General features: G+C 48.5%; 1 protein-coding gene and 1 long non-coding RNA gene across 2 annotated transcripts in view; one reads left to right on the top strand and one right to left on the bottom strand.

Annotated features, from left to right (window-relative positions):
• The window catches only part of LRRC38 (leucine rich repeat containing 38), a 20,852-nt gene extending 2,996 nt beyond the window's left edge, over nucleotides 1–17,856 (bottom strand). The window contains exon 1 of the mRNA XM_084784925.1: nucleotides 16,954–17,856. Coding sequence (XP_084641051.1) covers nucleotides 16,954–17,596 — 643 coding nt within the window. The 5' untranslated portion in view covers nucleotides 17,597–17,856. The remainder of the gene's footprint in view (nucleotides 1–16,953) is intronic.
• A 13,365-nt stretch (nucleotides 17,857–31,221) lies between these two features.
• On the top strand, nucleotides 31,222–53,076 carry LOC311599481. Its single transcript, XR_014779911.1, has 3 exons — nucleotides 31,222–31,393; nucleotides 33,918–34,003; nucleotides 52,903–53,076. It is a non-coding gene; the product is annotated as an uncharacterized lncRNA (long non-coding RNA).
• The last annotated feature ends 18,712 nt before the right edge of the window (nucleotides 53,077–71,788 follow it).

Below are 71,788 nucleotides of genomic sequence, written 5' to 3'. Positions count from 1 at the left end.
CTATCCCAGTGTGGCATGGTGCATGCCATATAATATCAAAACTTGCAAGCAGGGAGATTTGGCCAAGCTGCATGAGATCTTGTCTGAAAACAGAACCAAAATAAAACGTGGGACTTAAGAGAAAGCACAGTGATTGAGAGTACTTTCTGCTCTTCCAGAGGACCCACTTGGGTTTCTAGCACCCATGTCAAATAGGCATACTTTTTTAAAAAAAAAATCAAAATTCTACCTACTTATTTTGAGCATTTGAAGAGTATCTGGGCCAAACAGAAAAGCTTTAAGATTTCCATAGTGAGGCTCCCTTTCAGACATCTTGTCCTTCAGTGTTAAAATCAGTCAGCCTGCCTCATCATGATTGCTATGCTAGCCTCTAGCCAAAGATGCCCTAAAACAAGAAAGAAAAGTAGTAGTCCCCCGGGCCATGAGCACAGGCTCTAACAGCCACAGGCGGTGTGCAGCCCTCAAACTCGTAGTAGCAGACCATAATCCAGCTAGAGCCAGTAGCCACGCCCACCGCCCCCTCCACCTGCCCCCATGAGCCCTCTCTTCTTCCCAGGCTGCAGCTCCCGAGTCAATTCTGATTTCCACAATGTTCCTTGGGCCTGGAGATTAGCCTTGGCATTTTTACAAAGCGACGTTTTTAGAAAATGTCATTTCACATTTCTTTGTGGCTGGAAGAAAAGGGCGTATTTGGGAAAACGCCACTTGACCCACCAGGAGTGGGGGCGGGGCCTGAGCACTCAGTTGTGGTAAGACACCCTGACTTAATGCCTCTCCCGAGCCATGAAGAGGAGCTGGACAAAGACAGTCAGCCGGACAGACAGCGCCAGGCAGCAGAGGGTGGAGGTCTGTCCGTGGCGCCATCTGCAACAGCACCTGTGACTGGTGTAGGGCTCTGATGTTGCTGTGTGACTTTGGGGTTCCCTTCTCTCTTTAACAGTATCTGACCATAGACTGGGTTTCTCAGTCTGGCACTGTTGTGCTTTGGGCTCTATTGCTGCTGTTTGCTTGATACTTTTACATATGTATATAATTCATTTAGTCATTTACACACACACACACACACACACACACACACACACACACACACACACACTTTCCCATTCTCATCTCCTCTGCCCAAATCCCTATAAAACCTTTCTTCTTGGCAGGTGCCCCCCCTATTTCCTTGTCTTGTTAGTTTGTTTTGTTTTTTAGAATTTGAAATTATTTATGTATATGAGTGCTCTATCTGCAGGTACACCTGCAGGCCAGAAGAGGGCATCAGATAATATTATAGATGGTTGTGAACCAGCCTGTCGTTGCTGGTAGTTGAACTGAGGACCTCTATAAGAGCAGACAGAGCTCTTAACAACTGAGCCATCTTTCCAGCCCCTTGCTTGTTTGTTTGTTTGTTTGTTTGTTTGTTTGTTTTTTCTAAGACAGGTTATATAACAGCTCTGGCTGTCCTGGAACTCGTTTTGTAGACCAGGCTGGCCTCGAACTCATGGAGATCCACCTGCCTCTGCCTCCAAGTGATGGGTACCACTATGCCTGGCAACCTTGAACTTTTAATTTATCTGCTTCCACCCCGGAAGTGCTGGGATTACAGGCATGCTCGGCCCTGCCTGTTTTATATGATGCTGGGGACTGAACCCAGAGCTTCCTGCATGCTGGACAAGCACTGTACCAACAGCACTGCATCCCAAACTCACACCCCCAGGACTGCTGGCACGTGGGACAGGACTCGCCTCCTTGGCTTGTGCCACCTGCTTTAGGATGTTTAACATTCCATCATCTTTACAGGAAATGCCAGCAGTACCCCAGCCAGTGGGATAATTCAAAGTGTCATCAGGAGCCAGGTGTGTTTGTATTCTCAGCACTTGGGAGGTGGAGTCATGAGAATCAGATGTTCAAGGCCAGTCTCAGCTGTATACTGAAGGCTATATGAAATCCTGTCTCAAACAAACAAACTTTAAAAAGTATCTCATTTAAGTGTCTTAGCAACCATTTGAATAGAGTAAGTGTACATTAGGTCTTAGTTACACTTTTATTTAGATTTATTTTATTTTATCTGTTCTGCCTGCAAGTATTCCACGTACCATGTACATGGGGTTGCCCATGAGGTCATAAGAGGGCATCAAATCTCTTGGGACTGCAAATATGAGTGGTTGTGAGCTAATATGTGGGTGCTGGGAACTACACCCAAGTCTCTTAGCCACTATCTCATCTCTCCAGCCCCACATAAATGGTGTCTATTGCTGTAATGAAACACTAACCAAAACCAGCTTGTTGAGGAAAGGGTTTATTTGGCTTTCAGGTTACTGTCCATCATCAGAGAAGATGGGATGGGTGAGTCAGGAACTCAAGACAGGAGCATAAAGGCAGGAACTGAAGCAGAGACCATTGGGGTGTTCTACATACTGGCTTGCTCCCCATGGCTTCCTCAGCCTGCCTTCTCATACAGCCTAGGACATCAGCCCAAGGGTGACACTGCCCACAGTAGGCTGGACCCTCCCACACTAAATCATCAAGAAAATGCCCTGAAGACTTTGCCCACGGGCCAATCTGATAAAGGCTTTTTTGGGGGGAGGGGTTGAGACAGGGTTTCCCTTTTAGCCCTGGCTGTCCTGGACTCTAGCTTGTGTCAAGTTAACAGACACCTGATCAGGACATATAAATATTAGAGGTGTCACTCTTCCTTGAGGAACCCACACCTCTTGGGTATATCTTACTTTCAGCAACTGTTTGAGCACATGTGCTCCCAGGTGTGTCTGTCTGTCCTTCTGAGCCCCTACCCTCTTCTAACTCTCACACTTAAGTCTGTATTAAAATATCTTTAAGAAAATCAGCTTCATAAATTGGCCAGTCCTGAAGTTCTTTTCTGTGTTGAATCAAAAATCCTGGTTTTACCTGACTGGGAATCCATAAAAGCCGGGGAAGACTTCTGCAGGTAGCTAGAGTGACAATGGGGGTGGGGAAACTGTGTCTCCTGTACCCCAGAATCCTGACAGTTCCACAGGGCATGGGCCTTCATTGTTTCATTAAAGCCACCTTAGCAGCTATCCACAAACTGGGCTACCCAAACTAATTACAGTTGGCTGTGGTGGAGCAAGCCTGTAATCATCACAGGTCCCTCAGGAAGATGAGGCAAGAGAATCGAAAATTAGAGGCTAGCCTGAGCTACATAGAGAGATCATGTCTCAAAAAATAATTAAAAACAAAAAACAAAAACAAAGCTGAGGGTATAGGGCAGAAGCAGAACTCTCCCTGCCTGGCATGCACAAGGCCTTCTGTTCAAAGCCCGAGACCATACACATAACAAACAAACAAAACAAAACAAAATGCTCCAGCTAGAGCAGGCCAGAGCATGGAGCATGGAGCATCATGGTATATGCCTGGAATCCCAGCACTGTGGAGACTGAGGTGAGGAAGAAGATTTCAAGATTGAGACCAGCCTGGGCTACAAAATATAAGACCTTGTCTCTCACACACACACACACACACACACACACACACACACACACACACACACACACACACACGAGAGAGAGAGAAAGAGAGAGAGACAGACAGACAGACAGACAGACAGACAGACAGATACACAGACAGACAGACAGACAGACACACAGACAGACAGACACACAGACACACAGAGAGGCACATAGAGAGACAGAGACAGAGAGAGACACAGACAGAGAGAGAGAGAGAGACAGAGAGAGAGAGATGCTTTCACTGCTGGGGAGGTCAGAACCAGGGCTGCCTCTGAAGACACTGGGGGAGAGGCTGCCTGTCTCTTCCAGGTTTAATATTCCTTGGCTCGTGATGGCCTCACCTTGTCCTCTAGCCTGTCTTCCCAGGATCTTCTGATCTATGTCCCTGTCATTCAGATGTCTCTCAGCCTCTCTTCTACAGGGACAATTGTCATTAGAGTGAGGCAGTGTTGCATGCCCCACCACCACATTCTTAAAGCTAATTACAGCTGCAAAGACTGTAAGTGAGGTCAGGAGAGTCTGGCTCCAACCTGGCCGTAACACTACTCAGTAACCTTACCAGTAGCACATACCTAAGAGTCCCCACTTTCCACGGTCTCCACCCACAGTTTCTCCCAGGTTTCTTTGCTGGTAATCACCTCTGACTACTGAGCATGCTTTAGCGCAATTCCTTAAAACTGCTGGTGGCTGAGGAGACAGTAAGCATGTGGCCCTGAATTCAACACCCAGAGTCTGTTTTTCTTTCTTTCTTTCTTTCTTTCTTTCTTTCTTTCTTTCTTTCTTTCTTTTTTTGTTTGTTTTGTTCTGTTTTTTCAAGACAGGGTTTCTCTGTGTAACCTTGGCTGTCCTGGACTCGCTTAGTAGACCAGGCTGGCCTCGAACTCACAGAGCTCTTCCTGCCTCTGCCTCCCAAGTGCTGGGATTAAAGGCGTGCACCACCACCACTACCACCACCTGGCCCAGAGTCTACTTTTTAAAAGCCAGAGGCCGTGTGCTCATAACCCCAGCCCTACTTGGTAAGTGCTGGACTGGGAAGAGACTGTCCCAGGAGACAAGATGGATGCCCTGATGGTCACTTTCTGTCGACTTGACACAGATTGGAGTCACCTGGAAGAGGAGAACCTCAGCTGAGGACGTGCTTCCGTCAGATCGGCCTGGGGCATATCTGTGGACCGTTTCTTGTTGATTGGTGACTGACGGGGGAAGGCCCAGCCGACTCTGGGTGATGCTTTCTCTGGGCAGGTGGTCCTGCAGTGTATAAGAAAGCAGGCCAAGCAAGGCAGCATGCAGTGCCCTCTGAAATCTCTGCTTCAGTTCCTGCCTTGACTATCCCTGATGAGGAACCATAGCCTGTAAGCCAAATAAATCTTTTCTTTGCAAATTGGTTTTAGTCAGTGTCTTATCACAGCAATAGAAACCAAAGTAGTACAGATGCTGTCTGCAAAATGATAGCCAAGGTCATTCTTTGGTCTACACACACACACACACACACACACACACACACACACACACACACACACACACAAGTACACAGCCTCTCCCAGCCAGCAGCCAGCAAATGATTGCAATGGGTTAGTGTCTATGCTGGAACAAACAACCCCTAAGTCCAATAGCTCAAAGGAAGGTTGAACCTATTTATTCCCGTAGCCCTCCCTGCTGCCCCTCCCAGTGGGGTTCTGCTCTTGAAACCCCCAGATCTGTCTCCCCATCTCCATTACTGTTTGTTTGGAGTTTTCATTATTTTGAGAGAGCCTCACTATGTAGCCAAAGTTGGCCTCCAACAGGCAATCCTGCCTCAACCTCCATGGCAAGGGTCAGCCACACCCAGTTTATGGTGCCAGAGTGGAACCTGGGCCTTCCTGCATGCCACTTGGGCACTCTCCCAGTTGAGCTGCAGCCCTGTCCTTTTCTGAGCCTGCTTCTTCAGCTCTGAGGATCAGCTGCCATCCTTCCACGAATAACCTTCCCTGGTTACTCAGCCAAGGTTGGTCCCTCAGTGGGCCCTGGGATGCATCTGGAAAAGTGCAATTCAAGGTGAGTAGCCACCACACATTAGCTACAGCTGCCCAGATGTCCAGGAGGCGTATGCATCCTAGAGGGCCATAGATAGGTGCCTATGTAGATCAGCTCCCCGATAGGGTGACTTCTCAGTGGGCAGCCTCAGTGGCCTCCTGATTTCTGCCTTGCAGTGGCCCTGCCTTCAACTCGTTCATCACACACTGGCCAATTCAATGTTGTTCTGCCTAGCTTCTCTCTTGGGATGGGTGTGTCTCACTCCTGTGAGTGGCGGGGGGGGGGGGTCCTCCTCCCACCCACACCCCCAGAGTTCATCCCTTTGAGTGATGGCTTCTCCCCCACAGCTGACACCTGAGTGGCGAGGGTGACAAACTGCCATCCTAGAAATAGACAGTGACACAGCAGATGGTGGATTGAGATTAATCTCTCGAGCCTGGTCCGGCCCCTTGCCAAGGAACAGGCTGGGCCCAGATCTCTCAGGGAGCCTTTCTCCAGCTTTGGCCTCCAGGGAGCTTCTCAGTGTGATTGGCCACCGGGCTCTCCTAAGCCTTTTGCTGTAGAGATCGGGTTCTGCTTTCCTAATTCTGCTTACTAGGCAAAGCCTGCGTGTACACACACACTGAGACACTGTCAACAAATGCACAGAAGGCAGATGGACGAACTTATAAATACAGCTCGCACAATGGTTTAGACCTCTCCAGGTCCTCTCCTAGGCGTAAACATTCATAAACCTGTCTGGTAGAAAGAAGCCCTCCAAGCACCATGTTCGACAACCCTCCCGGGGAAATGTCTTCCCGTTTGCAAAATATAACACGCCACGTTTACGTATTTGCCTCACTGTGTCTCTCAGGCTGGTATCAAGCTCCTGGCATCAAGACAGCCTCCCTGCTTCACCCTCCGGAGCCTTGGTGTTATAGAATAGAGAGACGTGGTTGGGTGATTAAATGAGCTTGCTGTGCCAGTATGATAACCCAAGTTGGAATTTCCAGAATCTCTCTATATTTTTAAAAGGCAGATGAGGCTGCTAATATACCTGTAATCCCAGCACCATTTTTTTTTTAAGGCAGGCATGGCCATGTGCACACCTGTAAACCCAGTCCCGTGGGAGAAAAAGACAGATGAATGGCTACCTGCCAGCCTAGCCCTAGGTTCTGTGAGAGAGCCTAGCTAAAGAAAGCAGAACATGACGTCAGAGGTGCTCTGGCCTCCAAATGTACCTTTTAGCAATGGCTCATGCACTGTGATTATATAGCGCACACACATATATGTATGCATGTACACACACATACCACATGAAGACACACACACACACACACACACACACACACACACACACACACGAATACATATTTAATGGCTGCAGGGTATTTTATGGTAGATGAGTCATGATCTTCTTACTCACTTCCCAGATGCTTCCAGAATTGTCTTTCTCTCCTATTAACATCTTTTTTCCCCCCTATTAACATCTTTACTGCTTTTTATTTTTGTGTTTTGGGTCAAGGGTGGGTGTGTGCCACCACAGGCACTTGTGGAGGTTAGAGGGCAACATGCAGGAGTCACCTCTCTCCTTCCACCGGGAAGGTTCCAGGGATCCATCTGGGGTCATCAGGATTGGCAGCCATTGTCCTTACCAGCTGAGCCATCTCGCCAGCTCTGGCTAGTCGCCACCTCACCATCATCAACCTGACACCCTCTTTAGTGTCTTTCCAGGTACCTGTTCTTCATCACTCCCGACATCTGGAGAAGCTGCATGCGCCGTGGCCTCAGCTGGAACTATTTTGTGCCACAATAGAACACGGCATACGGAGGCATGCGAGGAGCCCTGTGAGGCTTGCTCCTGCTCTGGGGTGCCAAGGAGCGTGAGCTCCAATTTCTTATAGTGCTAACTTTTGTTTTCTGCTGCCACTTTCATTAAATATCCACCATCACACAGGGGAAAATTCCCAATTATCCTCCCTGTCTCGCCCGGCAGACACTCCGTCTGATTAAATAATAAGCTGATTTCATGGCAAGAAGGATGTAGGCGCAGCATCGAGTCAAGGGGTCATCCTGGAGCATCCTGGCACCACGCAGCCGGAGCTCCTAACCCTCTTACTCAGGCTTACTCACAGCCTGCTCAGATTGCTTTCTTATAGAACCCAGGACCACCAGCCCAGAGGTGGTACCACCCACAATCGGTCAGCCCATCGTGGGGGCTTTTTCTCAATTGAAGTTCCCTTCTTTCAGATGACTCTAGCTTGTGTCAAGTTGAAATAAAACTAGCCAGTATAGGACTTACCATTTTGTGTCTAATTCATCTCTTGTTTGTTTGTTTTCATGTTTTGAGACAGGGTCTCATGTATATGGGTCGTGTGTGTGTGTGTGTGTGTGTGTGTGTGTGTGTGTGTGTGTGTGTGTTTGAGATAGGGTTTCTCTGTGTATCTCTGGCTGTCTTAGAACTCACTTTGTAAACCAGGCTGGCCTCTACCTCAAAGATTCGCCTCTGCCTCCCTAGTGTAGGGATTAAAGGTGTGCATGACCACACCTAGGTAATTATTTTGTTTGTTTGGTTTGGTTTTGGTTTTGGCTTTTTTTTTTTTTTTTTTTTTTTTTTTAAAGACAGAATTTCTCTGTGTAGCCTTGGCTGTCCTAGACTCGCTTTGTAGACCAGGCTGGTCTCGAACTCATGTCAATCGCTTGTCTTTGCCTCCTAAGTGCTGGGATTAAAGGCATGCGCCACCATGCCTAGCCCCAGCTAATTTTTTTTTAATCATAGAAATTTGATAGTAAAATGATTCTAGTTGTTTATTTTTTATTTTATAGCTATGAGCTTCTGCTAACATGTATGCAAGGTCATGGTGTGTGTGCAATGCACTTGAGGGCCAGAAAAAGGCATCAGATCCCTGGAACTGGGATTACATATACTTGTGAGCCACCATGTTGGTATTGGGAATTGAATCCAGGTCTTCTGCAAGAGCAGCCAGTGCTCTTAGCTGCTGAACCATCTCTCCATCCTCTGGGATTTTTTGTCTGTCTGTCTGTTTTGTGGTTGTTGCTTGCTTTTAGTCTGTTTGTCTTTAATTTTAGTTATTAGCATCAAGTAATATGTAACTCCTTTCCCACAGTATAATATCTGAAGCTTGTTACTTTTATAACCCGGAAAACAAAACTGCTTTTATTTTATTTTTAGGGGGGAAAAAAAAAAGAGTCACCTTGGAGAGAGAAAATACCCATGTGACTTCAGGCAAGCTATCAGGGTTTTTTTTTTTTTTCCCCAGCTGGATGACAGTAATGCCTGTTCATTTGCCCGAGGCAAGCCCATTGATGTCAGAAAAACCTAAAGTGGTTTCTGGGGCTCAAGGTGGGCTCCCCAGCTGGCCCTGAGTTGAGCCTGGTAGCAAATAGGGGTAAGTACCATATGTAACGTAGGTCCTGGATAAGCACACTGTCTGCCCTGGCACCTGTCATGGAGGGACTCTGCCCACAGAGGTGCCCACTGGGACTCCCAGCCCCTGAGTGCAGGGACATTCCAGACAGTTCTGTTGTGTCTTCTCTAGGAGACTTTCCTGTGGAGATCAGGGCTAGGCAGAGCCAAGGCACTTCTGCTTCGTTCTGCCATATCCACTCACCTCCCGGCCCCAAAGCCTATGTCTCCAAGTGTCAAGGTCATAGGACTATAGGCGCTTTGAGCCTCCTCTCTGGTACTGAGGGCTGTGTCTGTGGAGGACACAAAACCAAGACCGTGAGGTGTGGCCACATCAGCATCCCATCAGCACCTTTCCTAACTTATCTGCTTTCTCTCAAGGCTGGTGTAGCCTGCGTCCCCTGCTCCACACACCTCCAAAAGCCAGGCATACAGTGCTGCTGCTGCCAGCTGTCCCAATGTCCCTCTTCCATCATGAGGGCCAAGGCTAGGGACGGCATATGAACAGGCCTCCTGTGATGAAGTCTCAGGCTGCTGAGCCCATGTCCACCAGTGTGTGTACACCCTTATGGAAATATTTGCACAGCCAAGCACAGTAGTATACAAAGAAGCAAAGACAAATGGATCTCTGGGAGTTCAAGGCCAGCCTGGTTCACAACCTGGTTCTACCCTAGCCATGGTTACATGGTGGACCTTGTCTCAAAAATAAATAAATAAAAAGAAAAGGATGAAAGGAAAAGAAAATAGATGAATACACACTTTTATATTTTTATTTTTATTTTTTTTCTTTCTTTTTTTATTTTTTTTTGTTTTTTTGTTTTGGTTTTTCGAGACAGGGTTTCTCTGTGTAGCCTTGGCTGTCGGGGATGCCTTTTGTAGACCAGGCTGGCCTCAAACTCACCTGCCTCTGCTTTACACACTTTTTTTTTTTAATCCACAGAATTTTACTTAAAAATGGCTTTCCAGGTCTCACACTTATACTCTCTTGATTGCAGAAGTCTTAGGCTTAGAGACAGTAGGTAATTTAGGTAATATCACTGGGCTGGTTAGTTTTATGTCAACTTGACACAAACTAAAATCATCTGAGAGGAGGGAACTTCAATTAAAAGAAAAAATGCCTTCGTAAAATCAGGCTGTAGGCAAACCTGTGGGGCGTTTTCTTAGTGATCAATGTAAGAGGGCCCAACCCATTGTGAGTGGTGCCATCTCTGGATTGGTGGTCCTGGGTTCTATAAGAAAGCAGGCTGAAGCTGGGCAGCGGTGGCTCATGCCTTTAATCCCAGCACTCAGGAGGCAGAGGCAGGTGGATCTCTGTGAGTTCAGGGACAGCCTGGTCTATAAAGTGAGTCCGGGACAGTCAAGGCTACACAGAGAAACCCTGTCTCAGAAAGAAAAAAAAAGAAAGAAAGAAAGAAAAGAAAAGAAAGCAGGCTGAGCAAGCCATAAGGAGCAATCCAGTAGGCAGGACCCCTCACGGCCTCTGTGTCAGCTCCTGCCTCCAGGTTCCTGCCCTGACTTCCTTTGATGATGAACAGCGATGTGGAAGTTGAAACAGTATAAACCCTTGCCTCCCCAACTTGCTTTTGGTCATGGTGTTCCATCACAGCAATAGAAACCCTAACTAAGACAAGGCCTCAGCTGCAAAGACCAGACCCAGGGAGCCAAGGCTTTCCCTCGAGGCACTTCTCAGCCTTCTTCTGTGCACAAGAAAACCCCAGGAGGAGCTCACGCGACGCAGCTCTTAGGACCTAGAGATCCACAGGAGGCTCCTGGGTGGCTCTCAGATGATGCTGTCCATCAGCCAGGGGATGTGAAGGAAGCTATGACAAAGGGAAGTCTGCAAAGAGCACAGCATCTGTGACAAAGGTGTCATTACCAGATGCTTCCTGGACTCTTCCTGCCATCCTCCCAGCTCTCTCTACCCTGGCTGGTCACCTGGGTGATTTTTTTTTTCTCCAAAGTCTTTCTGGCTTCCAGGTCTAGAGCACCTTCTGCTTAAAGCGCTATCAGCCTTGCGCTCTGGCCCCTCACTGTCGCTCACTACCGGATAGCCTGGTAGCTCACAGTGAAACCATCAGAGTAGGTACAGAACCTCGGACTGGAGAGAGGAAGCAGCCTGATGTCATCCAGGAACTGAGGACGGAAGGGAAGGGACACGGTCCCTTCCCACACCTCTCAGAAGGAGGGAGGGCATGAGGCAAAACACCCCAGAGCTCAGGGCTATCTCAACCACTTACCCTATGCCAGCCCCATGCCAGCCCTATGCCAGCTGCTCCACCCGGTTTGTTTCTTATTGGGGAAATTGCTAGAGAAGGTGTCTTACAAGCACAGAATCTAAGTGAAAAAGACTTGGGCATGACAAAGTGCTCTATCATTTACAGGCAGCATGATACAGCTGCCGGAGAACCCTGAGAAGCTGAGGCAGGAGAATCACCTTGGCTGTACAGCAAGACCCCATTGCAAAACCAAACCAAACAAAACAAAACAAAAAACCATAGGCTGGCAAGATGCCCTAGTGGGTAAAGGCATTTGTTGCCAAGCTTGGTCACCTGACTTCTACCCCCATGGAGAGAACAGGCCCTGGAAACCTTGACACTCACACTTTGGTACATATGTGTTCCCACCCCTGACTAAATAAATCAAATTAATTTGATTAAATTAAAATATAAATATAGGCCGGGCTTGGTGGCGCACGCCTTTCATCTCAGTACTCGGGAGGCAGAGGCAGGAGGATCGCTGATGAGCTGGAGGCCAGCCTGGTCTACAATGGGAATCCAGGACAGCCAAGGCCTACACAGAGAAACCCAGTCACAAACAAAAACAAAAACAAAACAAAACAAAAACCAGAAAACACACACACACACACACACACACACACACACACACACACACACACACACACAAACACAAATATAGGATTCCCAATTAGGCCTGCATTTCATATAAGAGACAAATAACATTTCACGTAAATACTAAATTAACAGCATATTGCATTAAATAAGTGCGGTATCCTTGGTCTTCCTAGCTTTAAGAATAACATGCTCAGACTAAAACGGAATTTCTCGTTTATCTGAAATTCAACACTAATTGACCACCCTAGGACTTCTGCTTGGCTTGGTTGATGGTTTGTTTTGCTTTCTGCTAACTGGCCAGCCAAGGTGCTGGCATCCCTTGCCCTCCTTCCTCCAGCAGGGAAGCTTCTAGTCAGGCCTCAGAGGCGAAGAGCCCAGCCTTTCCCTTCATCTCTGACTCTCTTTGAGACTGAACAGTCCTGACCCTATGTGACCACCAGAGGGGGCTCACCCAGCAGATAACACATTTTTTTTGCTACTGGTTGCAGCCAGCCAAGGTCACAAGGAAACGGTTTTGCTCTATCCGGGAGGAGGAGGGTGCAAAAGATGCAGTGAGCCATGCCTGAGGGAGGGAGCTGTCCTCTACCCTGGGGCTTCCCTCCCTGGGAAGAGGCAGAGATTTTGCTTAGTAAGCCTGGAGCTTGTACCCCAGTGCTGCCCCTCCGCCCCCACCCCCACCCCCGATTTTCATTGTCAGAAACTGAGTGGTCAGCATGCCTAGTGGAGAGCCAGGAGGTCCTGGCACTCCACCCAGCCTTACTTTTTGAGTAAGTGAGGCTTCTCTGCAAGTGTGCCTTCCTTGCAGTGGGGCAGTCTTTTTTTTTTTTTTTTTTTTAGACAGGGTTTCTCTGTGTAGCCTTGGCTGCTGTAGACCAGGCTGGCCTCGAACTCCAAGGGATCTGCCTGCCTCTGCCTCCCAAGTGCTGGGACTAAAGGCATGAGCCTGGCTTTTTTTTTTTTTTCTCTTAAATTCACTTTACATCCCTGTCGTAGCTCTCCCCCTCCTCTCCTTCTCCCTTCTCCCCTCCCCCACCCCCTTCCCCTACTCTTCCGGAAAGGGGAGCCTAACCTACCCACCCACCTCAGCTCATTTAATTGCATCAGGACTGAGTTTGTCCTCTTTCCCTGTGGCCTGGCAAAGCAGTCCCACCAGGGGGAAGTAATCAAAAAGCGAGCAACAGAGTCCATGTCAGAGACAGCCCCTGCTCCCCTTGCTAGGGGACCCACATGAATGAAGCCGGAGCTGCCCATCAGCTACATCTACGTAGAGGACCTAGGTCCAGGCCAGCAGCGGTTTGACAGATGCGGAGAGTGACAGCCAAACACTGGGTGACGTACAGGGAGTGGAAAAGTGGGGGCATAGGGGTGGGTCGGGGAGGATAAAAGGACCTAGAGACAACAAGAAGCACAAAAGAACCAATAAACCAGGAGCCAGAGGGGCCTGTGGAGTCTGAAGCACCAAGCAAGGACCAATCATGCAGTGGGGCAGTCTTAAGGACACCACCACTTAAAGTGCCCACTGCTACCGTCTCTTCCCAGCCTCCTGGGAAGCTCACCTGGAGAGTACTGTGTCATCTTTATTTACAGGCCAGGTGAGTAACAGAAAGGCCATGCAAGACTAGGGATGTCACACAGTGGATGAGCACTCGGTGCTGCAAACACACTAACAAGCAAAGCAACTTCAGTGCCCCAGCTAAGCCTTTGAGATTTGGCCTTGGCCTTCATGAAAAACTGGGGAGGAGACTGGGAGGGAGAAAGGAGGCAGCCATGTAATGGATACCAAGGAGAAATAAACCCTAGTGTCTTATAGCCTGTATTTAATCATCTAATTAAAGTTAGCACTTATTTAACTAATATACCAAATGGCTATAGTTTATTGTGTGCATATGTGTGGTGTATGTGTATATCCAGGTACACATGCACGTGTGGGAGTGTACACATGGTTAGAGACCAGAGGTCACGTGTCTTCCTCAGTTGCTTTCTGCCTTACTTTTTTTTGTTTTGGTTTGGGTTTGGGTTTTTGAGACAGGGTTTCTCTGATTAGCTTTGGCTGTCCTGGACTCACTGTGTAGACCAGGCTGGCCTCGAACTCACAGTGATCTGCCTGCCTCTGCCTCCCAAGTGCTGGGATTAAAGGCGTGCGCCACCATGCCCAGCTTTACATTTAAATAACTTTTAAATGTCTTATTTTTATGTTTCTTTAGTATTTTATCTTATTGGTTTTTCAAAATAAGGTTTCTCTGTATAGCCTTGGCTGTCCTGGACTTGCTTTGTAAGGCAAGGCAGGTCTCAAACTCACAGAGATCTACCTGCCTCTGCCTCCCGAGTGCTGGGATTACAGGCATACACCACCACCCCTGGCTTTATTTTTCATTATGTGTCTACAGGTCTGCTGTGGGGATGCTACGTGCATACAAGTGTAGCACACAGAGAGGCGAGAAGATATTGTTGGCTCCCCGGGAAGAGGAGTTACATCCTGGGTGCTGGGAACTGAACTCTGAACTTCTGCAAGAGCAGTAAGTTCTCTTAACCACTGAGCCATCTCTCTAGCCCCTGCCACCAGCTTTTTCTTGAGAGAAGGTCTCTTACTGAGCCTGGAGATTCCTGATACAGCTAGACTGGCTGGCCAATGAGCTCTTGGGATGCATTTGTCTCCGCCCATCCCACCCTAGCCCTGGGATTACAGACACACAGCATCATGCCTGATTTTTACATGGGTGCTTGGGGACCGGTCGTCCTCACGCTTGTGCGGCGAGCCCGTTATAAGCAGAGCTATCTCTAGTCCCCTGTATCAACATACTTATATTTTATTAAAGCCAGGAGGAGCCTGCAAGAGGCCAGAGCAAAGAAATAATCAATGGTTAATGGTAATAGAAATGGTAAATTTCTCTTATTTAATAGTTATACATTACATACGTGTATTAAATGTGTCATGTTATGTGCCCCACTGATATGCATAATTAGCATGTGCATGTGCCATGTACTACGTGCCAAGTAAAGCTTAAAGAAGAGAGTGGGGATTAGCCTCTCTTGAGCATCCATTGCTCGCTAGGCACCGTTGTGCGCTTTCATCGAGCAGACTACTTTTAACCCTCTCAGCCAGTGGGAGGACATTGTCCATATTTTGAAATCAGAAGCAGGGAAACTGAGGTTGGGGGAGGGTGGGGAGGGGGGGTCCATGCAGAACCATAAGCCCGAGACCAGATCAGAACTTGAGTCTTGCACTCAGTTCTCAGCCCCAGCCAGTGCCTTTACCCTTCCCCCCTGTGGCTCACAGGGGACACTGCCCTGGCCACACTCTGTAGACAGCTGCAGGGAGCCTGGAGCTGCCCTTGGCTCTGTGCCCCCAGGAGGTGTCTTCCCGCTGTCACCCTCCTCTCCTGGCTGGCTGAAACCAGTCTTCTTTTCAGCCTTACCCTATGCCCAGGCCCCTTTACACTGTCTTCTGTTCAGGGTCTGTCCATCCTCCCCTGGCCTCATCTGTCCATCTGCTGTCCATTTTCTCCCAAAGATGATGGACAGCTCCACTTGCTCCGGGGTTGGCCCTTTACTACTGTGTTTTGATCTTGACAACACGTGAAAAAGGCCAGCTTTAAAAACCTTAAGTGACCTACTCAGAGTCCCCACCACCTTTTTAAAGCAAAACTCAAACTGTGATTCCCGACTCTGATCTGAGGCTCTGTGGAGGTCTTAGAGGTCAGGAGACAAGAAGCCAAGGTACAGAAGCATTAAGAGGCTGATCAAGTTTCCAGCTGCTCCAAGGCAGGACTGAAAACAGAACCTAAGCTCCTGCCAACTGGGAGACAATGGGACAATGGGAGCCTCCCTGCCCCCCCCCCCAAGTAGAGATAGTCTTTGAGAAGCAGACACCAAAACAGGGCAACTGAAGACAAGGTGACCCTCTCCCCAGTGAGGGCTTTGACAGGACATTCCTGTCACGTAGAATCTCCTGGCCTAGCAGATCTGGGGAGCCAGGCAGGAGAACAAAGGCATCATTCAAATCTGGGGGACTCTGCACTTTGCTGGCCAGATTTCTTTTTCTTTTTCTTTCTTTCTTTCTCTTTTTCTTTTTCCTTCCCTCCCACCCCCACTCCCCACCCTCCCACCCCTGCAGGCCAGATTTTTTGGAACTGTTCACATAGTAGAGCCATTAGAGAGAGACAGAATTACCACTCAGGAATGACAGCAGGGCTCCGCGTGTGTGCCTGTGACCCTGTGGGGTGACCAGGTGGACACAGGAATCCCATACACAGAGGAACAGTGTTCTGGGGCCTCTCAGTTGAGGGGAATAAAGATAAACTCACAGCTATGTCACCTTTTATAATGTCTGCTATACACCATTGTGGACAACTTCACCAAAACTTTTAGGGCTTTTGCTGAGAAGCCAATTTGGGGGCAGCGTTCACAGGTTGATAAGTAGGAGGGTGAGCTCCACCCAGTGTGAGGCCATCACCTGCCTTCAGTCTTGGCACACACCTGGATGAGTGTTGGGGTCCCTGCCTTCTCAGCTCTGCCTTTACCTCCTGCTCTGTTCCCAGTGCTCTCGTGTTCCCATCAGCCAATTGGGTATGTGTGTGGGTCATCAGGAGGGGCAGCAGGAAAACAGGGAAGGTGCCCACCCCAAACGTTTCTCTTCTAAGAAGCTGCCTTTGTCCCCACTGGGAACTCTCCTCACCAGGGGTGGACTGAAAAATCAAGGACAGATGGGAACCGAGGGACCAGTTTAGAATCTGCGGCAGCTGGACCACTTTCAGAACTGGCCAGCGGCTCTCCACCTCTGGGTTCTGGGAATAGTATGGTGTCCCACACAGCATGGGGTTTTCCCACTAGGAGGGACCTGTACATTGCTCACACCCACCTGTCCGAGGACCCACATCCCAGAAAAGATGTGGCAGGAAAAAAAAAAAAAAGAAAGAAAGAAAGAAAAGAAAAAAGAAAAAAAAAAGGTAAGTCCTAAACTTGGGTAGGAGGGGAAGAAGAAAGGGAGAAACCTTGGAGAATTCCGAATGTGTTCTTTGACATTCCCTCTGCCAACATTTCCAGAGGGAAGAAGCAACTGATCTTGTGGAGTTAAACCCACAGGATTCTTATTCAGGGGACTTCCTGGGGGGACCCCTCAAAGTGAGGTTTTACACATCCCGACCCCTGCTGGATTCTCCCTGCCCCTTCCCTACTTTACCCAGCCCCGGTTTTCCACCCTCTGGCTCACCTTTAGGCAGTTTGGATGCATTCTCCTGAATCCAGGAGAAGAGGTGGGCGAAGTCACAGTCACACAGCCAAGGGTTCCCGTCCAGGCGCACAGTACGCAGGGCTGGCAGCGCATCCAAAGCCGCCACGTTGAGGCTGCGCAGGTTGTTGTCGTTGAGTTCCAGAACCTGCAGCGACTCCAGACTCTCGAAGGCGGCCTCGTGTACACCGGCCAGGTGGTTGTTGGCCAGGCTCAACTTGACCAGCCTCCCCGCCGATCGGAAGGCGCCGGCGCCCAGCTGGGTAAGGTTATTGTAGCTTAAGTCCAGGAAAGCTAGCTTTGCCGAGCCGCTGAAGGTACCCTCCTCCAGCGAGCGCAGGGAGTTGTTTCTGAAATCCAGATAGACCAGGTCTCCGTGGAAAATGAAGAAGTCCTCGGGGATCTGTTGGATACGGTTGCCGGCCACTAGCAGCTTGCGCACGTCCAGGGGGAAGGGATCGGGCACGCTGGGCAGCCCGCGATCGCGACAGTCCACGGTGTGGGGGTCGGTGCAGGCACAGCCCGCGGGACACGCGCCTCCCGGCCCGAGCAGTACCAGGAGGCTACCGAGCCCCAGCGCCGCAGCGGCACCGGTGGGGCGGCGGGGGACAGTGCAGAGACTCATGGCCCGGAGACTCCGGAGGACAAGGCCCTCCTGGGGCTAGGCAGGCGCAGCGGGGACCTGGCTACAGGACGCGGAGAGCCTTAAGGCAGCGGCGCGGGGCAGGGAGGCTGCGCCGGGGCGCGCGGGGGCGATGAGAGTGCAGCGGGGACAGTGCGACCCGAGGTGTCCCGGCAGCGGGGAGGGAGGAGGCAGAGGAGAGACGCTGGGCGCAGAATTCACCCGCACAGGAAACTGACTCTCTGGAACATTCCAAGGCACAGGTGGAGATCGCGGAGGGAGGCCAGCACAACCCCACTCAGGCGAGGAAGTGGGACCTGTCGCACGGACCTGGCCAGCGGTGCTCAAGACTAAGTTCAGTGATGGATCCCTGGAGCCATATCCATAGGGCGTGTCTGGGGCATGCGCCCGGAGCGCCGCCCTCATCTCCGCCAAAGGGGCCCAGGTCACTCCAGCTCCAAGTCCTGGACTATGGCCACAGGCTGTCAAGTCCCCGCCTAGGGCTACGAAGCTGAGTGTGGGCTAGGAGCCAGGATGGCTGGGCTTCCCTCCTACTCTCTCCTCCCTCCCACCTGCTTTTGCCCCACCTCCTCCAAGAGGAGGGTGCGAACCAAGCGGGTAACTGCCAAGGTCCCTCTGTGACTGGAAGGATGGCCAGGGCCAGTCAGCGGTTTCCATACTGATCCTGAGCTTGGGGATCGCTAACACACGCTGTGTCTCTGATTATCTTACACACAGACACAGACACACAGACACACACACACACACACACACACACACACACACACACACACACACACTGTGGCTCCTAGCCAAGACCCAAGCAAGAGGCACTGGGACACCCGGGCGTGGTGGCCTTTAATCCCAGCACTCGAGAGGCAGAGGCAGGCAGATCTCTGAGTTCGAGGCCCACCTGCTCTACAACGCAAGTCCAGGACAGCCAAGGCTACATAGAGAGACCCTGTCTTGAAAAAACAAAACAAAACAAAAAAGGCACTGGGGCAGTTTGGAAGAGAATTGAATGACCTGGAACCAGAGCCTCCTAGCCCCTTGAACTCCGGTGAACATCTGTGAAATGGAAAAGGTCTTCCCTTTGAAGACTGAGGAAGACCAGAAGCAGTGTTTGGGAGTTACCAACTCTTTCCTTTCCCCCACCAGACCTTCATTTTGACAGCCCCAGGAAGTGATCTGGTCAGAGAGATGCCAAGGCTTAGATCACAGCTCCACTGAGGTGAGATTGGTTTTAGGCAATAGTAGAGTTCTTTCCTTGTCATTCCTCAAGCCAAGGCCCTGTTCCACTCCCCACTCTTGCTCTGAATCTTTTCCTTAGGAACTCCCTATGGAGCTACAGGGAGATTTCCCTGCAGGTGGCTATTTTAATCCCAACACCCTGGAACTGAAAAGCTCAGCCCCTGGCCCAAAATAACCTCGGGAACAGCTGTCATTGACGGGGGCCCCACTGTTGACCCTGACCCCAGGCCTGGCTCTGCCGGGGATTGGTGGAGCCAACTATTCCGAAGCCTCAGAGCTCAGTGTGGGTATTTTTCCCAGTTTGGAAGGGAGTTGGATGGCCTCTTTTTCCAGTTTGGAAGCCAGTTGGTGCCTCGGAGCCAGGGATCAGGCCATTGAGCCTTTGGGGCAGAGCCAAGGGTCCAAGAGCATAGATAGCACTTGCCTGAGTTCCTGGAGGAGCAGGGTATTGGGTCCTCTCTCTCTCTCTCTCTCTCTCTCTCTCTCTCTCTCTCTCTCTCTCTCTCTCTCTCTCTCTCTCTCTCTCTCTCTCTCTCTGTCCCCCTCAGGATCCAGGCTCAGCCTCTTGAAGAGGTAGGATGAAGTGGAAAGGATCAAGGTAGGTGAAGATGCTTTAGCCAGGAGGTGGCCAGAAGAAGCACATGTCACCACCCTAAACTCTGTGAAAGTATCCTGAAAAGAGAGGTGTTGCCCTTTCCAGCCTCAGGCTGAGTTCTGTTTGCACAGGGCCTGAGCTGCACTGCAGCTGCTGGGGCTGTAGGTCTAAAGTGTGCGCCAGTGTCTTTCTGTTGAGGAGTCTGCCTAGCTGCAGCCCTGCGCTGAGTCAAATCCCGACTCTTCCCTCCTTCCCCCGGAGTCTGGTCCTGGTCCTACCACTGACCACAGAATCACAGGGCAGGCTCCTTTGTCTTTCTGAAGACTTCTCAGACTTGTCTGTTGAAATTTAGCCTGGTGAGAGGTAGACTTTTATCTAGGAAAATGGCACCCAGAGTAAACACAATGCTCACTCGTGGGTGACTTGGATCAACCAAAGTAGTCTCTTTCTACCTAGTATACACACACTGTTTAGCCAATAAAGCACTCACCAAACAGGGCCAGGCTTGATAGCAAAATAATGCCAGGGGCCTCAGAAAACAAAATAGCTGAGAAATGTCTCTCCTTGGCTATGACTCCCTCGTCTTGAAATTAAGAGGAAATGCTTCCTCTACTCTTGTACAGACAGTGCCAGGCATGAGGGGAATTATTTGTGTGGAAACGTGACTTGGAAAATGTTGTAGAAGCCATGCTCAAAAAAGTGGCCACAAATCTCCCTGCCAGGAACCCCTTGCGCTTTTTGCTTTGACTGTTTCCCAAAGTCCCTTGGATCCATCTAACTGTTGTTCTGTTTTATTAATTTGTTATCAATAGGACAAGGCTCATGAGAATCAGTAGGGCCCCCCTCCTTGCCCCTCCCCCCACCCCCATGCTTTAGACCTCTCTTTCCTTGGGAAAATAAAAGCCTTGTCACCTCTGATATGTTCTTCCCTCCCGGGAAACACAAAGCCATGACCTGAGCAAGGTCATTCCATGAGTCAGGGAGAGGAGCTGAAAATAGAATCCAGGCATTGTGGGTCCCCACCTATGCCATTCACCCACACTCTCCCTGCGCCCACTTGGGACAAGCCTCTTAGGGAGAGGACAGAGTGCAGGTAAAGAAGAGGCCTGGAGAAACTTGCCCAGTGTCTGTCTGTCAGGAGCGCTCCTGTGGTTATTCTCAGAGGCACCATATCAAGAGACTCAATTCAAGAGACTCTAGATGAGGCATAAAACACCCAGGGTACCCTGGTGGATGTTTTGAAAACCCCCAGGTCCAAGTTGTTGAGATGGGTTGGTGGGTAAGGATGCTACCAAACTTGATGAAGTAAAGTTTGGTCCCTGGGACCTAGACGGCGGAAGGAGAGAGGAGCACTCCTACAAGTTGTCCCCTGGCCTACGCAGGTACGCGGTAGCGCATGTGTGCCTACACATGTACCTGTGCACACACACACACTGGCGCACGCAATACAGAAGTGCAATTTTTGTTGTTGTTGGTGGTGTTTTTTTTTTTTGTTTTGTTTTGTTTTGTTTTGTTTTGTTTTCGAGACAGGGTTTCTCTTTGTAGCCTTGACTGTCCTGGACTCACTTTGTAGACCAGGCTGGCCTCAAACTCACAGCGATCCACCTGCCTCTGCCCCTCAACCTCCCAAGTGCTGGGATTAAAGGCCTGTACCACCACGCCCAGCACACCTTTAATCCCAGCACTTGGAACGCAGAGGCAGGCAGATCGCTTTGAGTTCAAAGCCAGCCTGGTCTGCAAAGGGAGTCCGGAAGAGCCAAGGCTACGCAGAGAAACCCTGTCTTGAAACCCACCCACCCACCCACCCCCAAAAGAAGAAAAAACAAAGGTGTGCACTACCACCACCAGGCCACAATTTAATATTTTAAATGTTTATTTTATTTTATTTTTGTTTTGTTTTGTTTTTTCGAGACAGGGTCTCTGTGAAGCCTTGGCTGTCCTAGACTCACTTTGTAGACGGGGCTGGCCTCGAACTCACAGCGATCTGCCTGCCTCTGCCTCCCAAGTGCTGGGATTAAAGGTGTGTGCCACCACCGCCCGTATTTTAAATGTTTTATTAAATGTGTATTTTATGTGTTATGAATCTTTTGCCTGCATGTATGTCTGTGCACAACTTGTGTGTCTTCTGCCCAAGGAAGTGGGGGGAGGACTTGGATCCCTTGGGGTTGGAGTTACAAATGGTTGTGACCCTTCATGTGGTGCTGGAGGTCAATCCCAGCTCTTCCAGAAGAGCAGCCAGGTGCTCTTAACTACTGAGCCATCTCTCCAGCTCCAAATAAATATAATTTAAACAAAACAAAACATAAGGTCTTATTCTGCCTTTCCCTTTCCTGTCCACCTTTTTCACCATCTCAAAAATCCTTAGATCTCCTCTTGCTGCCCAATCTCCATTTAGAAATCTTTCTGTCTGGTTCTTTCCACACCCTTCCCAATTATCCAGGAAGTGAGGTCTGGGGTGGGGGTGGGGGGCTGTGTGCATGGAAGTCCCTTGGGAATCCCCCAGGTTGGGTCAGGCCCCTGAGATCACAACCAATCCAACAGACGGGCTCTGCCTTTTGTTGCCAGACTGACATCTAAATTAGCCAAGATGATGCCAGTATGTCAAAGGCAATGCTGGAATCATAAAAAAAAAATGTGTGGCTGGTGTTTGGTGATGTCATTCGGATTACTGGTGTGAATCACTTTTTAATCAGTGCCTGGCCGCCTGGGCAGGAGGCATAAGGACATCCCCTTGCCCCCCAGGGATGAGAACACACACTATCCCGTTTTCTGAAGCAGCTTGCCTGGGAACTGTGTCTGTGTCCTCTTCTAAAGGGCTAAACTCAACGCTCCACCTTTCTGTACCACCACCAGGGGGTGCTGTGTTCTCCTCACACAGGTTCCAGGAGGGAAACAGGCAGGTGGGTTTCTTCTACACACACACACACACACACACACACACACACACACACACACACACACCCCACTTTCTTTTCTCTGGCTGACTTGCATAGTAGGTGGGCAGTATCCCTCCAGTTCACTCAGTAGCTTGGTTAGTCTAAACATGAGCAAGTTAGTGGGACACAGGACATGGGCTCAGTCCATTGGCCTGGCACAAGGAGATGCATGTTCTTCACTCATGTCAGTGCAGCCCATCAAATGTATGGCTTAGCTGGGCGATGGTGGCGCACGCCTTTAATCCCGGCACCCAGGAGGCAGAGGCAGGTGGATCGCTGTGAGTTCGAGGCCAGCCTGGTCTACAAAGCAAGTCCAGGACAGTCAAGGCTACACAGAGCAACCCTGTCTCAAAAACAAAAACAAAACAAAACAAACAAAAAACAACAACCGAAAAAAAAATGTGGCTTTCGGTAGGTCTGGAAGAGAGTGGGGCTAATAGCATCCTTTCTGTTTCAAGGAAAAGCATCATCGGCCCTGGTGTTACCCATCCTGACTTCCTCTCCACCTGTCCTCATCTCCTACCCACTAGAAAGACCCCTTTCCTGTTATCTCCTTACCCAAGCCACACAGCTCTCTAACTGCCACCTGAAGTCTACTCCTGCCCATCCCCCAACTCGGGATCCCAATAGTCGAGGAAGCCAAAGCGACCGTTGAAAATACACATCAGAATATGTCACCCCCTTGCTCAGACGATGCCACTGGGCTCCTGTGTGTGACAGGAAGAGTGGAGCCTGTGGCTTGCTTCTACGAGACAGATTCCGGCAGTAGTGAAGGATGTCACATGTGAGACTGGGTGACAAAGGACAGTGGCTTCCCTCCATGCTGGCAGCAAACTGTCACCTTCTTGGCTTGCACCGTTCGACGGAGCACGCTGCCAGCTTGGAGTGGCACACATGGCAACGATTGAAAGGTGACCTCAGAACAAAGGCCCATGAAGAAGTGAGCCTGGCCAACATCCACAGGAGCTTAACGTGGAGCTTTCCCACACGAACTTGAAGCTGTCCACAGGCCAACCCAAAGTAGTTTCTCCTCCAGAGAAATTGATATAAAACCATGTTTAGTTTTAAGCTATTAGATGAGAACTGGGGGGGGGGGGACGGTGTCAGGGGGAGGGGGGGTGCAATTTGTTACACAGCAGTAGCTAACTAATACAATCACTTGGAATAAAATCTCACCCTGCCTGGCCCTATGTACATTTTCCACCCAACTTGTGACCCTTTATCTGCCTACAATTCACCAACCTCTGGTTAGCCTGACCTTCTGTTACGGTACCTCTTATTGGTTTCTGCTGCAAGGTCGTTGCCCTAATTGTATGCTCACACACACACCCTCGGTTCTGGCTTGTCTGGCGCCATTCTGTCCTTTGGGTTTTCTCAGTCCAAATAGCATCTCCACTGCAGGCCTGCCTCTACTTCTCAGCTTCACCATCACTCTAAACTTCCTTTGTCTTCTTGTCAAAGCGCTTATTATCACCAGACTATGCCTGACTTGCCTATGTCTGTACTTATTCACTCCGTTGTCCCTCATTAAAATGGAAATGGGACACTATATTAGTCAGGGTTCTCTAGAGAAACAGAACCAACTGAAAGAATATATATATATTCTTTCAGTATATATATATATATATATATATATATATATATATATATATATATATATACATACATACATATACATATATATGTATACATATATGTCGAGACCATATTGTGTAAGGCAACCTGATAAATCCCCTTTGTGATACATATATATATATATATATATATATATATATATGTGTGTGTGTGTATTATATGTATATATGTATATGTATCACAAAGGGGATTTATCAGGTTGCCTTACACAATATGGTCTCGACAGTCCAACAATGGCTAGAAAGGCTGAGAACTTGGTAGCTGACAGCTTACGTTGGTGGCTGGATGCTTCAGCAGTTCCGGTCTGGTGCTGAAGGCCTGGAAAATTCCTGGAGAGCTGCTGGTGTCAGTCCAGGTTAGGAAGCCCAAGAAGCTAAATTCTGACAGTGGAGGGGGGAGGGGCAGCAGCAAGGGCACAAATGTACTCACCAGCAAGAAGCAAAGTCAGGTGTGTTAAGCCTTGGTTTCTCCTGGGACGGTTTTATATCTGGGCCACTGGGAAGTGCTGTCCACTCTTAGGGGAGAGGCCTCTCCTTTCAGTTAACCCTCCTGGAGGTGTCCTCGCAAACCCACCTAGAAGGGTGCCTCTTCACTGAGTCCCGGTCCCATCAAGGTGACAATCGCTATTAGCCATCATGGATGCTTTGTCTTGGTACCCAGAATCCTCCTCAGCATACAGGAGGCACTCAAGAAAATGTTTAGACTGTTAACTACTTGTCACCTGCAAAGGATGCCTCTCATCCAGATTTCACAGTCACTTTGGTGATGCCCGCCTAGAGACGGATGCTTACTCAGCCTTCCCTGGTAGAACCAGGGCTCTGCCTCTCTGAAGACAGCCTCATCTAGCTGTGCATTGACCCACGCATGCCTGCATCCAGGCTAGAGACTGACCCCCAGTGTGTTGAGACATAGTCTCCTCCTAAAGACGGAGTTCAGCATCTCGCTAGACCAGCAGGACACCAAGGCCTTGGGATCCTCCTCTCGTGTGAGAGGTCAAGGGTGTGTGTGTGTGTGTGTGTGTGTGGATCATAGAACACCCCAGCTGTAGTTTTGCAGTAGCCTGGGGAGTAGGGATTCGCCATGCATATTTATGGTTCCGGTACAAGCAACCAGTACCCCTCGGCTTTATTCCAGCCTCCACAAGCCTTTTTCAAACCCTCCTCCAGCTTGTCTCTCATGTAATCTACACTTACTTAAGGAGACTTTGACTTCCCAAATTTACCCACACCCCTTTTGAGTCTCCTTCTCAGACTAAGAGTTCTTCTAGATGTTTGGCACAAAGATGGAGCCTAAAAACCAAAACCAAAACAAACAAACAAATAAAAAAAAAAGATGGAGCCTACACGGCCCCATCCTAAAGGGGTCTACAAAGCGAGTCCAGGACAGCCAACGCTACACAGAACAACCCTGTCTCAAAACAACAACAACAACAACAACAAATGTGTGGCTTTAAGTAGGGCTGGAGGAGGGTGAGGCTAATGGCATCCTATCTGTTCCAAGGAAAAGCATCATCAGCCTTGGGATTCTCCTCTCTTCGAGCTTCCCCCTCATCCCCGCATCCCCTCACCGTGGGGCTACAGGCATGTGCTGCCATGTCTTGTTTTTATGTGGGTTCTGAAACTACAGAGTTGGGTACTCACGCTTGCAGAGCGCGCACCCTACCCACTGAGCCATCTTCCCCACTCCAAAGCCGGCGTCCCTAGGCCACGCCTCCAGGTCCTCATCAAGCCCTCTGTAAAGTGGGGATGCGGTGTGTGCCTTATAGGTGACAATTAAGTGAGATACACTCGGACTCTTAACTGCTGGTCACTGGAGGAGTGCTCGGTGAAGAAAGCGTCACGAAGGTGGGATCTTTTTTTTTTTTTTTTCAATCCACTCCCACACTTTGAGCAAACTCCATCTCTTGTCTGCTTGAGAGTCCAAGGGGAGACACTGATCTGGATCTCTGGTGCAAGCATGGGGGGGGGCAAAGGGGGGGCGGACAAAGATGATACAGACAGCCCCAGACAGTTCTCAGTGACTCAGTCTCCTTGAAGTGACAAAGCTAGGCAACAGCAGAGGACAAATGACACCGACTGGCTGTTTATACCATAATTGAGGAGTAAGCACCCGAGGCCCATTAATGTCACCAGCGCTTGTAGGAGGCAGGGGAGCCGGGGAAAGGCACATCTTGACACCGTTAACTGTATTTCCCAGTTGGAACACACAGCCGTGCGGCTTCATGCTTCTGTGGCCTGGCACACAGCATCCATTCTGCCTGTCCACCTGGCAGGCTCCTGCATAGCCTTGAGACACGGTGCATTCCTCCGTGTGGCCTTGACTTTCCCAGGTACAGCCAGACCTTTCTTCCTCTTGCAGTCTAGGCTGCCAGGCCTGCCCCTGTGTATGCTGGTTCTGGCTGATACATTTGTCACCTGCTCTGGGTGCTGACAGAGCTCTGAGATTAAAAGAGGTCCCTGTGAGCAAGGACAGCAAGAAAAGAATTCTTTTTGTGTGAAAAAGAAAAAGGGGAAAAAAAAAAAAACCCAACCCGACAGTGTCCTTTCTGTCCTACGTCCTGGAACCCCGCAGAGAGCTGATCCCAGAGTCCACGCTCTCTGCATCTTTGTCGAATGAATGAACCGATGCGTGCTTGTAGGAACAAACGAGGCTGCTGTCCAGAATGATAATTGGACAAAGCACTTGAAGGCTGAATTACTTCTGAAAGCTCATGCTGTCCAGACGGCTGCAGGGCCTTGTGCTAAGCCTCCTTCCTCACCACCTCCCTTCACCTTCACCTTGTATAAGACTGCCCAGCTGGGCCTGGTGGGAATTGGCTCAGTGGGGGAAAGGACTTGCAGGCAGGAAGACCCGAGTTCGAAGACCCGAGATCGAATCCCGAGCACCACTTAAAAGCCACGTACGGTGGCATGTGCTTGTAACTCTAGAGCCGGAGGTGAAGAGACAGGCAGGTCCCTGGAGTTCACCGGCCAGCCAGCCTAGAGGATTGGTGACCTCCAAGTCCAGTGAAAGACCCTTCCTCAAAAAGTAAGGTGGCAAAAAATAGAGGAAGACATTTGATGCTGACCTCTGGCTTCCATACATGTAATAGACACACAAGCACACACACACGCACACACATGAAGGCGTGCACAGACACATACCTGAGGTAAACATTTACATGCAAAAAAAAAACTATTCATAATTTTTTTTTCCTTTTGAGTCAGGGTCTTTGGATGTAGCCCTGGCTATCCTAGAACTCACTGTGTAGACCAGGCTGGCCTAAAACTCACAGAGACCTGCCCGCCTCTGCTTTCTGAAGGCTGAGATTAAAGACGTGTGCCACCCACGTCTGGCTGAAAGTTTTAAATATTTCCTCTTGAGAGTTTGTTTGTATGCTGTAGCCAGGGAGCACAGCTACTTGTATGCCCTGCATTAAAAAAAAAACCACCCTCCTTTATTGAGAAGGGCTTTTCTCTTTCCTGGAACACTAAGCTTTGGGAGGACCATGCAGGGAACACTGATGGCACTCCTAGCCAAGCAGATCAGCCAAGTCAACCCTGGTGATAAATAGGGTGGTAGGTGCCCAAACCAGATCACTCTCACATCCCAAAGGCTATCTTTTAGTTGCATTTTATGTATTCGTTTTGCATGGACGTGTGCATGGTGGGGGTGGGGTGTGGGGTGGGGGGTTGGGGTCACAGTAGTATGTAGAGGTCAGAGGAAAGCCTGTGGGGGTTGATCCTCTCCTTCCAGCATGTGGGTCCCAAGGATTGAAACTGAGGTCATCAGGCTCCTTAACCCACTGAGCCATCATCTTTCTGGCACAAACACTAATGTTTACCAGCCTTGGACCTGCCACGCCCGTCTGAGTAGCCCTGAAGCTCCCATTGCCTCAGAGCCGCACGCTCAGACACACTCACAGCCACATGCATGCCTTTCCCTACCAGATGTGTCTTTCAGAGGACAGATTAGAAACCTGACGGAACAGAGAGTGGCATGGTACAAAGCCATCAGATTTCTTTCTAGTAAATGCGGAGGTGGTACTCACAGACTACTTTATGGGAGTCTGTATGTGATTTGCATACATTTGCATGCATTTCCCGAAGCCATCCCACTGAGTTCACGCAACAGAAAATTGCCCTGTAAAGGACACCTTACCTTAAGCTTTGATTTCATGTGACATCCTTTCTGTATTTGTGACGATGCCAGAGGCCACAGAAAACATGATACTTCCTTGGTTAAAAATAGTCATCATGGGGGCTGGAGAGACGGCTCAGAGGTTAAGAGCACCGTCTGCTCTTTTGAAGGTCTCAAGTTCAATTCCCAGCAACCACATGGTGGCTTACAACCACCTGAGATCTGGTGTCTTCTTGTGGTGGGCAGGCACATGTGTGGGCAGAATACTGTATAAATAATAAATAAATCTTTAAAAAAAAATAGTCATCATGAATGAAAAGGTGAGGGTGGGGAGACTGGAGAGATGGCAAAGAGGTTAAGAGCATTGTCTGTTCTTACAAAGGTTCTGAGTTCAATTCCCAGCAACGACATGGTGGCTGGCAACCATCAATAATGAGATCTGGTCCCCTCTTCTGGCATGCAGGCACAAATGCAGATAGAATACTGTATAAATAATAAATAAATACATATTTTTTTTAAAAAGTCATCATGGAACTAAGAGATGATTCAGTGGCTAAGAGCACTGGCTGCTCTTCCAGAGGACCTGCATTCCATGTCCAGCACCCACATGGTGCTCACAATCATCTGTAACTCCAGTTCCAAGGGATCTGACATCCTCTTCTGGCCTCTGCAGGGACTGCACACACATAAACATACATGCGTTAAAAAAAAAAAAGTCATTGGTCAGGTGATGGTAGCACACACCTTTAATTCCAGCAGAGGCAGGAGGATTTCTGTGAAATCAAGGCCAGCCTGATCTACCTATTGAGTTCCAGACCAGCCAGGGCTATACAATGAGACTCTGTCTCATGTGAGGGAGAAGGAAGCGAAGCCAAGAGCTAGAACACTTTTAATCTCAGTGATGGACAGGGAAGGGAGACATGGAGGGGGGGTGTCTGGAGCTCCCTGGCTAGCTAGTGGCTCCTGAAGAAAGAGAGCAGAGGTTGTTCTCTGGCTTCTATCCTTGAGAGAGGAGAGAGAGAGAGAGAGAGAGAGAGAGAGAGAGAGAGAGAGAGAGAGAGAGAGAGACAGACAGACAGACAGACAGACAGACAGACAGACAGGGACAGACAGACAGAGACAGAGAGACAGAGAGAGAGAGAGAGAGACAGACAGACAGACAGAGACAGAGACAGAGAGAGACAGAGAGACAGAGACAGAGAGACAGAGACAGAGAGAGACAGAGAGAGAGAGAGAGAGAGAGAGAGAGAGAGAGAGAGAGAGAGAGAGAGAGACTCAGAAATGGATTGTTTTCAAGAAGTCCTTGGAGGTAAGCTCCAGACTTGAGCAGCCTTGTGGCCTTTGCCATCCACAGCCATACAGAATGCCCCAGAGCCCTCCACCTCATCTCTGCAGCTCACCCTAGATGCTGTCTTCACCTTCACCTGCCGGGCTGCACCTTCCAATACAGCAGGAAGAAGCGATGAGAGAAACCGAAGGGGCCTCCCCCCAGACCACCAAAGCCCAGCCTGCCATCTCTCCCCTTTCTGTAAGTGACGTGTGGCCTGTAACTGATTTTGAGAGGGCATAGGGAAAGGGTCAGGCCGAGGGCTGAGGAGGGAGGCAGGATGGATTTAGGCAGCCAGTAACCCGTGGCCAGGGAGGACAGGTTCAAGGTGAGTAGATAAAAAGTTCAGAAGATGAGGTTCCGGGGTAAACCATGCAGTGAGGAACAGGACCAGGGAAGGGCTGGGGATGACATGGTGTTGAATTTGTGGACAAAGTTCTCTGCTCTTCTCATTGTCCTTACCTGACCCCCTCACATTCTTGTAAAGATGCCCAAGGCTTAGGTGAGCTTCAGTGCTCCCTGAACTCTGTAAGGTCACCTTACATCCAGCGGAGTGGCCGGGTGCTCTGTCCAAGCAAGGCTTTACTGACCCCGATGGGTCTCTACAGCCTTTTGCCGATAGGTTGTGTTTCAGTCCTTTTGTTCTAGCTCCCCTTTGTTTTTTATTTTATTTTATTTTATTTATTTATTTATTTATTTATTTATTTATTTATTGGTTTTTTGAGACAGGGTCTCTCTGTGTAGCCTTGGCTGTCCTGGACTCACTTTGTAGACCAGGCTGTCCTCGAACTCACAGCGATCCACCTGCCTCTGCCTCCCAAGTGCTGGGATTAAAGGCGTGTGCCACCATGCCTAGCTTTATTTTATTTTTGACTTGGGGGTCTCACTATGTAGCTCTGCTTGGCCTGGAACTCACCATGTCTGGGTTTTGTTTTATTTTTAAAATCCTTTAAGGTACTTAGGAAAGTTGTTGTCATCTTTTTTTTTTTTTTTTTTGAGATTTATTCATTTTGATTTTATAAGCATGTGTGTTTTGCCTGCAGGTATGTCTGTGGACCACAGTCATGTGATTCCCATGGAGGCCAGAAGAGGGCGTTAGGTACCTTGGAACTGGAGCTGCAGAAGGTTCTAAGCTGCACTGTGGGTGCTGGGAATCAAACCTGGCTCTTCCACCTCTTGTCATTTCTTTTGTTTTGTTTTTGCTGTTGGTTTGTTTGTCTGTTTGTTTTTCTGGCTGTCCTGAACTCACTCTGTAGATCAGGCTGGCCACATCAATCTGCCTGCCTCTGCCTTCCAAGTGCTGGGATTAACAACTCACTTGGCTTGTTGGGTTTTTTTTGTTTTGTTTTGTTTTGTTGTTGCTGTTATTTTTTTAATTAAAACTTTTTACATATGCATTTATATTATTACACATACATACAAGTCATTTCTTTTTTATGACACTCAAGAGTTGGAAATATTTGGTTCAATTAAAGATACAATTTACTAAACATCCTTGGGCTGGAAGCTAAGGGGGGGATGGGCAGCTTAGGGATAGAGTGATGGCTCAGTGGGTAAGAGAGAAATTGAAGGGGCAGCACCAGTGCATCAAAGCCAAGCCTGCCATCTTTTTCCTTTCTATAAATGATCTGAGGCCATATCGATTTTTCAGAGGAGCAGGGGCAGCCCCAGTGGTTCAGCCCCTGGTGACAGAGGGGTCCCCTTGGCTGTGACGTATATGGCGCAAATGGAATCCTGCCAGGGTCACAGGCAACAGGGAGCCATGACAGAGTGAAGCCAGAGAAAGTCAGGAATTGGCTTTGTTCTTTTACAGCAATTCATGACTGGGAGAACTCATTTACTCCATAGTGCTTGCCCTGTGACAGCCACGGAAGTGAAATGCTAGCACGGAGGAGGAGCAGGGAAGCCTGGGCCGTTCCCCAGCACTCGTCTAACAGGTTAGCAAGCCGCTCATAGGCAGCCGTGCATCGCGTTCTTCCTTCATGGATGCAGTGTCCTCTCTCTGGAGCATCTCTCTGTCTGGCAGAGATTCCCCATCTGTAGTGCTTCTGTTAAACCTTCACAATCCTGGGAATGGGCCCGCAGCTTAGAGTGCTTGCTGTTCTTATAGGGGATTCAAGTTTGGTTCCCAGCACCCACATCAGGTGACTCTTCTGGCTTCCCTGGGTATGTGTAGTGTGTGTGTGTAGTGTGTGTGTGTGTGTGTGTAGTGTGTGCATAGTGTGTATAGTGTGTGTGTGTAGTGTGTGTGTAGTGTGTGTGTGGTATGTGTGGGTGGTGTGTATGTGTGGGGTGTGTGTGGGTGGTGTGTATGTGTGTGGTGTGTGTATGTAGTGTGTGAAGTGTGTGTGTGTAGTGTGTGTGTAGTATGTGTGGTGTATGTGTATAGTGTATGTGTGTATAGTGTGTTTGTAGTGTGTGTGTGTATAGTGTGGTGTGTGTGGTGTTTGTGTAGTATGTGTGTGTGTCGTGTGTGTGTATGTGTAGTGTGTGTGTGGTGTGTGTGGGTGGTGTGTATTTGTGAGGTGTGTGTGTGGTGTGTGTGTGGTGTGTGTGTGTAGTGTGTGTGTATAGTGTGTGGTGTATGTGTATAGTGTATGTGTGTGTATAGTGTGTTTGTAGTGTGTGTGTGGTGTATGTGTAGTGTGTTTGTAGTGTGTGTAGTGTATGTAGTGTAGTGTGTGTAGTGTAGTGTGTGCGTGTAGAATGTGTGTGTAGTGTGTATGTAGTGTGTGTGTGTGTGTGTGTGTAGTGTGTGTATATAGAATGTGTGTGTGTGTAGTGTGTGTAGTGTGTGTAGTGTAGTGTGTGTAGTGTGTGCGTGTAGAATGTGTGTGTAGTGTGTATGTAGTGTGTGTGTGTGTGTGTGTGTAGTGTGTGTATATAGAATGTGTGTGTGTGTGTGTGTGTGTAGTGTGTGTAGTGTAGTGTGTGTAGTGTAGTGTGTGTAGTGTGTGCGTGTAGAATGTGTGTGTAGTGTGTATGTAGTGTGTGTGTGTGTGTGTGTGTGTGTAGTGTGTGTATATAGAATGTGTGTGTGTGTGTGTGTGTGTGTGTGTGTGTGTGTGTGTGTGTGTGTTACTCATTCCAGGACTCCCTCTTGCCTGCCCTGCCCCCCACCATCCTTCTCCAAGTGCTTGGTGTTCTTTGAGTCTCACAGAGCTGCACATTTTCTCCCAAATCCACATCCAGCCCCAAGCCGTAAGCCCTTTGAGGTACACTGCACATGCTCAGTGCAGACCCTTGTCTTAGAGAAAACACCATTAGAGGCTGGGAACACAGGCAGAATCTCTATGGTGTCAAACTCCAGAAATAGCATCCTGTAGCCTGAAAACATTAAAATATATTCAATTTCTCACTAACACTTGAGTAACATTAGTAACCAGACCCCATGCGCACCGCCCTTCTCAGAAGCTCTCTAGCACCTGCTCAGCGATCCCGGGCCCCAGACCCCACCCCCCCACTCCCCCCACCCCCCCCACCCCCCCACCCCCCCCCACCCCCCCACCCCCCACCCCCCCACCCCCCCCCCACCCCCCCACCCCCCCCCCCCGGCATTCTCCAAAGCCTCAGCTCTCTCACCTTCTCTGTCCTTCCCCGTCCTGTTCCCTGCTTTCTCATTGTCCCAGTTTGATGTCTCCCAAGCTCAGAACTCAAGCTACAGACAGCAGAGCTCCCTTTCAAAGATAAAGGACACAGCTCAGCTGAGCTGGGGAAGACGTAATCACACTTTTAGCCTCCGGGCTGTGATCAGGAAAGGGCTCTTGTTCCTTCTGGGTCCGGTTCTAGAAGATTCCTTATAACCTGCTGGGTCAGACACATACAACAGCAGCCAGGGTCAAGGCCACGGCTGGACACACCTGCAGACAGCAGGTGTTCAGCCTCTCGGGACTTTCCTGCCATGTGGCCTTTCAACTTAGAAGAGCCACTCAGGGAAACTGAGTCTGTCCCACCCAGCCCCCTCCTCTTTGTTCCATAAGAGCTTATTGTTTGTAAGTTAAGGCCTCATCGGGTTGTCCTGGCTTTTCTGGAACTCACTATGTACATCAGACTGGCCTTGAACTCACAGAGATCTGCCTGCACCAGCCTCCTGAGTGGCCAGCATGTAAGATGGCAGGTATTCCTGAAAAGGCCAGTATGCTCAGCTCTGAAGCCAGTGGAGACAGGAGGTCCACTGAGGGACCCAGGAAAGTTCCTGCCTCTGAAGGAATAAATGATTGGCCAGTGAGAGGGCTCAGTGAGTAAAGGCTTTGCCTTCAACTCTGAAAATCTGAGTAGAAGGTGAGAGCCCATCCCCTCCACGCTCACACCGTGCACACATATACATATGCATGCACACACATACATATACATATGCATGCACACACATACATATACATATGCATGCACACACATACATATACATATGTATGCACACACATACACACACGTTAAATAAATACATCTTCTTTTATGATTCAGGCCCGGTGAGCTGGCTCATCAGGTAATTGCCACCAAGAATTGCCACCAAGGCTGATTATTTGACTCTGATGCCTGGAACCCACAGGGTAAGAGAGAACCAACGCCCAGCAAGTGGTCCTCTGACCTCCACACATATACCATGGCAAATGTACCCCAGCGCACATGCACACGCACACGCACACACACACACACACACACACACACACACACAATAAGTGAATACGAAAAACAAGCCTTTTGGGCTGGGCGTGGTGGCGCACGCCTTTAATCCCAGCACTCTCGGGAGGCAGAGGCAGGCGGATCGCTGTGAGTTCGAGGACAGCCTGGTCTACAAAGTGAGTCCAGGACAGTCAAGGCTAACACAGAGAGACCTTGTCTTGAAAAACCAAAAAAAAAAAAAAAAAGGAAAAAAGAAAAACAAGCCTTTTGCTTTTCTCTGTGTACACCAGGCTGGCCTCAAACTCAGAAATCCACCTGCTTCTGCCTCTCAAGTGCTGGGATTAAAGACATGTGCCAGTCCTACCCAGGCATGAAAAACAGTCCTTAAGTGGGGTTTACTTAAGGGGGATCAGGCGAGGACACTGCCCTGACACTTAGGTGAAAATGCAATCAGATCACTCACCTTGAAGACTATGTACTTCTCCGAGCGGCAACTGATGGGTTATTTTAGTGGGGGGTGGGGGGTGTCAAGTTGTTTTGCTTTGAATTCCCAGCAACGGGCTCTGGCTAAGAAGCAGCAGTTATTTTGTTTATTCATCTAAACCGCAATCAGCCGGGCCCCAGATTGATCTCTGAGAGGCAAGATCTGAGGAGGAATATTCGCAGGTTGGTCCTTTGACTGGGGAAAATGAGTTCATTTCCACTGGCAGATGGAATAAATAGGACCTGCTTTCCCCCATAATCTGCCAGCTCGTCTTGACTCTCAATGCCGCGGCACCCTGCTTATGTCCCTATGATGATTTATGCTGTTCTAATGAGACTGTCATACTGGCGGGGGGGGGGGGGTGGGGTGGCATCTTGAGTGCATATTACTCATTAGGCTGTGTTTCCTGGCCTTCTAGGGGGAGGTGGGGCTATGCATAGGTACACATACATAAATAAGTATTGGCCTTTTGGATAAGAAAGATATATAATATGTGATTTAAACATAATCATAACGTGTATAATATTCCTTACTCCTTATTGCACATTCTGTGTGTTCTGAGTATTCCTCACAGAACACATTTGTTTAATTTTCACTGAAGTCTTTTTTTTTCCCCCTGATGTCTTGAGCTGGGACCAACCTATGGTTGCTGTTTCAGCTTTGTCTTAGCAAAACCAGACCACAAATACCATCCATAAGGTGATTTTTTTTTTTCAAGACAGGGTTTCTTAGTATAGCCCTGGCTGTCCTGGACTCGCTTTGTACACCAGGCTGGCCTCGAACTCACAAAGATCTGCCTGCCTCTGCCTCCTGAGTGCTGGGGATTGAAGGCTTGTGCCATCACGCCTGGCTGTGGTGAGGACCTTTTTGTCCTGCCATCTCATGGGAAAACAGGGACCCCAGCATTGTAGCCAGTGGATCAGACATTCAAGTGACCTGAGAGTCACACTCAGCCTTTGAAACCAAGCCCCTCACCTGTGGCATGCTACACCCCTCCCAGACAATGCCTTATTGTACCATTACAATAGACTCCCAGCTGGTGGAGGGGGGGAAAAAAAACCAGATAAGGGCTACAGAAAAAGGCTCTTTACAATCCTCCCCCTCATTAACTTCTAATTCATAGTAAAATTAAGCAAGTGGAGATGGAGTTGGGGTGACAAGAGTTCAGCCTCTGCCTGTAATGCTGGAAATTTAATTCAAAGATATCCCAGGAGGCATTTCCCCATCTGTTCTCTCTTTTCCAGAGGCCTCCAAATCATGGTGACTCAGGCAAAGCAGCCTCCTGAGGGTTCTAAGCCTTCATTTGTATAGAGGGGACAGTGCGTTCCTCAGAGACACTAATAAGAGGTGCGTTAGACTGTCTTGGTACACAAAGCTGGGTGATTCAGAAAGTAATGGGAATCACTTGCCTCATAATTTTGAGAGGGTCCAAACAGCCTGATACTGTCTGATGAGGCCTCCCCCCGCACCCGGCCCCTGCCAGGCTGCATGTAGGATGCGTCCAAGTTTCATTACTGTGACACCAACAAAATAACCTGACAAAACACTAATTAGGGGTGAAAGGGTTTATTTATTATAGCTCGCATTTCCGGGCACAGTCCCTCATTGTGGGGAAATCAAAGCAGGAACTTCAAACAGCTAGTCACACACATCACACCCACAGTCAAGAAAGAGCAGAGAGAAATGGACACCGTGGTTGCCTGCTTGTGGTCAGCTCAAGTTCCCTGATTTTCATTAACTCAAGGACTTCCTGTCTAGAGAATGGTGCTGCCCACAGTGGGCTGGGTCTTCCACGTCAGTTACCTCAAGATCACCAAGGCCACAGCTACGGGCCAACCCAATGTAGACGATATAGACACGCATTGAGAGTGTCTTCCCGGTAGTTAAGACCTTGTGTGAAGCTGACAGTTGAAGCTAACCATAGCTGTGTGAAATCAAGTAAACAAGAGACCCAGAGCACCCCCAGGAGGCCAGCATTGACTCCCTCACAGCAATGGAGCCCCTCAGGACCTAGTTACCCACTCCCGGGCCTCACCTTAAAGTTCCTGTACAAGCTCAACCCAGCCACACCCGAGATCAAGCTTCCAGCACAAGAACCTGTGGGAAACGAGCGAATCAAGCTTTGCTTGTACGTCAATAACTCTTTCTTCTCTCCCTAAGCCCGTAACGCCATTTATTCTTGTCCCCAGCAGGATAAGGTACTGTTGGGTTTTAATGGAGGAAGCAAAGATGCCAGAGGGAAGGTAAATGGGACATAGAAAAGCCAGAGACCATTCCCAGAAAGAAATCAATGCAGTAAACAAGCTAATTATGAGGTGGAAAACACCAAGCCGGATAGAAAGCATTTATTCAGTCTTGTGTGCACATGGGCCTTGAACCAGCTCTGGATCTGGTGTTAGGGAGGAGAAGTCAACAGAAGGTCTAAGCCAGAGGCATGAGTCCATAGCTCCCAGCTCCCCCAAAACCCTGATTTGACGAGGCTGGTTTATCATAGAAGCCCCCCCTCTCTATAAATATTTCATTTTAATTATGGGGTGGGGGCAGTATGAACACAACCGTGCGTGGGTTCATGGAGGCCAAAGATAGCAGATCCCTCGGGACCGGAGTTACTGCCTGACGTGCGCGCTAGGAACCAAACTTTGGTCCTCGGCAACAGTAGCTAGGGCTCGTAATTACTATGGCATCTCTCCAGCCTTATGGAACTATACTTAATCAGCACTGTGCTTAAAGTGGAAACACTCAGACAGGACCACGTGAGTCAGCTTGGAGAGGCTGAATTTGGACGTGCCTGTGTCTGAGAGGAAGTCAGCTGTATCGTCTTTGGGGAGTGAATGACCTCCAAAGACGGAGGATTTTGTCGCATGAAAGAAAGACAAGTCCAGTGCGCAGGACCCGGGTAGGGGGGGTTGTCCCAGAAAAGGGACACCCATTTTTGACACCCATTTTTCAGCGTGTCTGGTGGTGGTGGTGGTCGACGGTCATGTTGGTAGGATCTAGAATTATCTATAAGGCAAGCCTCCAGGCCAGGCACACCCATCTGGGGACAGTTTAGATGAGGTCATGCCCGTGGAGGTTTTTCTTGATTAGATTCGTTGAGGTATAGAAGCGCACCTTAAAGTGGGCCTACTACCCAGTGGGCGGGGTCTTGGACTGGATAAATAGAGAAAGTGACGTCCCTGCTACAAGGCGTGGCTGAGCACTCTTAGGTCCTGCTGCAGGGCTTGGCTGGCTTGCCCTGCCCTTACTAGGGGCTGGGCCTCCCCTCTCCCAGGGACCTTTCAGTATACAATCCAGACGTTTGGTTTCCCTTTCTACCTTTCTTCTTTCTCCCTTTCCCTTCCCCCCACCCTTGATGCGAGCTGCCCCACCTCTCACCCCCCCCCCCCCCGCCCCTGTACTGCTCCAATAAACCTGCATTTATATAATAGAGCTTCGGTCGCCATTAGCTCATTCTATTTTAATCTATTAAGCACCAGCATTCATTGCCCTGTCTTCTGTGACTTCCCGCCACCACGCCTTTCCCATGCTGTGATGGACTGTGCACCCTCAAACTATGAGGCAAAATAAACCCTTCCTTCCTTCCTTAAGTTTCTTCTGTCCAGTAATTTTATCACAACAACAGGAAAAATGACTGCCTACTCAGTATGCCAAAAGGCAGAGCGTGAGTGTGTGAGTGCACACATACACGCACAAACACAAACACACACACACACACACACACACACACACACACACACACACACACACACACACGAGTCCAGGCCTCTTTCCCAGCTTAATCGCAAGCCCTGTTGTTGACCCAGACGATGGGCTGTGTGTTGAGATTCTTTATTTCTCTCAGCTGATTAGTTATTCAGGAGCTGTCCATGGGTGACACTTGCCTCAGAGTCCTGGTGACTTTCAATCCCCTGAAGTGTGGAAATTGGGCGGGGAGGCCTCCGTGCAGAATGACAATGCGCACTGGAAGAGTAGGGAGGAGGAGAAAAATTTAACCGTAGCCATGAAACAAGACCCAGTCTTTGAGGAGCAGCTCTCTGCAGACCCAAGAGGGGCTCTTTCTAAGAGATCATATGACTAAGATGGACCATGAAAGAAATGATCAAACAGGGGTGGGCATGAGGGGAGCTCCCCCTCTCAGCTGGAATGAGATAAGTGCCTGCAATTTTGGTTGAAAATTGGAATTTTTATAGTTCCAATCATTTCCCCCATTATTTCCCTCCCCTCACCAATGGCTCCTCAGAATATTCTCAGGCTCTTGAATGTAATAAAGTTACAGCTGAGGCCACAGCAAAGCCTTAAACATTATTGCTTTTATAGAGGAAACTGACCATTTTCTTATATTAAACAAACAGACAAACAAATCACATGTGAAAAAAATATGAAATAAAATAGCTGAGATGTTTCTCTGTGTGCTCCAACAGTTTCAGCGTTAATGGCCTCGACTGACTGTCTTCAATGTTGGGGGTAGCACGGTGCCTTTCCGCAGGGCACCTAACTTCACACTGAAGACAGTCCTGTGAGCTAGTTTTCTCCATTTTATGATGTGATTATCACAATGTGAAAGACAAGAAACTTACCCACACTCAGGCTCAGCTAGAATTGGCAAAGTGAGAATTCAGACTCAGGTGTAGGTGGCTCAGGTTGGTTATATTTTCTGCTCGCCTCAGGCACTCTATTAACTGAACTACTGTCCTTCAACTCCACCGATACCACAAGGCTGGGAATGGAGCTCCCAACACCTGTGCCCTTGGGGAGCAATCACATCCACACTATAGCACTGGGGGACTGGATGCACAGCTCATGGAGAACAGCTGTTTTCAATATGTGGGACCCCTTTGCTGTCTAATTAACCCTTCACAGGGGTTGCCTAAGACCCTCAGAAAACATAGATGTTTGTACTACAATTCATAACAGTTGCAAAATTACAGTTACAAAGTAGCAACAAAAATAATTTTATGAGCCAGTAGTGGTGGCATATGCCTTTGATCCCAGCACTCAGGAGACAGAGGTAGGTGGGTCTTTGTGAGTTCAAATCCAGCCAGGGCTGTTACACAGAAAAACCCTGTCTTAAAAAAGAAAGAAAGAAAAAAGAAAGAAAGGAAGAAAGAAAGAAAGAAAGAAAGAAAGAAAGAAAGAAAGAAAACAGTGCTGGGCATGGTGGCACATGCCTTTAATCCCAGCACTCGGGAGGCAGAGGCAGGTGTATTGCTGTGAGTTCAAGGCCAGCCTGGTCTACAAAGCAAGTCCAGGACAGCCAAGGCTACACAGAGAAACACTGTCTCGGGGGAAAAAAGCAAGGACTTGGTGAGCCCACAGAGAGTTCTCACACTTACTGCACCCAAAGTCAAGGTCTCACATCTAATTTATAGCAACTGCTCTTTTCTGTCAGTTCTCCCTAGAGCCTCAGGCTGAGTCCATAGTCTTGAATTAGCTGGATAAGAGACTTTGTTGCCAAGAGGAGAACAATCCTAGCCCCTGTATCTCAGGGGATCAGTAATCAGCTACCACAACATTAACAACCGTCCCCCTTTTCCTTTTGAGACATGGTCTCACTCTATGTCCTTGTATGGCCTTGTGTTGTATTTGGTTAGCATCGACTGTCAAGTTCACACAACCTATGATCACTTGGGAGAAGAGTCTCAATAAGGAATCGTGTGCATGGTGTTGGCCTGTGGGCCAACAGGAGACAGTCTTAGTTAAGTGACTTGATGTGGGCAGCCCACTGTGGGTAGCAGCATTCCCTAGGCAGGGAGCCCTGAGCTATGTACAAGTGGAGGGATTAGCTGAGAACAAGCAAGCACACATACATGCATTCTGTTTTCTCTACTCTTGACCGTGAGTGTGATGTGACTAGGGGTTTGGAGTTCCTGCCTCATTTCCCCACAGTGATCGACTGTAGCCCAGAACTTTCTCCCCTACGCTGTGACTTTTATCTGAATAGTTTGCCACAGCAACAGAAATGACATTGAGACAGTTTGAATCCTAGCCCTTCCTCTAGAGCCTCGTGAGTGCTGGGATTACAGATGTGTCCTCTTTTTAATAGAATAAGATTTGAACTCTGTCTCGGAAGTAGCCTTAAATTGTTGTTATTGGTGGGGTTGTTTGTTGGTTTGTCTTCTCACAAGAAGAAATCTCAACCCATTAGCAAAACATGAGCGTGGAAGTCGTCTGTGCTCCTCATCGCGCTCCCGTGAGGATGATGCTGAGGGGGTATACCTGCAAATACTGAGGGACAATCAGTCTCCTCAGCAGCAAGCCAGAGGCACTCCTCCTGGTCAGGCCTCCCTCTCTCTCTCTGCTCCCAGAACCATGCCTCAGCAGCTCCAGCTGGGAGAGAACATGCCAGTTGTTTCCTCCCCAGTTTCAGGGCTTCAGAGGATCAGCGGCTGACGTCAGAGAGAATTTCACAGCCTTTGGTGCCAGGAAGGTCTGAGCCCTGTGATGGGACACAGATGGAGCGACACTGACATGAGAGATCTGTCCAGCCTGGATTAGTCCCCAGTGCTGGGCTAAAGGGAAAAGCCAGGCATGTCTGCAGTTCCAGACACTAGGAGGCTGAGGGAGAGGGCCACTTGAATCCAGGGGTTTCTTGCCAGCCTGGCAAAAATAGCAAGGACACATCTCAGAAATCAAGATAGAGAGGGATTGAGAAAGAGGGAGAGAAAGGAAGAAAGAGGAGAGGAAAAGAGGAAGAGGAGGAGCGAGGAGGGGAGGGGTAAAAAGCAGAGACGGAGAGATGTCATGTATTACAGCTCAAATCTATAATCCCAGGACTTAGAAGTCTGAGACAGGAGGATTGCCATGAGTCTGAGTTGAGCCTGGGCTAAATAGTGAGTTTCAGTACTAAACACATGTGCACACATATGCACACGCGTGTGCATGCACACACATGTGCACCTATCTCCAAAGGTTTGGCAGAAGGCTCACATAACATGCATGATCCCCTGAGTTTGCTCCCAAGAACTGCATGCAGTAGGAGTTATGGAACACACTTGTAATCCCAGTACTCTGAAGATGGAGACAGGAGGGTTAGAAGTTCAAAGCCATTTTTAGCTATATAGCGCATTGAAGCCTAGGCTACATGAAAATCTTTTTTAAAAAAAAATCAAGGAAAGAGCCAGGTGTGTGGTGGTACACAGCTTTAATCCCAGCACTCTCGGGAGGCAGAAGCAGGTGGATCTCTGTGAGTTTGAGGCCAGTCTGGTCTACAAAGCGAGTCCAGGATAGCCAAGGCTAAGCAGGGAAAGCTGTCTCAAAAACAACAACAAACCAGTCAATTAATAAAATTTTAAAAAGACTTTTTTCTTTTCTTTTTTTCTTTTTTAAAAAGACCTTTAAGATAGTGACTCAGAACAGTAAAGCTAGCACCAAGCCCTTCTAAGCCTGGAGCTCCAAGGGGTGGCCTGTGGGATGCACAGTGCAGGAGCAAACCCTGGAAGAACTAGTGGGACTCGGAACCCTGAGGCTTGGAGGTTTCAGGAAGCTCTGGAGACAGAAGACAGTGTGTGTACAAGGCAGAGGGCAGGAGACGGTCTCAGAAGGTTGTGAGAAGGAGAGACGAAGGAGGCAGCATCTGGAAGACGGGGAGAAAGGGTGAGCTGTTGACACGGCACGCCAGACCCACGGGAAAATGCCAGTGTCACCCCATTCCCCGGGGTGAGGCTCAGAGGGGTTGCCAAGGCCTCCTCGGGTGTCTGAGTGTGAATGTTGAAGGTGTGTGTGCAGAAGCTGTCCACCATAGCTTTCTCTCATGAGATAGCCTCTATACCATAAGCCCACCTCCCTGATCAACTGTATACCACACACCCACCTCCCTGACCAACTGTACACCACAAACCCACCTCCCTGACCAACTGTATACTACACACCCACCTCCCTCATCAACTGTATACCACACACCCACCTCCCTGATCAACTGTACACCACGCACCCACCTCCCTCATCAACTGTATACCACGCACCCACCTCCCTGATCAACTGTATACCACACACCCACCTCCCTCATCAACTGTATACCACACACCCACCTCCCTGATCAACTGTATACCACACACCCACCTCCCTGATCAACTGTATACCACACACCCACCTCCCTGACCAACTGTATACCACACACCCACCTCCCTGACCAACTGTATACCACACACCCACCTCCCTGATCAACTGTACACCACACACCCACCTCCCTGATCAACTGTATACTACACACCCACCTCCCTGATCAACTGTATACCACACACCCACCTCCCTGATCAACTGTATACCACACACCCACCTCCCTGATCAACTGTATACCACACACCCACCTCCCTGATCAACTGTATACTACACACCCACCTCCCTGATCAACTGTATACCACACACCCACCTCCCTGATCAACTGTATACTACACACCCACCTCCCTGATCAACTGTATACCACACACCCACCTCCCTGACCAACTGTATACTACACACCCACCTCCCTGATCAACTGTATACCACACACCCACCTCCCTGATCAACTGTATACTACACACCCACCTCCCTGATCAACTGTATACTACACACCCACCTCCCTGATCAACTGTATACTACACACCCACCTCCCTGATCAACTGTATACTACACACCCACCTCCCTGATCAACTGTATACTACACACCCTCCTCCCTGATCAACTGTATACTACACACCCACCTCCCTGATCAACTGTATACTACACACCCACCTCCCTGATCAACTGTACACCACACACCCACCTCCCTGATCAACTGTATACTACACACCCACCTCCCTGATCAACTGTATACTACACACCCACCTCCCTGATCAACTGTATACCACACACCCACCTCCCTGATCAACCATATATAATAAACGCACTTTGAGCTTCCCACGATCCCAGCTTTTCTGTCTTTCTGTATGTCTGTCTGCCATTAGTTCGTTCTCTTGTCTCGTCTGGTTAGGCAACTCTCTGGAAATTGTGCAAGCACTCTGCAAAAACCTGCTTGTCAGTGAGGGGGGTCTGAAGGGAAGCAGGGAAGCAGGTTAGCAGATTGAGGTGATGGTAGCTTGGGCCTTGGTGATGGTGACAGAAGGATGTGATGGTTAACACCGATTGTTGACTTCAATTACCATGGAAACAAGCCTCTGGGTGTGTTTTCCAGCTCGTTTCTGCACCAGCATATCTTCTCTCTCCCTTTCATTCTCAGATAGATAGATAGATAGATAGATAGATAGATAGACAGACAGACAGATGGACAGACAGATGGACGGACAGACAGATAGATCTTTTCTGCCTCTGGATATGACCAGCTGCCTTCAGATCCTGCCACACGCCTTTCCTCCTGTGAACAACTGGACCCTTTTTATGAGACAGAGTCTCTTGCAGTCCTGGTCAGCCTCAAACCTCATAGGTAGGTGGGGTGACCTTGAACTTCGAGTTCTACCCTAACCCTAGCACTCATCTCTCTCTACGCCCTCACTACGGACACAAGGTGACCAGCTGCTTCATGCTTCTGCTGCAGTGACGCACCGTCACCTTGAGCTGTGGGTTGAAATAGACCCTCCCTTCCTTAACTTATTTTTGTCAGATATTTTGTTCAGCAGAGAATCAGATATTTTGTCCAACTGATGGGGGTGGGGGTGGCGGGACTAAAACGCCTGACTTCCTGCAGCCCCTGACGTCCGCCTTAGGGTCCACACTCACACCCTCCTCTCCTTCATCCCTCCCCTCCTCCCCTTCATCCGTCCTCCCCTCCGAGGCACTTCGCATTTGGGACCTTTACTTTGCACACTCATCCTCACCCTGCATCCTTACCTGAAGGACCACAGTGTGTCCCCTCCCCCAGACCCCCACCCCCAGGCGCCCATCTCCCCAGCTCTGAGACCTCTCTCTTCCTGGAGGCCCACAGAGCGTCTACTACATGGTGATGCAAGTCCCATCACTGCCATCAAATGAAGACATTTGTTAACTTGGGCCAAGAATCTGAGCCTAGACCTTGACCTGGAAAAGGAGAATTTATTTCTAAACACCCAGTGCCTTTCCCTCTCATTAAACGTTAACAAAAAAAAAAGTCACAAAAAGAAAGAGAAGAGGCCGACATCGAGGCTGTGGCACCCAAATTGCAGGCTGTGACTATTGTTTACTCTATATTTGTCCTGTCTCCAGGCATCATCCTGGGGACAGGAAGGAAAATGCCAAGCCATTGGCTTCCCTGGCCCAAGAGCATCTAGCAGAGTGAGTCCATGTTGCCCCCTTGTGGCCAGGATGGGAACTGCACAGACCTCCAAAGCAGAAAAAGTAGGATTTGAAGGTTTTAGCCAGAGAGAAGGGCTAGCCATGCTGAGTGCTTCTAAGGCTGGAGGTCTTCCATTAGCCTGGACTGATATTTACCCGTTGGTTGCATCGAAATCCCAGAATGTGGAAGAGACCTGTCCTAGACAGGCAGCTGGCAGCCCCAGCCCAAAGAATTCACCGCCTTAAAAAAAAAAAAGAAAGAAAGAAAGAAAAAAAAAAAGAGGCCGGGCGTGGTGGCACATGCCTTTAATCCCAGCACTCGGGAGGCAGAGGCAGGCGGATCGCTGTGAGTTCAAGGCCAGCCTGGTCTACAAAGTGAGTCCAGGATGGCCAAGGATACACAGAGAAATCCTGTCTCGAAAAACCAAAAAAAAAAAAAGGTTTTTAAAGACTTCTTTCACAAAATTCCTTTATTTACCTGCTGCATGGCTGAGGCCTAAGAAAAACCCACATTTAACATGTAATTTAGAGCTAAGTACACGATAGACGTCCGGAGATTTAAAATTAGCCAAGTGAACTGAACGCTGGGGCGTTATGCTTGCTTCCAAGTGCCTTCGTGTCTGTCAAGGAGACATCGCTTGGGGCAGAGCTTTGATAAAATAATCCAGCTCTGTTTTTCCTGGGGGAGATGGCGGCTGTACATTAAAGGACCCATTATCCCAGAGGTTCTCAACCCGTGGCTTTTGATGCCTTTGGTCATGGAAGGACCTTCTTACAGGGGTCACGTGTCACATATCTTGCATATCAGATCTTATGATATCTGATGGTTTTTATGATTCATAACAGTAACCATGAATTTATGGTTCATGACAGTAGCAAAATCAAGGTCATGAAGCCCCAACAAAAACAATTGTGTGGTTGTTGTGTCACCACAACACGAGGAACTGTTTTAAAGGGTTGCAGCACTAGGAAGGCTGAGAACCAGTGTTACTCCTAACCACTCTAGGAAAGTCAATGAGAAGAGTTTTCTGCGTCCATGGTCACAATGGGGGTTCTTGTGATTTCCAAAAGATCTTTTTTTTTTTAAAGATTTATTTATTATGTATACAGTATGCATCAGATCACATTATAGATGGTTGTGAGCCACCATGTGGTTGCTGGGAATTGAACTCAGGACCTCTGGAAGAGCAGTCAGTGCTCTTAACCACTGAGCCATCTCTCCAGCCCCCAAAAGATCTTTTAATATATATATTTTTTGAGACAGGGTTTCTCTGTGTAGCCTTGGCTGTCCTGGTCTAACTTTGTAGACTAGGCTGGCCTTGAACTCACAGAGATCCACCTGCCTCTGCCTCCCTGAGTTCTGGGATTATAGGTGTGCACAACTCCCCCCCCCCATACACATACCCCAGTTATTTTATGAACATATCCCACCCACTTAGCTTTCAAAACCAAGGCTCTCCTCTGTTCTATCCTCCAGCCTACATAGGGTGACTAGCAGATGGGGTGGGCGGTCCCCAGTGCCTACTGATAATTCACGATACACCTTCACATTAATAGGCAGAGCTAAAGGGGCTGGAGAGATGGCTCAGTGGTTAAGAGCACTGCCTGCTCTTCCAAAGGACCCGGGTTCAATTCCCAGCACCCTCATGGCAGTTCACAACTGTAACTCCAAGATCTGACACTCCCACACCAATGGACATAAATTAAAAATTAAATAAAATATTCTTAAACAAAATAGGCAGAGCTAAGGTTGGGGGAGGCATTCAGTGGGTGATGTGCCTGTCTTGGCAGCACGAGGTCCCGAGACAGATCTCCTGGCATTGTGATACACACTTGTAATCCCAGTTCTGCAGCGATAGCGACAGATTGGGCCCTGGGAGCTGGGGACTAGCCAGTCTAGCCTCGTTAGTGAATTCTAAGCTAGGGAGAAACTCTGTTTCACAAAACAAGATGGCCTCCTTGTGACCTTAGCATGCACATATACACTTAAACACCAAGCATGCATCTGAACACACACACACACACACACGCTGAAGTGTGAGAAGTTCTTTCCCTGTGCTCTCCACTCTCAATAATTCATAGAAGCCTTACAATGGCTTTACAGGGCTGATATGACCTTCATTTCCTGAAGGAAGAGGCTGGGCGATCAGGCAGAAAAAATTACTTGCTCACAGTCACTGCGGAGGGAGGCGGGACCAATTAGTAGCACTCCCCTGGAGAGTGAATACACACTTTCGGAGCATGCGTTGTGCTGCTGTATCCCGACACTTGGCAGCGTCAACAATGTCAGACGTTTACTGTCTCATAGTTCAAAGTGGGGAAGTAGATGAGGCTTAGGTGGACAATGATGGGACAGTTTATCCTGAAAGGTTGTAGGCAAGACTCCAGCCGGGGCTGCAGTGAGCTCGGAGCTCCTATGAAGCTGGGTGATTTGATGCTGCTAAGCTCACTCTCTGCTACATGGGCTTAGCCCAGGGCAGCTCACACTTGGAGGCTGGTTTCTCCAGAGCAAGTGATGGGGGAGGATGGAACAGAAAGGAAACAGAAAAGGAAGGAGGGAAGCACTCAGAAGTGATCCGCTGTCACTGTTCCTGTGGGGACCACTTGATACAATATGACATTCCTTAAGGACACGAAAGATTATTGGGTGCCACTTTGGAGGGTGCCCAGTTCAGAGCCAGAGAGGCTGGAAGGACAGAACAAAACCATGGCTTTAGAATACAGTGAGCCAGACATTGTGGCTCACGCCTGTTATTCTAGCACTTGGGAGACTGAGGCAGGAGGATCACCATGAGTTGAAGCCTAAATTGGGCAACAGACTGAGACACTGTCTCAAAACGTAAATACAAAACAACAACAACAACAATAACAACAAGAAGCTGCACTAATATGCACTCAAAAAGCTGAGACAGGGGAACTGCCACAAGTTCAAAGCCACCCTGGACTACATAGTGAGTACCAGACGAGCTAGGTTTATATAGTAGGGCCTTTATCTCAACAAAATAAATACTGAGAATCAGTATCAAGGGATATGGTGCAAGATGTCGGAGCGCAAGGGCTCCCTAGGGGTCATCCATGACATAGACATATGTATCTACCTGGTCACTGTGGATCTGGGAGTCAAGGGACACATGTAGGCTTCATGAATGGAACAGGGGCGAGTCACCAAAGGCGAGACACTCTGCCAAGACTGCACTGGTTGGACCATGTCCTCACTGCCTGAGTCAGGCCGTTCCTTCTCTCCCAAGAGGCAAGGGTCCCTCTGTCTACAGACTTGTGCTCACGAAGATGTCTACCAGTTTCTATTTTCTGCCCTCCCCATCATTGAACCAGTCTACTCTGCTGCTTCCTATCTCATCTGGTCAAGAACCCTTTCTTGGGCCTGGAGAGATGGCTCAGCAGCTAAGAGCACTGTCTGCTCTTCCAGAGGTCATGAGTTCAATTCCCAGCAACCACATGGTGGCTCACAACCATCTATAATGTGATCTGATGTCCTCTTCTGCCTAAAGATGTACATGCAGGCAGAGCACTGTATACATAATAATAAATAAATGAATCTTTAAAAAAAAAAAAAAAGAACCATTTCTCATTGGTGTAGGTGTCACACACCACAGTGGTAGATGACACTCGATGCCATCGTCATCACCTCCCTCCTCTGCTCTCTCCACCACTGTTTCCTAGTGTGGAAGCCATGGTCTAGTTCCTCCACAGGTGAGGCCTCAATCACTGGCATCCCCCCCTGTGTTAGCCACTTGTGCTGGTTGGGTTTTGTCAACGTGACACAAAGCTGGAGACATTTAGGAAAAGGCGACCTCTGTTTAGAATTACCTCCATCTGATTGACCCATGGGCATGTCAATGGGGCATTGACTTGATTACTAATTGATCTGGGAAGGCCCAGCCCACTCTAGGTGTGCCGCCTCAGGGAAGGGGGGTTTCGGGTTCTATTAAAAAAAAAAAAGAAAAAAAAAGCAAGTTAAGCAAGCCATAAGAAGCAAGCCGGTGGACAGCATTCTTCCACGGACTCTGCTTCAGCAGCTGCCTCCAGTTTTCTGCCCTGACTTCCCTCACAGAGGGACTGTTTGTAACCTGTAAGCCAAACCAACCCTTTCCCCTTCCAGTAAGGTTTAGTCAATGTTTTATCACAGCAAGCAAAAGCAAGCTAGGGCAGCAATGGTGCCATCCCCACGTAATGGCTATGACAAGTCAGCCGTAAAATATTCTCTCAGCGTGGCCATGGTCACCCAGTGAACAGATGGCTGATGTGGGGCTAGAAGCTGGTCCGCCTGACTCCACAGCCTCGCTCTTAAGCTCCAAACAGAGGGAAGCTGCTTTGTAAATATTTGTTGAAGTAGAAGACTTGAAAAATCGCTATTGACCTAAAAAAAGGAGGGTGAGGAGGTGAAGAAAGCCCAAATAAGTAAAAACTGTTGGAGTATAGAAAGTTCCAAAGAAGAAGCCACTCTCTGTGACACTTTTTCCAGGCTTTAGAAAGAAATTTAAAATCAGGGGGGCGGAGGGGAATTGGGGGTGTGGGGCCTTTAATGCCAACACTGTGGATGCAGGGCCAGGTAGACCTCTGTGTGTTGGAGCTGTCTGGGTCTACATAGAGTGTTCCAGGCTAGCCAGGGCAACATAGAGAGACCTTGACTCAAAGTCTTTTGAAAGAAGGCATGTCATCTTGCAAATAAAGAATTCATTTCCAGGCCGGGCGTGGTGACACATGCCTTTAATCCCAGCACTCAGGGAGGCAGAGGCAGGCAGATCATTGTGAGTTCGAGGTCAGCCTGGTCTACAAAGCTAGTCCAGGACAGCCAAGGCTACACAGAGAGACCCTGTTTCGAAAACAAACAAACAAACAAACAAACAAACAAAAAGAATTCATTTCCAAAAGGCAGGAGCCATGGAGACAGTTCCTTTGCTTTTCCATTTATTCCCATAGATAAGGGATCTGTAATGAAACCAGAGGTCTGTGATGACCTCTGAGAGCTCAGCAAGCCAGAGTGGGTGGGCACCGTAGTCCCCTTTCACCCACACATCGGCTCTGGCCATCAGGAAATAGGGGTGGGCTCCCATTATCCTTCTCAAGAAGCAGAATTCCAGAGTTTGCTTGTCTATGACTCACACAGATAAAAGGCTGAGAACAAGCCAAAGCAGCTCTTCTCCATAGGTGGTGGTGGTGGCGCATGCCTTTAATCCCAGCACTGGAGAGGGAGAGGCAGAAGGGTTGCTGTGAGTTCAAGGCCAGCGTGGTTTACAACATGAGACTATGTCTAAAACTCAGTGGTGGTGCGTGGCGAAAATGAAACAATGAAACAATGGAGGTAGGTTCTAGGGGCTGGGGTACTACTCAGTTACAGAGTAACGGCCCAGCATCCAATGGGGTCCGTGCCCTGGGTTTCATCATCCTCAGCATCAAAAAGAAAGTAAATGAATTCTAGCCTGATGCTATTTCTGGTTAAGTTTTGACTCTTGGCGGATCTGAAAGAAGGGTTAAAGACACAGGGTCAGGTGTGGGTACAGTTCCGGGGCAGAGCACTGGTCTACCATGCATGGGGCCCCAGGTTCTATCCCAACGTACAACCCAGGCCAGACTTTCTCTTTGTTACCATTCAAAGAACGGAAATGCAATGCATACCTCTTCTGAGAATATGGCGGATTTGCCTAAAAGACATTCCTGCCTTTTGAGTCTTGGGGAAATTACCGCAAATGTTTCTCTATGCATTGGTAGGCTTGGGGGAAAATAAGGACAATGTCCAAGGTCAGTGCTGAATGGGAGAAGCATACTGAGCTGACAGCACTTTGGAAGCAGTCAGCCAATATGGCAGCAGGGTGTGCTGAGCACCCTGGAAGCCTTAAGCCTGGAAGCCTGTGAGCTCCTGTCAGGGTGAAAGAGTGAATGCTGTGTCTCTTCCCTTAAGCCCCGACCCTGATGGCAATTCAAGTGTGTTCTGGGGCATGGACAGTGCCCTGGTACAGTGATGGTGCTCTGGTACAGTGACAGTGTCAGTCTCTTTAGAAAAGACAGCATAAGTCCACTAGAAAAAAAAAGCCTCTCCATGAAAAGGTTCCAGTCCAACCAACATAAGCTCATGATAAAGAATTCCCAAATGCTCAGAGAAAGGATCATCCCAGGAGGAGCCCCAGAAGTAACAAAAGACCGCTTAGAATCTCAAGATTTCCAACACTGTAAGAATCTAGACACGCTGCGCAGTGGTGGCACATGCCTTTAATCCCAGCACTCTGGAGGCAGAGGCCGGCAGATCGCTGTGAGTTCGAGGCCAGCCTGGTCTACAAAGTGAGTCCAGACAGCCAAGGCTACAGAGAAACCCTGTCTCGAAAAACAAAAAACAAAACAACAACAAAAAAGAATCTAGATACAACTCCTCATGGAAAAAGAACACTGACCTATCCACAAAGACTTCTACTCAAAACATACCCTGCCTACAAGCTGTGCAGGGACCAAGATAAAGCAGAGATTGAGGAAATGTTCAACCAATGCCTGGCCCAGCCTGAGACCCACTCCATGGGAGACAGCCACCCCCGGACACTAAAGGATATACTCTGCGAAGCTTGCAGATGGGAGCCTTGCCTAGCTGTGCTCTAAGCGGCTCCACCCAGCAGCAGATGGAAACAGATGCAGAGACCCACAGCCAAGCATAGGGTGGAGCACAGAGAGTCTTGTGGAAGAGGGGGGGGAGGATAGAAGGACCTGGAGGTGACAGGAGCCCCACAGGAAGACCATCAGTGCCGACTAACCAGGGCCTGAAAGGGGGCAGAGGGGACTGTGGATACTGAAGCTCCAACCAAGGACCATGCGTGGACTGGACCTAGGACCACTACAAAGATGTAACTGATGGGCAGCTCGGTCCTCATATGGGTCGCCTACTAAGGGGAATGGGGGTTGACTGTGACATGGACTCTGTTGCCTGCTTTTTGATCACTTTCCCATGGCAGGGCTACCTCACCAGGCCATAGGAGAAGAAGATGCACTCAGACCGATGGGACTTGATTTGCTGAGGGGAGGAGGAACTCCCCTTCTCTGAGGAGTAGGGGAGAGGGGAGAGGGGAAACAGGGAGGAAGGGTGAGACCAGGAGAGGAGAGAGGGGGCTATGACCAGGATGTAAAGTAAATAATTGTGAGAGAGAGAGAGAGAGAGAGAGAGAGAGAGAGAGAGAGAGAGAGAGAATAAAATCCTAAAAAACTGACCAGGAGCCGGGCGTGGTGGCGCATGCCTTTAATCCCAGCACTCGGGAGGCAGAGGCGGGCGGATCGCTGTGAGTTCGAGGCCAGCCTGGTCTACAAAGTGAGTCCAGGATAGCCAAGGCTAACACAGAGAGACCCTGTCTCAAAAAAAAAAAAAAAAACTGACCAGGCCTCAGAGAAAGAATAGGCAGGCTACTGAGATGAGATCTGATAGCCTATGACCATATAGTGGGGGAGAAGGTCCTCCTAGGTCATAGACCTAGGGGAGGGGAATAGGGTGAAAGCGGGAGGGAGGGAGGAACGGGAGAATACAAGGGATGGGATGACAATTAGATGTAACCTGAATAAATTAATTTTTAAAAACTGAGCAGGCATCCACAGGAGAAAACAAAAACAAAACAAAACAGAAATTTAGGGGGCGGGGCGGTAAGATTGCTCAGTGGGTAGAAAAACCTGAGTTCAATCCCCTAAATCCACACAGGAGAGAACTGACGCCCACAAACTGTTCTGTGGCTACTATGTACGTGTGCTTGCCTGTTCACCCCCATGCACAAACACAGACACACAAAATATGAATAAATAAATAATAGTGTAAAATGTTTTAAAGGTTTAGAAAAGAAAAATAGATTTCTTGTAATGGTGGATGGGTTTAGAAACAGGTTGGAGAGAGAATCCAGACGTGGTGGTGTGTGCCAGTAACCCAGCCCTCAGGAGGCTGAGGCCTGAGGATCACAGGCAGGCCTTGACTATTATGGGTTGGCTGTGAAATATCCCCGAGGCACATTCCTTGTGTGAGCAATGGCTTGTTAGCTGGTGGCACTGTTTAGGGAAGTGGTAGAACATTTAGGTGGTGGAGTCTGGTAATTTTTACTAGATTGGTTTTTCTAATGTGTTTTGCCTGCTTGATGCCCACAGAGATAAGAAGGGGGGTGTCAGAACCCCTGCGACTGGAGGTATGGCTAGCTGTTGACCACCACATAGCTGCTGGGAAGCCAACATGGGGTCTCTATAGCAGCAACAAGTGCTCTTAACCTCTGAGCCATCCCAGCTGTTCCTCGCCCTTGGTAACGTGCCTTCCATGCCATGACATCCTGGAGTCTGCGGGACTGGAACTCAAAGTAAACCCTGCCTCCCTTAAGCTGACTCGTGTGTATTTTTGGTCTCGCTAACAAGAACCCAAGGAATAAATAAAACTAGCAGCAGGACGTGGTGGTGCACGCTTGTAATCCCAGCACTCGGGAGGCAGAGGCAGGCAGATAGATGTGAGTTTGAGTACAGTCTGGTCTACAGAGTGAGTCCAGGACGGCCAAGGCTACACAGAGAAACCCTGTTTTGAAAAATAAAAAAAAAAAAGAAAGAAAGAAAAAAAGGAAGGAAGAAAGGGTGTGGTGGTGCACATCTTAAATCCCAGCACTCGGGAGGCAGAGGCAGGTGGATTTCTGTGAGTTCAAGGCCAGCCTGGTCTACAAAGAGAGTGCAGGACAGCCAAGGCTACACAGAGAAACCCTGTCCTGAAAAGCCAACCAACCAAAGAACAAAAAAGAAGAGAAAGAAAATTAGCATTGAGGGCCGGGGTTGCTGCTGACTGGTTTGTAAGGGGAATGTGGAAGTGTCTGGAGCTGCAGGCCAGAAATGCCAAGGAGCACTCTGGGGATGGCCTGATGGACCAGTCAGCTCGGCGTCTGGGAGAGAATGCGGTGAGACACACGGACAACGGAGGACTCGCTCACCAGCTTCCAAAGGGAAACGAAAACTCTTGTTGTGTACTGAGCAAGAGTCTGCTCACGGTACATTCTGGCTGCGTTCTCCCCAGGACCTGAGAACTTAAATGGTGCTGAAGTCGAGAGTCGTGAACTGATTTGTTTGGCAGAGGATCTATCAAGAGTGGGTGGCATTCAGCCTGGGGCATGGCTACTGCTCCCTGCTCCTATTTGAGTTTACAGAGGAAGCAGGGGTGGGGGTGGGGGGGTGGGGGGGGTGGGGGTGGGGGTGGAGAAGAGAGACAGACAGACAGAACATAGAACAGGAAGATATGAAAATTCTTTCTTTTTCTTTCTTTTATTTATTTATTCATTTTTGGTTGTTGTTTGCTTGTTTGTTTTGTTTTTCTAGACAGGGTTTCTCTATGTTATCTTAGCTGTCCTGGACTTGCTTTGTAGACCAGGTTGGCCTTGAACTCACAGAAATCCACCTGCCTCTGCCTCCTGAGTGCTGGGATTAAAGGCATGCGCCACCACACCCAGCTTTTTTTCTTTCTTTTTTTTTTTTTCTTTCTTTTTTATTTGTTTGGGTTTTTTGTTTGTTTGGTTGGTTGGTTTGGTTTGGTTTTTGTGTGTGTGTGTGAGACAGGGTTTCTCTGTTTTAGCCTTGGCTGTCCTGGACTCACTTAGACCAGGCTGGCCTCGAACTCACAGAGATCCACCTGCCTCTGCCTCCTGAGTGCTGGGATTAAAAGGCACGCGCCACCACTGACAGCCCAGCTATATTCATCTCTTCAGTGGTGACACAAGCTAGGGTCATTTGGGAAGAGAGACCTTCAACTGAAAAAGTGCTTCCATCCCCGAAGTGCCCGAGGAGTAAGCCTACGGGGGCATTTTCTTGGCTAATGATTGATGTTGGAGGGTCCAGCCCACTGTGAGCAGTGCTATCTATACCCAGGCAGGTGGTCCTGGTTTGTATAAGAAACAAGGTGAACAAGCCACAGAGAGAAAACCTCTGCTTCTGTTTCTGCCCTGACTTCCCTTCACAAAGGACCTGTGCGTGGAATATGTAAGTCTAATAAACCCTTTCCTCCCCAAGTCGCTTTGGGCTATGGTCAGGACAGCAATGGAAATCAAACTGGGAGACCATTTTCTCCCCACTGGGACAATTGGAAAGGTGTCCTGGGAACAAGACCTTGCCCATCAATGGCTGTGACGTGGGAAAACACAGATTCATTTCAAAGGAATGAGCCTGAACTGAGATCGCTAAGGAAAGGGGCTTCATGCTGAAAAAAATCAACTGCTAAAACGTTTTTCTCAGGTTGAGTGTGGTGGCATATACCTCTAACCTCAGCACTTGGGCGGAGGCAGGGAGAGGCAAATGGATCTCTGTGAGTTCAAGGCCGGTCTGGTCTACAAAGCACATTCTAGGCCACCCAGAACTACATAGTGGGACCCTGTCTCAAAGGGAGGTGGGGGTGGAGAGCGGTAAGGTTACCTCAGATTCAGCTACTGCAGCTATAAGGGGTCAGACTACATCTTTTTTGTTTTTTGTTTGTTTGTTTTTTGTTTTTCTAGACAAGGTCTCTCTGTGTTAGCTTTAGATGTCCCGGTCTTGCTTTGTAGATCAGGCTGGCCTCGAACTCAGCGATCTGCTTGCCTCTGCCTCCTGAGTGCTGGGATTAAAGGCATGTGCCACCACATCTTGAACTGACAGCAGAACTTGACAGCACTGTCCACTTGTACTGTTTTTTGTTTTGTTTTGTTTTTAAGATTTATTTATTTATTATGTATACAGTGCTCTGCCTGCATGTGTGCCTGCCCACAGAAGAGGGCACCAGATCTCATCATAGATGGTTGTGAGCTACCATGTGGTTGCTGGGTATTGAACTCAGGACCTCTGGAAGAGCAGACAGTTCTCTTAACCTCTGAGCCATCTCTCCAGCCCACCACGTGTACTGGTTTTACCTACATGAAAAATGCAAGAGTGAGGGGAGCATGGAGGCAGGTACCAAGGCTCCAGAGAGCTGCTGAGGCCAGGCAATGTGTGGCAGGGTCAGGCTCCCTGTTAGGAGGCCCTGGGAAGCCATTGTATAAAACTACCAAGGTAAAACCTAAATTGCAACGTATGTTTGGAATGCCAGGCCTGTGGGATATCTTCTGAGGAAAGCTGCAGACCTGGGGTGAGCTGTGTGCTCCTGGCAGCAGAGCTAGAAGGGCGGGGCTACTCAAAGCCACTGGGTGTTGATTGGTCCTTGATGAATAGACCCGGAAGGCCACTGGTCCTTCTGTACCAAGCCATGTGCTGGCTGCTGCTGCTGCTATTTCTCTGCTTGGCTGGTGGTCCTGGTCATGAGGTCTGAAGTTTCCCGTCCGCCCATCAGGACCATGGCTCCTCTTCACATCCCCGCTGCTCCAAGGTGAGCAGTTAACCCGTGTTACTTCACAGTTTCCTTTCTGGGCCTCCCTGTGCCACTTTACTGCCATGGTGGGTGTCTGCAGGCAGGACACCTTGCTTGGATGTTTTTGAGATGTGTCTTCTCCCCATCACCCTGGCCTTGGACTTCCAGAATCCAGCATCACACTTCTCCCTCCTCCTCCTCCTCCTCTTCTGTTCTCTGTCTCAGACACATTTGTCACCCCATCCTGGAAGACAGTGAGTGTCACATACCAATGTCACTTTTTGGATTCTCTCTAACCAAAAACCCTGTGGTCTAACTTGGCCAGATTTGGCTACTGTTATAGTAGAAAGGACACTTAACGCTGCTCTCAGTGTGGCTTGATTGTTTCGGAGTCTTTTATTGCTGCGGATCTCAGGAGGCCATGCTGAAAGACAAATACTGAGCGCCAAGTCCTCTCCCGTGTAATCTTATGTCTCCAGACTAATCCTCCCAAAGGAAATACCTTGGCTGTCTTGTTTTCAGAATGACGGTCAGAGGGAGTTTTCTCCTCCAGGCGACCTTTAACAATTTTTAATCTCATGTTTTATCATTACATGGGGTGGATGGTTGTTATACCACTGGCACTTGGTGGGTTGAGACCATCTGTGTTCCTAAATACCACACACTGTTCAGGGCGTGACTCCATAAAAAGGAATTCCTGAGCTCCAGATATCAACAGTCCAAGGTTCAGAAGCCATGCTGTGGCTGAGAGACGGGAACATCCCAGATAAGCCATCTTAAGCCCTGCCACGCATCAGCAGTCCCACAGTCCAGGTTTGTAGCTCCCTGTTTCTCTGCCCACCTCCTGTGGTCCCCTCTCACCTCTCCTCCAGTGTATCATCCAATTCTCCCTCTGTGCTTCCTGCCTCAGTGTCGTCCTGCATTTTCCTCCCTCCACCTGCCCACCTCATCTTCCATCACTCAGCAGTTAGCTGAAGGTGACGCTGTCTCCTCCTCAAAGAAGCCACTTTACAGCTGGGCATGGTGGTGCATGCCTTTAATCGCAGCAGCACTCGGGAGGCAGAGGCAGGCGGATCTCTGAGTTTGAGGCCAGCTTGGTCTACAAAGTAAGTCCAAGACAGCCAGGGCTGTTACACAGAGAAACTCTGTCTCAAAAAAACCAGATGAAAAAAAGAAAGAAAGAAAGAAGAAAAGAAAAAAGAAGCCACTTTACACATTACTTTGTAAGGGTCCAGGAATCACTGAAGGAAGACCCTAGACTCAAATAATATGCAAAAACAAAGCATTTATTCTGCAGAAATGCCAAATGCAGGTGTCAACCATTCATAGAAAATGGCAACCACAAGAAGAGCTTGCAGACTCCTTTTAAAGCCAGTTAGGGGATTTCCAATCATGGTCACATGTCAAGAGGTACATGTGCGTCCTTGATGGTCCCGTCCTCCGGGGCTGGGACAGTTACCTCATATCAAGCTGTCTCCTACCCAGTTGAGTCTTAGGTCAGATGTCAGGGCAGTGGCTTATTGGTTACCCTTTTTCTATGGTTTTTCTGAGAATTCCAGCCTGCTTTTCTTGGAAACTGAAACTTACCACCTAACATGGCGGCTCAATTTAAAATGGGGTTGGTTTGGCTCTTCAATTTCAGGATGTCCCGTCCCCCTCTCCCTGCTGAGGTATTCTTTAGGATTGGGAGTGGGGGCTGTTGTTTGTTTGTTTGATTTTGCTTTTTTGAGACAGGATAGCCCAGGCTGTCCTGGAACTCACTCTGTAGACCGGGCTGGCCTCAAACTCAGAGATCAGCCTACCTCTGCCTCCCAAATGCTGGGATTAAAGGAGTGCACCACCACAGCCAGCTCTGATTTTATTTTGCCTAGAAACATTTAAAAATAATTTCTAGGGGCTGGAGAGATGGCTCAGCGGGTTAAGAGCACTGACTTCTCTTTCAGAGGATCCAGGTTCAATTCCCAGCACCCACATGGCAGTTCACGACTGTCTGTAATTTCAAGATCTGACACCCTCACACAGATATACATGCAGGCAAACCACAAATGTACATGAAATAAAAACAAATTAAAAAAAAAAGAAAAAAAGAAAAAATAATTTCTAGGGCTGGAGAGATGGCACAGAAGTTAAGAGCACTGACTGCTCTTCCAGAGGTCCTGAGTTCAATTCCCAGCAACGACATGGTCACCATCTATAATGTGATCTAATGCCCTATTCCCGCATACAGGCACTATGCAAGCAGAATACTGTATATGTAATAATAAATAAATAAATAAATAAATCTTAAAAAATAATTTCTAAAAGTTTAGCTGGGTGTGGTGGCACATACCTGTAAGCCCAGCACTCGGGAGGCAGAGGCAGGCAGATCTCTGTGAGTTCAAGGCCAGCCGGGTCTACAAAGTGAGTCCAGGACAGCCAAGGCTACATAAAGAAACCCTGTCTCAAAAAAACCCCCAAAATAAATAAATAAATAAATAAATAATTTCTATAAATTATATACACTCTGTGAGCACTTAAAACATCCTTCCAGATGCTTTTTGGCCGTGGTAGCTAACTTTCAGCAGTGCAACAAAATGTCAAACCAGGAGAAACTGAGGCCCCTGCTTGTGGTCTCTAGACCCTTCAGAATGGAGTTATTTCTTTGGCCACAGATATGCGAGACAAGAGGGGTCACACTGTAGACATCGGGGACCACCCCATAAATGTCCCGATGGCAAACCTGGAGCAGACTAGGGTGTCACTCAGCATGCTGATGGCATTGTAAACAAACAAGCAAGTTAAGGGGTTAAGAGATTCTTGCCAGGAGATTTAATGTGCAGATCGAGTGTGCTAAGGCCCAAAGAGCTGAGGCAGCTTCCATAAACCAGAGGGAAATGATCAGAAAAGGGAAGTCAGTCTGGGCTGCTGCACACAGGGAGGCAGGCTTTGTGAGAACTGAGGGGAAGGAGCCTGAGCAGCTGGAGTAGCTGGAGCCCATTCCCTGCCAATTCACCACTTGACCCACAAAAACAGCTCCTTGCATCCTCAGCACCACAAATACTGGGTGTGGCACACATCTGGAGGCAGGAGGGTGAGAGTTCAAGGTCATTTGTCTACTCTAATGAGATTGAGGCCTGCCTAGGCTAAGCGAGATCCCATATCAAAGACAGACGGACGGACAGACAGAGAGACAGATAGAATCCTTCATCACAAGGTTAGTAGCTGAACAGACGGAACTCCCAGCCTGGGAATATGTCACAGGCGAGTCAGGATCCAGTCCTCATGTATATTAGCCGTCCATCACTGAGGCTCTAGCTGCCTGCATCTCTGACCGCTTTAACTGGGGAAGAGTTATACTCAATAAAAATTAGGGGAGCCCTGGCCTACAATATATGAGCCCCTAAGTTTGATCCTCAGTACAAATAAATAAATAAATAAATATTTGCACACAAATGTAAATATCACACATATCACAGTATAGTATAAATGTAATCTCTCAAATGCATACAAGAGAATCTGGGGGAAAATTCATAGCAATGTGATATCTTTCCTCATCCATTTAAAAATCACTTGTCATGGCACACTCATGAGTGCCACATTCCTACGGAGTCTCACAGAAGTGTGTTTAGGTTTTTGAGTGTAAATAACATGCCAGTATTAATTTTGAAAAAACTAAAAAAATAAAATAAAAATCCACTTGTCATCTGGGCTTGGTGGCGCATGCCTGTAAACCCAGCACTCAGGAGACAGAGGCAGGTGTATTGCTACGAATTTGAGACCAGCCTGGTCTTCAAAGCAAGTCCAGGACAGCCAAGGCTACAAATAGAAACCCTGTCTCAACAAAACAAAACAATCGCTTGCCTTTGTGACGGAAACTCTTAGGTTGATGATGCTAGAAGAGACCTCGAGAGCATATATGAAATAGAAGTGAGAGCCGGGCGTGGTGGCACACGCCTTTAATCCCAGCACTCGGGAGGCAGAGGTAGGCGGATCGCTGTGAGTTCGAGGCCAGCCTGGTCTAGAAAGTGAGTCCAGGACGGCCAAGGCTACACAGAGAGACTCTGTCTCGAAAAACCAAAAAGAAATAGAAGTGAGTACAGTAGCTACAGGAACCGGAGGATGAGGGGGATGGGAACCAAACTCAAGTCCTCTGCAAGCGCAGTATACATTATTATGAGAAACTGTAAAATTATAAAATGTAAGACACTTGTTGGCTTGTCCAGCCTTAGAGGCTTCTCCCTGTTTACGAGCTCCACCCTAGTTCCCGGAATAGTTACATGCAAGCTTCCAAACATCAAACGTCCCCATACAGTTTCCAGTAACCGCCCTGGGGACCCACACCCAAGTCCCCACAAAGAGGTCTCCCAACGCCAGATGTCCTAACGTCCATATGGTTTAACTTGATAAGCAACCCCATCTGCTTTGCGGTTTTTGCCTTTAAAACTAGCCTGTAACAGTCACTTGAGGTCCTTCACCTCCCGAGTGCTGAGGGACCCTGACGCGTCAGCAATAAAACCTTTGCTTTTGCATCAGTGCTCCGTGTTTCAAGTGGTCTCTCGAGGCGACCTCCTTCCCAAGTTGGGCGTGAGGGTCCAACAATTAGGCAGCCGTGATGGTACATGCCTTTAATCCCAGCACTCGGGAGGTAGAGGTAGGCGGATGGCTGTGAGTTCGAGGCCAGCCTGGTCTACAAAGCGAGTCCAGGACAGTCAAGGCTACACAGAGAAACCATGTCTCAAAAAACAAAACAAAACAAAACAAAACAAAAATTAAAAATCCTAGCACTTGGAAGGCAAAGGCAGTTGGATCTCTGTGAGGTCAAGGCCAGTCCAGGACAGCCAAGCTTAAACAGAGAAACCCTGTCTCAAAAAACCAAAAACCAAAATAAATAAATGAGTTAATAAATTAATTAACTCACAGCGTAGTGTTGGCTGTGTTTCTTAACAATTAAACTTTATTATACAACCCAACTAGCTTACACAAGAGGGGAAAAAAGGTTAAAGGGAAAAAAGAGTGAACCTTCCGGTATCCATTCCACGGGATGGGTCCCTAGGTGTCTCTGGTCTGTGCGCTGGTCCGGCCTGTTTGCTGATCCTCCTTCGGATCCACGATCCACGTGTGCTCAAGCCCTGCTGCTCCTCTCTCTTCTCCACCTGCCTGTCTGTCCCATGCAAGCGGCGCTCTCCCTCTCCCATTGAGGGTCGATTAGAAACACAATAATCCAGGTGGAGTCCCCAGGTCCTCTTCCTGAATTCCAGGCCCAGGATGGCTCCACCCAGTCTATCTCAAGGTTAATCTCAGGAAGTATCCATGATGTGTCCTCGGGCAAAGCCCGCCAAGACTGCTTTCACCTGTGATAAAGCTTACAGTCCCTCCCACAGCCTAGAGAGATGGGTCAGCAATTAAGAGCACCTGCTGCTCTTCCAGAGAACCCAGGTTCACTTTCCATCACCCACTTTGGACAGCCCACCCACAACCACTTGTAGCTGCAGCTCCAGGGGATCAGACACCCTTTTCTGGCCTCTGGGCACCAGCACAGATGTAACACACACACACCTAGAAATAAAATGTAATTAATAATACTAATAAATAATAATCAAAATAAAAGCTCATTGAAAATGTGGCCAGAAGAGGAGGACATCAATCAGATCCTCTGGAACTGGAGTTACAGACAGTTATGGGCCATCAAGTGGGTGCTGGGAATCAAACCGAAATCCTTTAGAAAAGCAGCCAGTGCTCTTAGCTGTTGAGTCCTCTCTCCAGGCCTTATTCATACAACTTTAGAAGATTCGCCCTCATTAGTGGAATACGGTAGAAGTCACTGTTTCTATACATTTCTAACCTGTGAGGAGCTATGTTAATTAAGAATGCTCTAGGCTGTGGACGAAGGTCAATGTTAACGAGCTGAGTAACACATGGGGACTCAGGGCTCTATCCCAAGAACTCAAAGGAGGGGAGGAAAAAGAAAATATCGAAATGAAAGGAAACTTATCTCACTTCTTTGAATTGAATTTGTCAAAGATAAATATTTGTTCGAGATTAAATGATAGTGAGTCGTCAAATCATCATCGTATGACAATTAGACTATTCTTTCTGGTCTTATTATGTTTATTTTGATGTGTTTGGGTGTTTTGTCTGCATGCATGTCTGCATATCATGTGCAGGTAGGGTTCACAGAAGCCAGAAGAGGGTACCAGGTTCCCTGGACTGGAGTTACAGACAGTTGTGAACTCCAAAATGGGTAATGGGATTGAACCCCAGTCTACTGGGAAAACGGCCAATGCTCTTAACCAGAAAGCCATCTCTCTTGCCCTCATTCTTTTCTTTTTCAAAATTTATTTATTTATTTATTTATTTATTTATTTATTTATTCTTTTGAGACAAGGTTTCTCTGTGTAGCCTTGGCTGTCCTGAGCTCGCTTTATACACCAGGCTGGCCTTGAACTCACAGAGATCTGCCTGCCTCTGCCTCCCGAGAGTAATGTATTTATTTACTTTACATCCAAATCAAAGCATCCTCTCCTTTGTCTCTGCCCAGTTCCTCCCTGTCACCTCTCCATCCCCCACACCTCTCCTCCCTTTCTTCTCAGAAAAGAGGAGGCCTCCCGTGGATACTAACCCACTGTGGCATGTCAAGTTGCAGTAAGATTAGGCACGTTTTCTCCTTTCGGTATAGCAAGGTAGCTGAGTAAGGGGCAGGGATCCTAAAGGCAGGCAAAAGAGTCAGAGATGGGCCCTGCTCACGCTGTTAGGAGTCCCACATGAAGGCCAAGCTGCACAACTGTTACTTATGTGCAGACAGCCCAGGCATGCTCTCTGGTTGGTAGTTCAGAGATCCGCCATGGACCCACTGTGATCCACTATGGACCCAGGTTGGTTGATTCTGTGGTGTCCTTGACCCCTCTGGCTCCTACTGCCTCCCAAGTGCTGGTATTACAGGCGTGTGCCACCATGCCTGGCAAGCTTTGCCTACATTTTGGCTATGGATCTTTTATCTGTTTTCATCATTTGCTGGGTGAAGCCTCTTTGATGACAGTTATCCTAGGCTTCTGTCTTCAAGTATAGCAGGATATCATTAATGATGTCAGGGGTGAGCTCCCTCTCGTGGCATGGGTCTCAAACTGGGCTAGTCATTGGTTGGCCATTCCCTAAATTTCTGCTCCTTTATCTATCTATCTACCTAGGTTTCTCTTTTTCTTTTCTTTTGGTTTTTCGAGACAGGGTTTCTCTGTATAGCCTTGGCTTTCCTGGACTTGCTTTGTAGACCAGGCTGGCTTATTTAGGTTTTTCAAGATAGGGTTTCTCTGTGTGTAGCCCTGGCTGTCTTGGAACTCACTTTGTAGACCAGGCTGGCCTCAAACTCACAGAGATGTGCCTGCCTCTGCCTCCTGGGTGCTGGCACCAGGCCCAGGCTATTCCTGCACATCTTGTAGGCAGGAAAACTTGTGGGTGGAAGGTTGTGTGACTAGGCTGGTGTCCCAACTCTTCCATTGGAAGTCTTGCCTGGTTACAGGGTCTGGTGTTTCAGGTTCCACGTCCCCCATTGCTAAGAGTTTCAGCTGGGGTCACCCTCATAGATTCCTGGGAGTTTCTATTGCCTTAGGTTTCTAACTTGTCCCATTCCAATTGTCTCTTCCAGCACTCTCTCTCTCTCTCTCTCTCTCTCTCTCTCTCCCTCCCCTCACTTGCTCCCTCCTCTTCCCATCCCCACCTCCCTCCTCTTTGTTGGAGGAGGGTAATAGAAATTGGAAACCTTTTGCTTGGCATTAAGAGATGGTACTAAGTCACTCACTGAGCTATTTTTCAGTTTCCAGAAGGCATAGCCCAGGCCAACAAAATGTCTCAGAGGGTGAAGGTTCTTGTCAGCAAGCCTGACAGCCTGAGTCAGGGATCCCCAGGCTCCACACGGTTGAAGGAGAGAACCAGCTCCCTCCAATGGCTCTCTGACTTCACATGTGTGCCATGGATGGCATGTGCAGACAGACAGACAGGCAACCAAATAAATAAACAAATAAGCTGTAATTAAAAAATTCAAACATGCAAAAGAAAGAACACCTTAAGGGAACTTCCCAGAATTATTAACTGTTATTATTCTGCTTAGCATATTTTAATTAGATGTACTTAACAGTTGGGAAAATAAACTATTTCATGAGACCTCTGCAGTTAAATTGGTTTGACCTTCCCATCCAGTTACACTTACTTAGTTTTTTCCATTAGGCCATAGATTTTGTTCAACGAACCCGTAGGAAATCTGTATCCCGCACCATGCTGGCAAAGCCAGCCTTCCTTATCAAGTAGATTGATGGATCAGACTGTCCTTGTCAGAATCTGCCTTCATTTCCTGTCTGACAGGACAGAATGTCACACCTGTCCAGAGACATTTGAGAAGACAGATAGGTGAGGCAGGGCAGCTCCTGTGTGGAGGAGCCAGGCTGCTTGTCTGGCCTCTCTTGCCCTCTTGTCACACTCTCTGCTTTGGCCACCAGGGCAATAGCAGCCATCATCAAGGTCCAGAGCCAAGATCCAGAAGGGGCCAAGACACAAAATGAAACTAGGTCACTTTTGCCATCTGCATTAAGAATAACCCAACCTTGGTTAAAAATGAAAAAAAAAAATTCCCCAATTCAAAGATGAATTTCACTCTTAGTAGACATCTACCTGCCGGAAAAGGCATAACCTGCCCCTGCCCCTTCTCCCTCTTTTTCACCTTCACACACATACACACACACACACACACACACACACACACACACACACACACGAAAGCCTATGGTGCTCTTTTTTTTTTTTTTTCCTCTGTGTAACCCTGGCTGTCCTGGACTCACTCTGTAGACCAGGCTGGCCTCGAACTCACAGCGATCCGCCTGCCTCTGCCTCCCAAGTGCTGGGATTAAAGGCGTGTGCCACCACGCCCGGCTTCTATGGTGCTCTTTTAAGGGAGGCTGTTTGGACTCTGTTTCCCGGTTTTCCTTGGCCAATGACAGGTAACTCCTCAACCTGGGTAAGCTTTAGGAAAATGGAGTTTCTTCAAAGGCTGTGTGACCTATGTACACACGCTTGTGTTCATGACTGTGTGTGTGAGTGCGAGTATGGTATGTGTGTGTGTTTGTGGTATGAGTTTGTGTCTGTATGTGGTGTGTGGTATAGTGTTTGTGTGTGTGTGGTGTGGTATTGTGCGTGTGTATGTGTGTGTATGTGGTGTGTGCATGTATGTGTTTGTGTCTATGTGGTATGTGTGTGTGGTATATATGTGTGTGGTGTAGTGTGTGTGTGTGTCTATGTGTAGTGTGTAGTGTGTGTGTGTGTGTGTGTGTGTGTGTGTGTGTGTGTGTGTGTTCTGGGCTCTCCTTGTTATAAAATCACCAGGATTCCACCAAGAGGCCCCATCACGACAAGCACAACTGAACTCCCTTCCAAAGGCCCCACCTCTGAATGACACAACCCAGGGGCTTATCCTCTCAACACCTCCCAAAGGAGATTAATTTCAACTCCGGAAACCTTTGGGGATGATTTCCAAGCCACAGCACACTGCAATCTTTCAAACTGTACTTTAGGTGCTCTGGGTGAGATTTGCTTGCCTGGGGCAACACTCCATCCTAGGATTAGGCATAGCTGAGGGCTTTGTGTTTCTATAGTGAAGTCCAGAGGAAAAGAACACTGAATCCAGAAGTAGATGCCCATTAGAGAAGAAAGCAGGGCCAACAGAGACTCTGAAATGGACGCCATTGACTCTCCCCACCTGTGTGTTCCTTTACAGGGTAGATTCTCCTCCGGGGATTTGTTACCACTCGGAGGAAAGTTGATATCCTCCATTGATGAATTTCTTCGAGGTATTCTTTTCTATTATTATTTTTGCTTATCTTTTCAGTTTCCAATCCCATCATCTATCGCTTTAGAATACAAGAGGCTCCAAAATGGGAGCCTGAAAGTCTTGCTTTCTGGCATGTCCTGGGAGCCAGTACACTGCTGCACACACTGTGTATTTGTGTAGCTCATGCTGACTTTATCCTGGTAATGACTATGTGACCATACCCCCTGCACCAGGAGGGAAAGCAGAAACGTCACTCCAATAACATCTCCCAGAAGCCTCCTGGTGCTTCTTGACCATCTCCAGAAAAGATACTGGGATGGGCAAAGCAAGGAGAGCCCTTGCTCACTTTATAGCCTGAAGGCAGCTGGATAGCAGGAGCATCACTCATACTAAGCTGTTTTCTTCCAGCTTTATTGAATTCTAAGCCTTTTCCTGTTTTCCTGACATGGCCAAACCCACCTCTTGGCAGACACTGACTGAGTATTTGAGTTAGATTCCTGAGCTGTGATTAAAACAGATTTGGATCCTTAACAGCAGGGTCCATGCTACACCATAGGGACTGAAGCCCCAAGCCTGTGATCCTGTGACCTGATCTCTGGCCAAGATGCTATCTGCAGCAGGGAGGACCCTCCAGGTTGGGATGATGTGAGGTCTGTAACACTGGTACCCAGCTGTCCTTGTGACAGACAGCTGCTGGCAGAATAAAGTGTCTGGTCAAGCCTTCAGTGTGCATTTGCTCCTCCAAGGAGGACACTCTTGGGGACACAGAGTCCTTTGCTGTGGTCATTTTCACAAGCCCACTTTCCACTCAGGGAAACAAAGAGAGCAAAAGGCTGGGATCAATGTCACAAAGTCTCTATCATTCGAGGGAGCAGTAAAGGCTAGCCCCAGCTGCTCTCCAGCCTGCCCCACATGCTTTCCTAAGCCCTGCCCCCACACTCAGGTGCATCCACTCAGCAGAGCTTCACCTCAAGGACAGGTGAACACACTGAAAGAAGCTTTCTCTGCGCTAGTTCTTCAGTGTGACAAGTGTCCCTCTGCCTCCCACTGCCTGTTCATCCCAACTCAGCTCTGGCTCTGCGTTTGCAGTGACCACCGCCATCCCAGCACTGGGAAGGCGGAGGCAAGCGAACCGGAAGTTCCAGACCAGAATGAGATTTTGGTGTCAGTGCAAAAATCACAAACTCAGCATTTACCTTAAGAAAGCAAACCCAGCAGGGCATGGTGGCGCACGCCTTTAATCCCAGCACTCGGGAAACAGAGGCAGGCAGATCACTGTGAGTTCGAGGCCAGCCTGGTCTACAAAGTGAGTCCAGGACAGCCAAGGCTCCACAGAGAAATCCTATTTCTGGGGTGGGGGTGGAGGGTTGGGGGGTTAGGGTTGGGGGTTGGGGGAGAATAAAAAAGAATGAAAGAAAGCAAACCCAGCCTGATTCTGATCCCAAACTACCAAAGTGACTCTTGCCACCCAAATCGTGAATCGTAAGAGATCTCTGAATTCAAAGTGGATTCAGACAAGTTCTTCTTTTAGTTGGGGCAAGGTAGTGTGTAAACAAGCAATGAGTTGCTATGACAACAACCATCATCACCTAAGGGAGTCTTTGCATTTCTTTGGAGCAGTGAGAGTCTGCCAAGAGACTAGAGTCTTTAAGATGGGGTCCCTCACTTCCTCTTCAAACGTGCTGTTTACCTTGATGACCAGAGCAGAACGTATGAAGCCCACGCTATACATGTGGTATGTCCCACCTCAAGGGTCAAGGACTTCCCGGAGGACGAATAGCACTGGGTTGTTCTGGATTGAAGCAATTTCCTTATCATTCCAAGCAGATCCCAATCTCTTTTATAGATCATAAGAAGAATCCACACAATAACTCATTCCTTGTCTTATGACAGCAATGGGGACCCACCTCAACCACCAAAGACTGCCCGTGAAGACTCAACCATAAGGCTGAAATAGTAACTTAATTATTGAGGGCTTAAGAAGCCTTTCTTGTTCAATCCCCAGCACCCATAAAACTAGGTGTAGCATGGAGTGTCAGTATTTCCAGCATTTGGGAGGTGAATGAAGGAAGATTATGAGTTCAAAGCTAGCTTTGGCCATATTGTCAGTTCAAGACCACCCTGGGCTATATGGGACCCTGACTTCCAAAAGGAAATATACCCCTGAAGTGAATGCTTCCTGTGTGGAGGCAAATGTGAGCAACCATCTTCCTGCTCCTGACTGTAGCCTGGCTTCAGTGAAACCTTGTCTTGAAAACAAAAAGAAGGGGAGAGGGAGGAGAAATTTAACATTAAAACACCACTCAGGGTGGTAGCGCACGCCTTTAATCCCATCACTTGGGAGGCAGAGGCAGGTGGATCTCTGTGAGTTCAAGGCCAGCCTGGTCTACAAAATGAGTTCAGGATAGCCAAGGCTACACAGAGAAACTCTGTCTTGAAAACAAAAATAAGTAGGAGGAGGAGGAAGAAGGGGGATTTAACATGAAAACATCGCTCTGATCTTGGCTGGGATGTAGCTTGGTGGTGTCTGGCATGGAGAAGCTCCTGGGTTTTATCCTCAGCATGGCAGAGTTCTGACGGATTTTTTTCCCCTGTTTGGTTTTTCCAGACAGGATTTCTCTGTGTAGCCTTGGGTGTTCTGGAACTCGCTTTGTAGACCAGGCTGGCCTCGAACTCAGAGAGATCTTCCTGCCTCTGTGTCCTGAGTGCTGGGATGAAAGGCATGCACCACTATACCCTGCTTCTTTTTTGCTTTTGATTGTTTGGTTTGGTTTGGTTTTTCAAGACAGGGTTTTAGTACATATCCCTGGCTGTCCTGGAACTCACTCTCACTCGGTAGACCAGGCTGGCCTCAAACTCAGAGATCCACCTGTCTCTGTCTCAAGAGTGCTGGGATTAAAGATGTGTGTGCTGCCCAACTTTTGTACATCTTTTAAAGGTCAATTTTTATCAAATCCTATTGTAAAACATTTCTCTATTTATAGCCAGTATTCACAGTATTTGGGTTTTTATTGTTGTTGTTGTTGTTGTTGTTGTTGGTGGTGGTGGTGGTGGTGGTGTGTGTGTGTGTGTGTGTGTGTGTATGTGTGTGTGTGTGTGTGTGTGTGAGAGAGAGAGAGAGAGAGAGATTTTAATTTGTGTGTGTGTGTGTGTATCAGTGTTTTGCCTGCTCATATGTCTGTGTACCACATATGTGCAGTGTCCACAGAGACACAGAAGAGGGTATATGACCTTCTGGAACTGCCACGTGGGTTCTGGGAACTGAACCTAGGTCCTCTGGAAGGGCAGCAAATACTCTTAACTGATGCGCCATCTCTCCAGCCCACTTATTTCTTTTTAGGAAATGCTTAACATGTTTAACATCTTATTCAATCAGCCCTCTGGAGCCTGGGTTCAACTAACCACAGATTAGAATTTAGGGAGCTGGGCATGGTGGTGCACACCTTTAGTCCCTGCGTAAGGGAGAGAGAAGCAGGCAGATCTCTGTGATCTAGGTAGGAAGTTCCAGGCTAGTGTTTTATGGTGTGTTGTGAAGAGCAGTTCTCAGTGTGGGACCCCCCCCCACTCTTCTCCTTTTAATGAATGAGAACTTCGGAGCGACCCCAGTGACCCATGTGTAAGCCAGCCCTCCAGGTGAATCAGTGCCAGCCATTCTCCTGGAAGATTTGATCCTAGATCAAAGGTCAGTTGGTCGGATGAAATCACAAGGTAAGATCTGCAAATGGCGGGGCTGTGAGTACTGTCTTAAAGGCGCCAGTCATTCTGCCTCTTTGTTGACTCAGTCTTCACACAAGCTGTGTCACAAGACCCTTCTGAAGGGCGCCCTGCTGCCCAGGTGTCTTCAACTTGCTGTTTGCTCTGCTGTGGAATGCAAACCCCTCCCTCACCGCTGTCCTTCAGCGACCTTTCTCGGGGCCAGCCGCTCCCGTACTCAGAAGGTCAGTTAACAGAACCATCTCAGACTCCTCCAGTCTTGCATCCTCCCCAGCCCTCTCCTTGTCTCTAGGCCCCCCCTCCCCCAGGACAGGATTCTGTTTTCACTTATGCTACATGCCGTCCCCCCTCCCTGCCCCATCTTTTACAAGAAAGTAGAGGACCAGCTTTCAACAACTTAGACACATCCTTATTGACATAGGGAGAGACGAGCAGGGGATGGATACAGTTCCTGGACTCTTAATCTACTCCTAAACAAACCTTGGGATAAACTGAGTGTTAACGCCTCAGATGCCAAGGCAGAGTCCGTTTGTCTCTATTATTTGTCGGAGAGGCCACACGGGCTATCTGCATCCCAGTCTACAATGCACGCCGCTCAACTCAGTAGTCATTTCTCTCAGGTTTCTCTTCCTCACTTCCTGAAACCACTTCACTCCTATCTTGTAGCCCCCAGGGTGGGCCACTGTCCCTTGAGTAATCCCTAGCTATGTAAAACCTCCTGCTTGCCAAGTTACACCTGCTGTTGGACGGTCAGCCTCTAAAGGGCGCACAGCTTGCCAACTGTCCCCATGAGCAAATTTTCCAGGGACACTGGCTTAAGCTAGCATTTTCTCATAAGGTCTTATGAATTAGTGAGTGGGGTGGAAAGCTAGGAATCTGAGCTTTTGGGCTTCGGAAGCCGTTGTAAAGGTAGGAGAGAGGCAACGCCACAGAGCTGTTCTCTGACCTTATACGCATAACACATCATGTGCACATACGCATGTATGCACACACTCACTAACAATAAATAATTTTTAAAAATCAATCTACTGTAGTAGGTTTTTGTTTGCTTTGGATTGGGTTTGTTTGTTTGTTTGGTTTGGTTTTGTTTGGTTTGGTTTTTGGTTTTTCAAGACAGGGTTTCTCTGTTATGCAGAGCCCTGGCTGTCTTGGACTCTCTTTGTAGACCAGGCTGGCCTCAAACTCACAGAGATCCACCTGCTTCTGCCTCCCAAGTGCTCGGATTAAAGTTGTATGCCACCACACCCAGCTTTTTATTTATTATTATTATTATTATTATTATTATTATTATTATTATTAATTATTTTATTTTTTTGAGACAGGATTTCCATGTGTAACTTTGGCTGTACTGGAACTCACTCTGTAGACCAGGCTGGCCTCGAACTCAGAGACCCGCCTGCCTCTGCCTCCCAGTGCTGGGGTTACAGATGTGGGTCACTGTGCCAAACTTGGATGAAAGGATGGAAACATCCCATTTTCACCCCTATTGGGACACCTTGGGAGACACTCATTGTTAAGTTCTCTATTTCTTTATTTTCATTTTGAGAGAGAGAGAGAGAGAGTGTGTGTGTGTGCTGTCTTGTCAGAGGGCAACATTCAGGGATCCGCTCTCTCCTTTCACAATACATTGTGGGCTCAAAGCACAGAACTCAGGTCACCAGGCTTGGTGGCTGAGCCATCTCAGAGGCCCATCTTCAAATGCTCTTGTTGAATGGAATTTATGGCATCTGGGAGTGACACCAAGACCACCTCCCCAGCCCTGTTAAATCCAACAGGTTAGAATGGAATCAGGAAAAGGAGTTCTCTCTCCCGGTTCCCACTCCCTGAGACCACGGGAAAGATTGTTTAAGTCAAGAAAGACAGCATTGCCGGTTAAACCCTGGGATTAAAACCGATGAGTGGGAAACACTTAGTTCCAGGTGAGTGGCCACTGGTCAGATAACACAGCTGCTCCGGTCTCCAGCTGAAGCCACAATGTCCCAGCAATCAGGTGTCATGTGCTCTGCCTCACAAATCTGTGTAAGTCACTAGGGCCAACCAATCTATCAGGCCAAGCACTTCCTCCAGACAAGTACCCCACAAACCATGTACTGGCCTGGTGGCCAGCTGTGGGAGGACAGGCACCCCACTAGCCACCCACTGAGGTGCCTTGGATGAGGGATCAATTAACAGGCGCTGCCTCTGACCCATCCAAA

This window comes from Acomys minous, assembly GCF_964271855.1.
Source record: "Acomys minous genome assembly, chromosome: 6".
Classification (NCBI taxonomy): domain Eukaryota; kingdom Metazoa; phylum Chordata; class Mammalia; order Rodentia; family Muridae; genus Acomys; species Acomys minous.
The sequence above is the reverse complement of the archived record's forward strand: the minus strand, read 5'-3'. Positions and strand labels throughout refer to the sequence as shown.